The sequence below is a fragment of the Sciurus carolinensis genome, unplaced genomic scaffold (assembly GCF_902686445.1).
Source record: "Sciurus carolinensis unplaced genomic scaffold, mSciCar1.2, whole genome shotgun sequence".
In the NCBI taxonomy this organism is placed as follows: Eukaryota; Metazoa; Chordata; class Mammalia; order Rodentia; family Sciuridae; genus Sciurus; species Sciurus carolinensis.
The window spans coordinates 460,278-532,366 of record NW_025920229.1 but is presented as its reverse complement, the minus strand read 5'-3'; the positions used below and the strand labels follow the sequence as shown (position 1 = coordinate 532,366).

Below are 72,089 nucleotides of genomic sequence, written 5' to 3'. Positions count from 1 at the left end.
TTATCAATTTGTCACCCAATCAAATGCCGTGCAAAACAGGAGAACCACTGTGACATTCTGAATACTGAACTTTCATTGGGATTATAACTCTGTGTTGGGAATTTAGAGACTCAAAGGTATTGATGAAAAAATACCAATGTGTTCAAAGATATAACTGGATTTGTATGACATGTCAAACCTTAAAGGTCTATACATGTTATGTCCGGGAGGAACCAAATGAAAGTTTGTACAGAAAAGTCAGAGACATCACATTTTGAGCAGATCACTCAGGTACTGCAGGACAAGAGAGAAGCGATTGTTCTGTGAATGTGGAACTTGAAGCTGAGGAGCAGAGACTATTTATTGCATAGGACCCCAAAGAGAAATTTGGCTTTGAGATTAGCAGTACTCCCTGTAACCTGGTTGAGAATTTTGCCAAAACAAATATTTATATTTTAATAGCAGTGAGGTGGTGTTCCCTAGATATGCAGGTATATTGGTGTTGGGGAGGGAGAAATGGAATATTGGCAGGGCCAAGCTTAACAAGGTACAGGGGCAGAACATTGTTCCTTGATCTTGTAGTTCCTTAGGCAAAGTCAAGTGTTTTGCCTGATTGCATGACTCTTCAGTAAACAAGGCCATACATTCAAACATTGCAATCACCGTGGTATTAGAATACCATGTGTGGCTCTTCCATCGAGTACTGAATGAATAAGTATTTTGACAAAGCTGTGGAGAAATCGGAACTCTGCTACACTGGAAGGAATGTCCAATGAATGATGCAGAAGCCATGAAAATCGATGTGGAATTTCCTAAAAAAAAACAGATTTAGAAATATGATATGGTCCTGAAACCCCACCTCTGGATGTGTAGGGGAAAGAGTGGGATCAGAAACTTGAAAAGACATCAACACTCTTGTGTTCAAGGCAGCACTATGAATAGCAGCAAAGCTGTGGAAAAACCCAAATATCCATCAACAGAAGAATGGATCAAGAGAATATGATAGAAACTTACATTGGAATACTCTTCAGCCATGGAAGTGATAAAATTTCCCGCTGTGTGCTAACATGGGTGAACCTTACCTCTCTCCCCTAAATGAACTGGGCCAAGTACAGGAAAAACACTACAAGATTCCACCTATATGAGGTATGTAATGTAGGTCAACTCACATAAGGAAAGAATAGAGTGGTGAATTTCAGAGGTTGGGATAGGTGGAATTAGGAAGTTGCCAATCAATAGGTATGTGATTTAGTTTTGCAAGATGAGCAACTTCTAGGGAGCTGTGCTACAAAGTGGGATATAATGACAATGTGGTTTGCACTTAAAATTCAATTAAGCATGTGATTTTCATGTAAGGGGTTCTCAGCACAAGAATATAAAGAAAGACAATATGGAATGAATAACAGTTTATAATTTATTAGGAATTTATGAAGATGGGATGTATCAAGGAAGGAACTGAAGGTGACAGAAGAAAATGGTGTACAGGAACATGGAGAACATTGGCAAAGACATCATGACTATAAAGATGAAGGAGCAGTTGCGTATACCCATGAAATTCTTCTGAAGGAGTGGGTTCTTATGTTCCTTAGATGGAGAGATAAAGACTTTGGTTCCAGAATTCCAATGAAGAGCACACCTCCCCATCAAGGACCTATGAAGATGGTCCAAGGTCCACAAGGCCTAAGGAAAAAGAGGATGAGAACAGAGTGGCACTTCCTTGAGGTGATTCATGAGGTCTCACATGGGGGACCATGAACAGAATTTCTGGTGACAGCATGAAGGTTTGCAGCCAAGATAGGAGGAGAATCGGTGCAGGTAAGGCAAGGAGAGGAGTTGAGAGGGGTTGGTGTAGACTCTGGTGTCTGGGAGTTGATCATGGGCAGCAAGGCTTGCAGCAGCTGCAGACACAGCAGCAGGGCTGGCAGCAGGGTGTGCTGCAGCAGCGGGTCACACGAGTGTTTTTGGTGCAGGAAGTCTTGCAGCAGGTGGTTCGAGAGCAAGTAGGAGGGCAGCAGGGCTGGCAGCAGCAGGATTGGCAGCAGGGGATGATGCAGCAACTGGGGCAGCAGCAAGGTTCACAGCAGCTGGGTTTGCAGCAGGGTGTGCTGCAGCAGCTGACCACACAGGCTGGTTTGCAGCAGGTGGTCTTGCAGCAGGTGGTTTCACAGCAAGCTGGAGAGCAGCAGGGAACGATGCAGCAACTGGGGCAGCAGCAAGGCTCACAGCAGCTGGGCTTGCAGCAGGGTGTGCTGCAGCAGCTGGGCTCACAGGTTGGTTTGCAGCAGGTGGTCTTGCAGCAGGTGTTTCTGCAGCAGGTAGGCTTGCAGCAAGAGGAGCAGCGGGAGGGGGCCATGGTGTCAGGTGTGGAGGGTGGGATCCTGTTCACAGGTGAGTTTGCACAATATGACGACTCCTTGCACTTGGGCTCTTTTATCCTAGAGTCCTCCAACGTTTGAACCAATCAGACGCCTTTCACCTTGTTTGTTGTTTTTGTTATTTTCCAAATTCAGTTTTTTGTTTTTTGAGGAAGAATTCATTATGTAAATGTGATGAGTGTTGTGAAAGTGTTTAATCTGTTTCTTAAGAGGGTGTAACTCACAGGAACTGTTTCCAGATGAAAGGAAGACAGTCACCTCATTAGCATCCTTGCTGCTCTGAGCATCATGTGGGTCATGTGGTGGCTCCTGCAGCCCTGGGAGGTTCAGGGCATTGTTCCTTTGTCTGTATTCAGATTAGGAAGTGTCTATGGGAGGAGCAAGGTGCTGCTGTATTCACACATGTTTACCCAGAGGATACTTTTGGAAGGCTCCCAGAGGCATCTGTCTCCACATGAGCTCTTCCATCTGTGGGTCCCAGGTGTATCCAAGGCACATTGTAAGATGGTGTTTGACACATGATCTTCCACAGCAGAGTGGAACCAGAAGGTGAGAGCAGATGCAGAAACAGTACATGGGGAAGAGCCGGGTATGATGGATATGTTATGTCTTATCCAGTATTGAGGGCTCACAAGGATGAGCATGAGGGACCCTCTGCCATATAAGTACTGCAGACCCAGGCAAATCAGGATGAGTGGGTGACTCTAGTCCCAATCAGGATACCGGCAGAGTTAGTGATCCTATGTTGGGCAGATCTCTGTCTTTCCTTTTGTAACTCTCTCTCTCTTTCTTCTCTCTCCTCCTAATCTTTTGTTTTCCTCTTGATTTCTTTTCTTTTTCTTTCTATTTCATGAGGGAATTCAGCTAGATGTCAGCATGATATCGGTTCTTTGAGGACTACATTCAAAACTTTTGGAGCTCTATCATTTTCTGAAAATGATACAAGTTAGAATATAGAAATCAACTCATACCTTGCAGATTATATTGTCACTTTTTCCTAAAGGGTGTTCACCTCTTTGTTCAATCATATCCTCTAGTTTGACTATGGATTTCTTAACTCTTTGATCAAAATCATAGAATTGGTTTCTCTGTATTTTTGTTTTTGTGTGAGATTCATCATTGTACTTATCTGTAGTAAGCTAATTCTCAGTGATGTAAGATTTTTCATGGAATAGATTTGATATACAAATTGTCAGCTGATTGTCCTCTAGATTAATGTGTAGCTCATTTGCATGTTGGGACTATTCATATTAATGCTGCTATAAAGATTTTCATACAGAGCTTATATTCATGTATCCAAACTTTTCTGATGGATACACAAATTGGTAGAGAATTGTTCATTAATTCCCATGTGGAAATCTTTATTCTTTTCTTTGTGGTAGTCCTGTCAGTTTTTCGCTAAATTTATTCTTAGATATTTTATTTTATGTACATGCTGCACATTATATATTTTTAATTTTTACAGATTGCATTTTGATTCATTGTACACAAATGGGCTACAACTTCTCATTTCTCTGGTTGTACATGAGGTAGAGTCATACCATTTCTGTGATCATACATATACATATCTCATTCCTCATTCTTTATCTCATTCCACTATCCTTCCTTCCCCCACCTCTTCCCCTCCCCTCATTTTACCTTACACAATCCAACATTCCTTCATTCTTCCCTTACCCTCTCCCTCTGCCCATGTTATGTGTATCAGCAGGCACTTATTAGAGAAAACACTCAACCTTTGGTTTTTTGAGATTGGTTTATTTCACTTAGCTGATATTCTCCAACTCCATCTACGCAAATGCCATAATTTTATTCTTCTTTATGGCTGAGGAATATTCCATTGTGTATATTTTTTTAAATTCATTCATCTGTTGAAGTTCATCTAGGTTGGTTCCACAATCTAGCTATTATGAATTGAGCTGCTATAAACATTGATGTGCCTGCATCCCAGGAGTATGCTGATTTTAAATCCTTTGGGTATAGGCTGAGGAGTGGGAAAGCTGGGTCAAAAGGTAGTTCCAATTCAAGTCTTCTGAGGAATCTCTGTACTGCTTTTCAGAGTGGCTGTACCAATTTGCAACCCCACCATCAACACCACATCCTTGCCAACACCTATTGCTGCTTGCATTCTTGATAATAGATATTCTAATTGGGGTGAGATAAAATCTTAGGGTAGATTTGATTTGCATTTCTCTTATTACTAGAGATGTTGAACATTTTTTTCATATATCTGTTGATTGCTTGTATATATTCTTCTGTGAAGTGTCTGCTCTTTTCCTTAGCCCATTTATTGATTGGGTTATTTGTATTCTTGTTGTAAGTTTTTTTGAGTTCTTTATAAATTCTGGAGATGAGTGCTCTATCTGAAGTGAGTGTGGAAAAGGTTTCTCCCACTCTGTAGGCTCTCTCTTATTGATTGTTTCCTTTGCTCAGAAAAATCTTTTTTTAAAAAAGTCTGTATAGCACTTTTGGTAGTATGGTCATTTTGACAATGTTAATTCTGCCTATCCAAGAACAAGGGAGATCTTTCCATGTTCTAACAATTTCTTTCTTTAGTGTTCTATAGTTTTCATTGTAGGTCTTTCACCTCATTTGTTAGATTGAGCCCCAAGTATTTTTTTTTTTTGAGGTTATTGTGAATGGAGCAGTTTTCCTAATTTCTCTTTCTTGAATTCATCACTTATGAATAGAAATGCATTAGATTTATGATTGTTGATTTTTGTATCTTACCTCTTTGCTGAATTCATTTATTGAGTTCTGGAAGTTTTCTGGTGGAATTTTTACGATCCTGTAAATATAGAATCATGTCACCAGCAAATAGTGATAGCTTGAGTTTTCTTTTCCTATTTATATCCCTTTAATTTCTTTGGTCTGTCTAATTGCTCTGGCTAGAGTTTCAAGGACGATGCAGAATTGGTATTGCAAAAGAAGGCATCCCTGTCTTGTTCTCATTTTCAGGGAATGCTTTCAGTTTTTCTCCTTTTAGAATGATGTTGGCTGTGGGCTTAGCATTGATGGCCTTTACAATGTTTAGGTATGTTCTTACTATCCCTAATTTTTCTAGTGTTTTGAGCATGAAGGAGTGCTGCATTTTATCATATGGTTTTTCTGCATCTTTTTAAATAATCATGTGATTCTTAACTTTAAATTTGTTGATATAGAGAATTATATTTATTGATTTCCAGATGTCAAACCAACCTTGCATCCCTGGGATGATCTCCACTTGATCATGGTGCACTCTTTTTAATATTTTTTTTTGTGTGTGATTTGCTAGAATTTTTTTAAAGGACTTTTGCATCTATGTTCATTAGGGATATTGGTCTAAAGTTTTCTTTCCTTGATGTGTTGTTGTCTGGTTTTGGTATCATAGTGATACTAGCTTCTAGAATGAGTTTGGAAGGGTTCCCTCCTTTTCTATTTCCTGGAATACTTTGAGGAGTATTGGTATTAGTTCTTCTTTAAATTTCTTATAGAATTTGGCTGAGCATCCATATGGGTGGTCTGGGGCTTTCCTCAATTGGTACGTTTTTGATAGCTTCTTCTATTTCAGTGCTTGAAATTGATCTGTTTAAATTATGTATGTATTCCTGATTCAGTTTGGGAGGACCATATGTCTGTAGAAATTTGTCGATGTCTTCAAGATTTTCTATTTTGTTGGAGTATAGATTTTCAAAATAGCTTCTAATTATGTTTTGTATTTCAATAGTGTCTGTCATGATATTTCCTTTTTCATCACTAATTTTAGCACTTTGAGTTTTCTCTCTCCTCTTTGTTAGAGTGGCTAAGGGTTTATGAATTTTGTTTAGTTTTTCAAAGAACCAACTTTCTGTTCTGTCAATTTTTTAAATTGCTTCTTTTATTTCAATTTCATTAATTTCAGCTCTGCTTTTAATTATTTCCTGTCTTCTACTATGTTTGGTGTTGATCTGTTGTTCTTTGTCTAGGGCTTTGAGATGTAATGTTAGGTCATTTAGTTGTTGACTTTTTGTTCTTTGATTGAATGTGCTCCATGAAATAAATTTTCCTCTTAGTATGGCTTTCATAGTGTCCCAGAGATTTTGATATGTTGTAATGTTCTTATTTTCTAAGAATTTTTTATCTCCACCCTGATGTCTTCTGCTATCCATGCATCAATTAAGAGTGTATTATTTAGTCTCCAGGTGTCAGAGCAATTTCTGTTTTGTTTTATCATTGATTTCTAGTTTCATTCCATTATGATCTGACAGAATACAAGGCAGTATCTCTATTTTTTTGCTTTTACTAACAGTTGTTTTGTGGCATAACATATGGTCTATTTTAGAGAAGGATCTATGTGTTGTTGCTGAGGAAAATGTGTATTTGCTTGTTGACGGATGGAATATTGTATATAAATGTATATCATTGACTGTATTATTTAATTCTGTAGTTTCTTTATTCAGTTTTTGTTGAGAATATCTGTCCAGTGGTGGGAGAGGTGTATTAAAGTCACCCAGCATTATTGTGTTGTGGTGTATTTGATTCCTGAAATTGAGAAGGATCTGTTTAATATTCAAGGATGCCCCATTGTTTGGGGCACAAATATTTGTGATTATTACATCTTGTTCATTTATGTTTTCCTTAAATATTAAATGTCCTTCCTTATCCCTTCTGAGTCACTTTAGCTTGAAGTCCATTTTATCTGGTATGAGAATGGAAACCTCTATTTTTTTACTAAGTTTATGTGCATGGTATGTTTTTTTCCCATCCTTTCACCTTTAATCTGTGGATATTTTTTCTTATGATATGAATCTCTTGAAGGCAGCATATTGTTGGGTCTACTGTTAAATCCAATCTGCCAGTCTATGTCTTTTGATTAATGAATTTAGGCCACTAACAGTCAGGGTTACTATCGAGATATGATTTGTATTCCTGGTCATCTTGGCTTATTTTTGGTTTTTAACTTGCCGTGGTTTCTGCTTTGAGTTTCTTTTCCTTTACTGTATTTCCTTCCTTGGTTGTCTTTCATTGTTGTTTTCATTTCTTCTTCATGGAATATTTTGCTCAGAATGTTCTGTAGTGCGTGATTTCTACTTGTAAATTCTTTTTATTTTTGTTCATCACAGAAGGATTTTATTTCATCATCAAACCTGAAGGTTAATTTTGCTGGGTGTAAGATTCTTGGTTAGTACCCACGTTCTTTCAGGGTTTGAAATATGTTGTTCCAGACCCTCCTAGCTTTTATGGTCTGGGCTGAGAAATCTGCTGTTATCCATATTGGTTCCCCCTATATGTAATCTGATACTTTTCTCCCACACCATTTAAAATTCTACCTTTATTTTGTAGGTTGCGCATTTTTATTATAAAGTGCCTTGGTTCCTATCTGTTGTAATTTTGTACATTTGGTGTTCTGTAAGCCTCTTGTATTTGATTTTCCATTACATTCTTCAGGTATGGGAAATTTTCTGATATTATTTCATTGCATAGATTGTTCATTCCTTTGGTTTGTATCTCTGTGCTTTCCTCAATCCCAATAATTCTTCAATTTGGTCAAGTTCTCCCATAATTCTTTGAGTTTCTGCTCATGATTTCTTACCATCTTCTCTGTGTGGTCAAATTTATTTTCAAGATTATATATTTTGTCTTCATGCTGAGGTTCTGTCTTCCAAGTGGTCTAGTCTTTTGGTGATGCTTTCTACTGAGCTTTCAATTTGGTTTATTGTTTCCTTAATTTCAAGGATTTCTGTTTTTTTTTTTTTCAGATTCTCTATCTCTTTATTGAAATGATCTTTCATTTCCTTTATTTGCTCTTTTAGCTGCTTAATGGAGTGATCATTCATTGCCTGCATTTAGTCTCTTATATCATCCTTACTTCCCAGATCACTTTAATTCTGTACATTCTGAACTCCTTATCTAACGTTTCTTTTACCATGCTGTCAATGGATTCTATTAATATAGCATCTTGGTTTGTTTGGGGCACTTTCTTCCTTTTTTTTTTCATGTTGTTCTTGTATATTGCCCTCTAACAGTGCAGATCTGAGATATTATAATTTCCTCTATACAATTTTTTTGACTTTTTTATTGTAAACAAATGGGATACATGTTGTTTCTCTGTACATGGAGTAAAGGCCTACCATTTGTGTAATCATAAATTTACATAGGGTAATGTTGTTTGATTCATTCTGTTTTTCCCTCCCCTTACCCCTCCCACTCCTTTTTTCCCTCTATACACTCCCTCCTTCCTCCATTATTGTCCCCCTCACAGAACCCATTATGTGTCATCATCCACTTATCAGTGAGATTATTCAACCTTTGGGTTTTTGAGATTGGCTTATCTCACTTAGCATGATATTCTCCAATTTCAACCATTTGCCTGCAAATGCCATAATTTTATCATTTTCTTGGCGGAGTAATATTCCATTGTATATATATGCCACAGTTTCTTTATCCATTCATCAACTGAAGGGCATCTAGGTTGGTTTCACAATCTGGCTATTGTGAATTGAGAGGCTATCAACCCTGATGTGGCTGTATCTCTATAGTTTGCTGATTTTATGTCTTTTGGGTATAAGCCGAGGAGTGGGATAGCTGGGTCAAATGGTGGTTCCATTCCAAGCTTTCTGAGGAATCTCCACACTGCATTCCGGAGTAGCTGCACTAATTTGCAGCCACCAGCAATATATGAGTGTGCCTTTTTCCCCACATCCTCTCCAACAACTATTGTTGCTTGTATTCTTGATAATTGCCATTCTAATTGGGGTGAGATGGAATCTTAGGGTAGTTCTGATTTGTATTTCTCTTATTACTAGAGATGTTGAACATGTTTTCATATGTTTATCGATTGCTTGTAGATCTTCTTCTGTGAAGTGTCTGTTCATTTCCTTAGCCCATTTGTTGATTGAATTATTTGTATTCTTGGTGTAGTGTTTTTTGCGTTCTTTATAGATTCTGAAAATTGTGCTTTATCTGAAGTATGAGTGGTAAAATTTTGTCCCACTCTGTAGGCTCTCTCTTCACATTGCTGATGGTTTCCTTTGCTGAGAGAAGGCTATTTCGTTTGAATCTATCCCAGTTATTGATTCTTTCTTTTATTTCTTGTGCTATGGGAGTACTGTTAAGGAAGTCTGATCCTAAGCCGACATGTTGAAGGTTTGGACTTACTTTTTCTTCTATAAGATGAAGGGTCTCTGGTCTGATTCTGAGGTCCTTGATCCATTTTGAGTTTAGTTTCATGCATGGTGAGAGATAGGGGTTTAATTTCATTTTATTGCATATGGATTTCCAGTTTTCCCAGCACCACTTGTTGAAGAGGCTATCTTTTCTCCATTGCATATTTTTGGCCCCTTTGTCTAGTATGAGAAAATTGTATTTATTTGGGTTTGTGTCCATGTCCTCTATCCTGTGTCATTGATCTACCTGTCTATTTTGGTACCAATACTATGCCGTTATTGTTACTATTGCTTTGTAGTATATTTGAAGTTCTGGTATTGCAATACCCGCAGCTTCATTTTTCCTGCTAAGGATTGCTTTAACGAATATGATTTTTTTTATTCTTCCAGATGAATTTCATGATTGCTTGCTCTATTTCTGTAAGGTACATCATTGGGATTTTAATTGGAATTGCATTGAATCTGTATAGTACTTTTGGTAGTATGGCCATTTTGACAATGTTAGTTCTGCCTAGTCAAGAACATGGGGATGGGCGATCCAAGATGGCGGCCTAGAGGGAGACTGCACCTCCAGTCGCTCCACAACCCAGGAGTTAAGAAGGGGAGGCATTGAGAGACTCGGACTGAAGTGGAGCCACGGGTGAGTCTGCCCACTGGGTAAAGCTCGGCCCGGGTGGCAGGCCCAGATAGAGGTGGCTTATCGGAGCCGGGCAGGGCAGCTAGAGTCATCCACAGGCAGTCCTGCGCACTCCGGCGGTGGGCCCCGCCCACACAGCCAGCTTCTCCAAGTTCTCGGAACGGAACTGGCCCGCTAGTGAGAGCCTGTCTGAACAGAGCAGGCTCCGAGTCCCGGAGCCGCTGCAGTGCAGTGTACTCCTGCAAAGAACCAGCGGAGAGCCTCGATCTGCAATCAGCCTCAGGGATAAGGGCAGGGCAGCCGGAGACCTCTTCAGGCGGCTCTGCCCACTCCGGCTGCGGGCTCTCTTCACGGGGCGATCCAAGATGGCGGCCTAGAGGGAGACTGCACCCCCAGTCGCTCCACAACCCAGGAGTTAAGAAGGGGAGGCATTGAGAGACTCGGACTGAAGTGGAGCCACGGGTGAGTCTGCCCACTGGGTAAAGCTCAGCCCGGGTGGCAGGCCCAGATAGAGGTGGCTTAGCAGAGCCGGGCAGGGCAGCTTGAGTCTTCCCAAGGTAGTCTTCCACACTCCGGCAGTGGGCTCTTCCCACACGGCCAGCTGCACGGTGCAGGCCCACAGTGAGAGCATTTCCGCACAGAGCCAGTTCCAAAACGTGGAACCAGTAGGGGGCTAGGGGCAGTATTCTTCGAATGAGCTGCTTTATCAGATTCCTCCAAGACATCAGGCTACTGAAGGCTGGGAGGTGATACACTGGAAATCTACTGGGACACTATAAGCCAATAGTGGAAAACTGCAATATCTCAGGGTCCCACTGACAACTGACCATTATGAGAAAACAAGGGAAGAAAATGTCCCAAACAAACCTAGATACTATATCAATAAAACCCAATGACAGCACAGCAGAAGAAATGTCAGAAAGGGAGTTCAGAATGTACGTAATTAAAACGATCAGGGAAGCTAATGAGGAGATGAAAGAGCAAATGCAGGCATTGAAGGAGGAGATGAAAGAGCAAATGCAGGCATTAAATGATCGCACCAATCAACAGTTAAAAGACCAAATACGGGAAGCAAGAGATCATTTCAATAAAGAGTTAGAGATACTGAAAAAAAACCAAACTGAAATCCTTGAAATGAAGGAAACAATAAACCAAGTTAAAAACTCCATAGAAAGCATAACCAATAGGATAGAACACCTGGAAGACAGAACCTCAGACATTGAAGACAAAATATTTAACCTTGAAAACAAAGTTGAACAAACAGAGAAGATGGTAAGAAATCATGAACAGAATCTCCAAGAACTATGGGATATCATGAAAAGGCCAAATTTGAGAATTATTGGGATTGAGGAAGGCTTAGAGAAACAAACCAAAGGAATGAACAATCTATTCAATGAAATAATAACAGAAAATTTCCCAAATCTGAAGAACGAAATGGAAAACCAAGTACAAGAGGCTTATAGAACTCCAAACATACAAAATTACAACAGACCCACACCAAGGCACATTATTATGAAAATATCTAACATACAAAATAAAGACAGAATTTTAAAGGCCGCGAGAGAAAAGAATCAAATTACATTCAGAGGGAAACCAATAAGAATATCAGCAGATTTTTCAATCCAGACCCTAAAAGCTAGAAGGGCCTGGAACAACATATACCAAGCCCTGAAAGAAAATGGATGCCAACCAAGAATCTTATACCCAGCAAAACTTACCTTCAAATTTGACGATGAAATAAGATCCTTCCATGATAAACAAAAGCTAAAGGAATTTACAAAAAGAAATCGAGCATTACAGAACATTCTCAGCAAAATATTCCATGAGGAAGAGATGAAAAACAATGATGCAAATCAGCAACAGGAGGCACTAGCCTAAAGGAATAGCCAAATAAAGGAGAAACCAAATCATGTCAAAAACAAATATGAGTCAATTGACTGGGAATACAAATCATATCACAATAATAACCCTGAATGTTAATGGCCTGAATTCATCAATCAAAAGACACAGACTGGCAGATTGGATTAAAAAGAAAAATCCAACAATATGCTGCCTGCAAGAGACTCATCTCATAGAAAGAGACACCCATAGACTAAAGGTGAAAGGATGGGGACAAACATACCATGCACACGGACACAGCAAAAAAGCTGGAGTATCCATCCTCATCTCAGATAATGTGGACTTCAAACCAAAACTAGTCAGAAGGGATAAAGAAGGACATTACATGCTGCTTAAGGGAAGCATAAATCAGCAAGACATAACAATCATAAATATCTATGCCCCGAACATTGGCTCATCCACGTACGTCAAACAAATCCTTCTCAATTCCAGAAATCAAATAGACCACAACACAATAATACTAGGCGATTTTAACACACCTCTCTCACCACTGGATAGATCGTCCAAACAAAAATTGAATAAAGAAACTATAGATCTCAACAACACAATCAGCAATTTAGACTTAACGGACATATATAGAATATACCATCCAACAAAGAACGAATACACTTTCTTCTCAGCAGCACATGGATCCTTCTCTAAAATAGACCATATTTTATGCCACAAAGCTACTGTTAGGAAATACAAGAAGATAGAGATACTACCTTGTACTCTATCAGATCATAATGGATTGAAATTAGAAATAAATGACAGAATAAAAAACAGAAACTTCTCCAATACCTGGAGACTAAATAATACGCTATTATATGATGAATGGATAACAGAAGACATCAGGAGGGAAATAAAAAAATTCTTAGAAGTAAACGAGAACAAAGACACATCATATCAAAATCTCTGGGACACTATGAAAGCAGTACTTAGAGGAAGATTTATTTCATGGGGTGCATTCAAAAAAAGAAGTAGAAATCAACAAATAAACGACTTAACACTACAGCTCAAAGCACTAGAAAAAGAAGAGCAGACCACTACCAAAAGTAGTAGAAGACAGGAAATAGTTAAAATCAGAGCCGAAATCAACGAAATCGAAACAAAAGAAACAATCGGAAAAATTAATAAAATAAATAGTTGGTTCTTTGAAAAAATAAATAAAATTGATAAACCCTTAGCCACACTAACAAAGAGAAAGAGGGAGAAAACTCAAATTACTAAAATTCGGAATGAACAAGGAAACATCACAACAGACACGAGTGAAATACAAAACATAATTAGAAGCTATTTCGAAAATCTATACTCCAACAAAACAGAAAACCTTGAAGACATCAACAAATTTCTAGAGACATATGAACTACCTAAACTGAACCAGGAGGACATACACAACTTAAATAAACCAATTTCAAGCAATGAAATAGAAGAGGTCATCAAAAGCCTACCAACAAAGAAAAGTCCAGGACCAGATGGGTTCTCAGCCGAGTTCTACAAAACCTTTAAAGAAGAGCTCATTCCAATACTCCTCAAACTATTCCATGAAATAGAAGAGGAGGGAACCCTACCAAACTCGTTCTATGAAGCCAATATCACCCTGATACCTAAACCAGACAGAGACACATCAAGGAAAGAAAATTTCAGACCAATATCCTTAATGAACATCGATGCAAAAATTCTCAACAAAATTTTAGCAAATCGCATACAAATATATATTAAAAAGATAGTGCACCACGATCAAGTGGGTTTTATCCCAGGGATGCAAGGTTGGTTCAACATTCGGAAATCAATAAATGTCATTCACCATATCAATAGACTTAAAGTTAAGAATCACATGATTATTTCAATAGATGCAGAAAAAGCATTTGATAAAATACAGCATCCCTTCATGCTCAAAACACTAGAAAAAATTGGGGTAATGGGAACATTCCTAAACATTATAAAGGCCATCTACGCTAAGCCCATGGCTAATATCATTCTAAATGGTGAAAAACTGAAAGCGTTCCCCCTAAAAACTGGAACAAGGCAGGGATGCCCTCTTTCACCGCTTCTATTCAACATCGTCCTTGAGACTCTAGCCAGAGCAATCAGACAAACCAAAGAAATTAAAGGGATACGAATAGGAAAAGAAGAACTCAAACTATCCCTGTTCGCTGATGACAGGATTATATATTTAGAGGAACCTGGAAATTCCACCAGAAAACTTTTAGAACTCCTAAGTGAATTCAGTAAAGTAGCAGGTTACAAGATCAATGCTCATAAATCCAATGCATTTTTATACATAAGTGATGAATCTTCAGAAAGAGAAATTAGGAAAACTACCCCATTCACAATAGCATCGAAAAAAATAAAATACTTGGGAATCAATCTCACAAAAGAGGTGAAAGACCTCTACAATGAGAACTACAGAACACTAAAGAAAGAAATTCAAGAAAACCTTAGAAGATGGAAAGATCTCCCATGTTCCTGGATAGGCAGAATTAATATCGTCAAAATGGCTATACTACCTAAAGTTCTATACAGATTCAATGCAATTCCAATTAAAATCCCAATGATGTACCTCGCAGAAATAGAGCAAGCAATTATGAAATTCATCTGGAAGAATAAAAAACCTAGAATAGCTAAAGCAATCCTCAGTAGCAAGAGCGAAGCAGGGGGTATTGCAATACCAGATCTTCAACTCTACTACAAAGCAATAGTAACAAAAACGGCATGGTATTGGTACCAAAATAGACAGGTAGATCAATGGTACAGAATAGAGGACATGGACACAAACCCAAATAAATACAATTTTCTCATACTAGACAAAGGTTCCAACAATATGCAATGGAGAAAAGATAGCCTCTTCAACAAATGGTGCTGGTAAAACTGGAAAACTATATGCAATAGAATGAAACTAAACCCCTATCTCTCACCCTACACAAAACTCAACCCAAAATGGATCAAGGACCTCGGAATCAGACCAGAGACCCTGCATCTTATAGAAGAAAAAGTAGGTCCAAATCTTCAACTTGTTGGCTCAGGATCAGATTTCCTTAACAGGACTCCCATAGCACAAGAAATAAAAGCAAGAATAAACAACTGGGATAGATTCAAACTAAAAAGCTTTCTCTCAGCAAAGGAAACTATCAGAAATGTGAAGAGAGAGCCTACAGAGTGGGAGAATATTTTGCCAACCATACCTCAGATAGAGCGCTAATTTCCAGAATCTATAAAGAACTCAAAAAACTCTACACGAAGAATACAAATAATCCAATCAACAAATGGGCTAAGGAAATGAACAGACACTTCACAGAAGAAGATGTACAAGTAATCACCAGATATATGAAAAAATGTTCAACATCCCTAGTAATAAGGGAAATGCAAATCAAAACTACCCTAAGATTTCATCTCACCCCAATTAGAATGGCGATTATCAAGAATACAAGCAACAATAGGTGTTGGCGAGGATGTGGTGAAAAAGGAACACTCATACATTGCTGGTGGGGTTGCAAATTAGTGCAACCACTCTGGAAAGCAGTGTGGAGATTCCTCAGAAAGCTTGGAATGGAAACACCATTTGACCCAGCTATCCCACTCCTTGGCCTATACCCAAAGGACTTAAAATCAGCATACTACAGAGATACAGCCACATCAATGTTCATTGCTGTTCAATTCACCATAGCCAGATTGTGGAACCAACCTAGATGCCCTTCAGTTGATGAATGGATAAAGAAACTGTGGCATATTTATACAATGGAATATTACTCCGCAATGAAGAATGATAAAATTATGGCATTTGTAGGCAAATGGTCGAAATTGGAGAATATCATGCTAAGTGAGATAAGCCAATCTCAAAAAACTAAAGGACGAATGATCTCGCTGATAAGCGGATGAGGACATATAATGGGGGGTGGGACGGGCTAGCATTAGGTTTAGGGTTAGGTTTAGAGTTAGGCTAAGGAGAGCAGTAAGAATGAAGGAAAGAAGGACTGTGTAGAGGGAAAAGAGGGGTGGGAGGGGTGGGAGGGGTGGGAGGGGTGGGGGGGAGGGGAAAAATATAATAAACATCATTACCCTATTACCCTATGTAAACGTAAAAAAAAAAAAAAAAAAAAAAGAACATGGGGATGTTTCCATCTTCTAAGGTTTTCTTTAATTTCTTTAGTGTTCTGTAGTTTTCATTGTAGAGGTCTTTCACCTCTTTTGTGAGATTGATTCCCAAGTATTTTATTTTTTTTGAGGCTATTGTGAATGGGGTAGTTTTCCTAACTTCACTTTCTGAAGGTTCATCACTTATGTTTAAAAATGAAATGGATTTATGAGCATTTATCTTATATCCTGCTACTTTATTGAATTCACTTATGAGTTCTAAAAGTTTTCTGGTGGAATTGTCCAGTTTTTCTAAATATATAATCATGTCATGAGCAGTAGGTATAGTTTGAGTTCTTCTTTTCCTATTTGTATCCCTTTAATTTCTTCATCTGTCTAATTGCTGTGGCTAGATTTTCGAGGACAATGTTGAATAGAAGTGGTGAAAGAGGGAATCCCTGCCTTGTTCCAGTTCTTAGGGTGAATGCGTTCAGTTTTTCACCATTTAGAATGATGTTGGCTGGGGGCTTAGCATAAATGGCCTTTACAATGTTAAGGAATGTTCCCACTATCCCTATTTTTTCTAGTGTTTTGAGCATGAAGGGATGCTGTATTTTCTCTATCTATCACAATAATCATATGATTCTTGATTTTATGTCTGTTGATATGGTGAATGACATTTATTGATTTCTGAATGTTGAACCAAACTTGCATCGCTGGGATAAAACCCACTTGATCATGATGCACTATCTTTTCAATTCATTTTTGTATGCCATTTGCTAAGATTTTATTTAGAATTTTTGCATCAATGTTCATTAAGAATATTGCTCTGAAATTTTCTTTCCTGAATGTGTCTCTGTCTCGTTTAGGTATCAGGGTGATACTGGCTTCATAGAATGAGGTTGGGTGGGTTCTCTCCTCTTATAGTTCATGAAATACTTTGAGAAGTATTGGAATGAGCTCTTCATTAAAGGTTTTGTAGAACTCGGCTGAGAACCCATCTGGTCCCGGACTTTTCTTTGTTGGTAGGCTTTTGATGACTTCTTCTATTTCATTACTTGAAATTCATCTATTTAAATTGTGTATGTTCTCCTGGTTCAGTTTAGGTAATTCATATGTCTCTAGAAACCTGTTGATGTCTTTGAGATTTTGTATTTCGTTGGTGTATAGATTTTTCAAAATAGCTTCTAATTGTGTTTTGTATTTCACTTGTGTCTGTTGTGATATTTCCTTGTGCATTCCGAATTTTAGTAATTTGAGTTTTTTCTCTCCTCTTTGTTCGTGTGGCTAAGGGTTTATCAATTTTGTTTATTTTTCCAAAGAACCAACTTTTTACTTTGTCAATTTTTTCAGTTGTTTCTTTTGTTTCAATTTCATTGATTTCAGCTCTGATTTTAACTATTTCCTGTCTTCTAATACTTTTGGTTGCTCTGTTCTTCTTTCTCTAGGGCTTTGAACTGTAGTGTTAGGTCGTTTATTTGTTGATTTTTTTCTTCTTTTATTGATTGCACTCCATGTAATAAATTTTCCTCTAAGTACTGCTTTCATAGTGTCCCAGAGATTTTGATATGATGTATCTTTGTCCTCATTTATGTCTAAGAACTTTTTAATTTCCCTCCTGATGTCTTCTATTACCCAATCATATACAATAGCATGTTATTTAATCTCCAGGTTTTGGAGTAGTTTGCTTTTTACTCTGTCATTTATTTCTGATTTCAATCCATTATGACCTGATAGAATACGAGATAGTATCTCTATCTTCTTGTATTTGCTAACATTAGCTTTGTGGCATAAAATATGTTAGAGAAGGATCCATGTGCTGCTGAGAAGAAAGTGTATTCGCTCTTGGTTGGTTGGTATATTCTATATATGTCTGTTAAGTCTAAATTATTGATTGTGTTATTGAGATCTATGGTTTCTTTGTTCAATTTTTGTTTGGTAGATCTGTCCAGTGGTGAGAGAGGTGTGTTAAAATCACCTAGTATTATTGTGTTGTGGTCTATTCAATTTCTGAAATGGAGAAGGATTTGTTTGCTGTACATGGATGAGCCACTATTTGGGGCATAGAGATTTATGATTGTTATGTCTTGCTGATTTATGCTTCCCTTAAGCAGTATGAAATGTCCTTCTTTATCCCTTCTGACTAACTTTGGCTTGAAGTCCACATTATCTGATATGAGGATGGATACTCTGACTTTTTTGCTGTGTTCATGTACATGGTATATTTTTTCTCATCCTTTGCCTTTAGTCTGGGGGTATCTCTTTCTATGAGATGAGTCTCTTGCAGGCAGCATATTGTTGGATCTTTCTTTTTAATCCAATCTGCCAGCCTATGTCTTTTGATTGATGAGTTCAGGCTATTAACATTAAGGGTTATTATTGAGATATGATTTGTATTCCTGGTCATTTGACTGATTTTTTCTTTGACATGACTTGATTTCTCCTTTATTTGACTATTCCTTTAGGGTAGTTCCTCCCTTTGTTGATTTACATCATTGTTTTTCATCTCTTTCTCATGGAGTATTTTGCTGAGAATGTTCTGTAATGCTGGCTTTCTTTTTGTAAATTCTTTTACCTTTTACTTATCATGAAAGGATTTTATTTCATCGTCAAATCTGAAGGTAAGTTTTGCTGGGTATAAGATTCATGGTTGGCATCTGTTTTCTTTCAGAGCTTGAAAAATGTTGCTCCAGGTCCTTCTGACTTTTAGGGTCTGAATTGAAAAATCTGCTGATATCCATATTGGTTTCCCCCTGAATGTAATTTAATTTTTTTCTCTCATAGACTTTGAAATTCTTTCTTTATTTTGTATGTTAGGTATTTTCATTATAATGTGCCTTGGTGTGGGTCTATTGTAATTTTGTATATTTGGAGTACTATAGGCCTCTTTTTTTTGATTTTCCATTTTGTTCTTCAGTATTTGGAAATTTTCTGATCTTATTTCATTGAATAGATTGTTCATTCCTTTGGTTTGTTTCTCTAAGCCTTCCTCAATCCCAATAATTCTTAAATTTGGCCTTTTCATGATACCCATAATTCTTGTAGAGTCTGTTCATGATTTCTTACCATCTTTTCTGTTTGGTCAACTTTGTTTTCAAGGCTAAATATTTTGTCTTTAATGTCTGAGGTTCTGTCTTCCAGGTGTTCTATCCTATTCGTTATGCTTTCTATGGAGTTTTTAACGTGGTTTATTGTTTCCTTCATTTCTAGGATTTCTGTTTGTTTTTTTTTTTCAGTATCTCTAACTCTTCATTGAAATGATCCTTTGCTTCCCACATTTTCTCTTTTAACTCTCGATTCGTGCGATCATTGAAAGCCTGCATTTGCTCTTTCATCTCATCGTTTGCTTCTCTGATCATTTTAATTATGTACATTATGAACTCCCTCTGACATTTCTTCTGCCATGCTATCATTGGATTTCATTGCTGTACCATCTAGGTTTGTTTGGGCCATTTTTTTCCCCTTGTTTCCTCATATTGCTCAGGTATCTACCCCTCTAGTGGTGAAAGTCTGAGATATTGCAGATTTCCTCTATTGACTAATATTGTCTCTGTAGATTTCCAATAACTCACCTCTTAACCTTCAGTAGCCTGAAGTCTTGGAGGAACTTGATAATGTGGTGCTCCACAAGGAAGCTGCCCCTCTAGGGGTGTTGGCCTTCAGATGGGGTATATTCCCTGTCAGTGGGCAGAGGCACTTCCACTTGTTGACTGATGGTCAATCAAAGAGGGACTAGACTGTAGACTGGGGCACGTCTGATCTGGGCCTGTGTTTCTGGTTCTACTGTCCTGGTGGGAAAACCTCGCCCAGCAGGGAAGACTCACCTGGTGGGGAGTTTTGGCTGGGCAGCTCTCCTCTGAGAAGTTCCCTTCAGTCCAGAGCAACCACCTGGCCTGGGTAGCCCTCCTCTGTGATGTTCCCAGGGGTCCTGACTTACCACCTGGACTGGGGAACCTATCCCTGTGAGGGACTCGATCACTGAACAGCCCTCGTCTGCTATGTTCCCTGGGGACCAGAGCTACCCCTTGGGCCTTGGATCCTCACTCTATGTCGAAGACTCTCACTGTATGACCCTCGTCTGCAATGCTCCCTGTTGACTGGTTTCACAGCTCCAAGTGGGGGAGTCTCACTGGGCCATTCTACTCCACGAAGTTCCCTGCATTTCAGGAGTACTACCCCATCCAGGGAGCCCACCTAGTGGAAGAGACTCACCCGGTGGCTCTGAGTTGGTCCCGAGTCTCTCCATACCTCCTGTCCTTGACTCCTGCGTCCTGTCAAAGTTCCTCTAGTCTCCTGTAGGTGTCTGAGGAAGGGAGTCGCCCTTCCAATGATGATGGTCACACCCTCAGGAATAATTGAAAATGCCTGCCCCAGCCTGTAAAGAAGTTGGGGAGCCCCAGTGAGGGTGCACTGAGTCAGCACAGAGGCAATTGCAGTGTCCCTCTGTCGTGTCCCTCGCCCGCAAGAAAGCACGACACAGGAATTTTCCTTCAGCAGTTTAATAAGGACCTTATTATTATAAAACCATGGTTTTTCTTCTTCTTCCTCTTGAGCAGAATTCATACACTTTTATACTCTTGCAATAGCCAATCTACTCCTGCCACTTGGCCTATGTTCATAGGTGCTCCCATTTGCAACAGTTGGCTCAACCAAATATGGGCTTGTTTACCTAGAAAGCACTTCAGGAAACCAGCGCCATCTTATCATGGTGGCGAGGCGGTTCGCCACAGCTCCCCCTTCTTTATTTTATGAACACAGGAAGGTAGAGGCCCTATCCTACTGTGCAAAAATGGTAGATAGTGAACATCAGTCCCAGAGTGGTGCCTTCTCCGGGCTTTGGGGTACAGGGTTTTTATAGGGTGAAGGGGCAGGTTTCGCGCGCGGGGTAAGCAACAGGTTTCTTATTGGCTATTTTGAATCCAGCACATAGGTCACCTAAAGGGTAAGGTTATTTTTCAAATTTTTGCTTGACATCTTCATGGTTCCTGCTTATCAGTGTAACGGCCTCCGGGCAGGGCGTGCTGTTGAGAGCAGGGTGGTATCTGTGCTGCTAACTGTCTCAAAGACAAACAGGACTGCTGGGCCCCTGTGCTTACCAAGGTTGTTAAGAGATATTTGTCCAAGGAATGTGCGGTTGCCTGGAGACCTTATCCGTCAAGGACGGGAGCGGGGCCTTTCATTCCCCCCTTTTTCTTTATCATGGATAGAATCCTATATCCATTTGTCCATCCTGCCTCGGTTATGGAGAGTATTCATCAGTTTGCTTAATCATTTGGTACTGTTGAGTAAGGACCATAGTCTGGATTGTTTAAAGGGAATAATACAGACTTCTCCTGGCAGGGAGAAGGGGGCCATGGCTGATATTCTAAAAGTCCCAAGAAGTGAGCGCACCCTACATCTTTTATAGGTTAAAGTCTCTTTTGTTCTTCAGTTCTCTCCCCCCTTACCTCTCTCTCCTTCCTGCCTACGTGACTAGGCCTGATTTTGCATTAAGTGAGAAACCATGGGCAGGAGGAGGGCTAAGGTGATTCAGGCAGGTAAGGGCCCAGGGGCATTAATTAGCATCTCCTTGCTTGCAGTCCTTGATAAAGGCAGGTAAATTTGGTAATCAATGGGCTCCGGAGATCCTTGACATTCCATTCTTCCAGGGGCAGTCTCCAACTTCCAAAGGCAGATGGCTTCATGGCTTCATTTCCTCGAATTGACCCGATTCCCTATTTCTACACTAACTACCTGTCCTTAATTCTGGCTTCATTCCCCCCTTTAGCTATAGGAACTCCTAACTGCTTTAAGGAAAAGGGGGCATCGGTCGTTCTGGCTGCTTCAAAGCTGAAAGGGGGCAGCGAGGGGCAAGCAGTTTGGAGTTCCTTTTTTAAAAATTGGGTCAATCGAGGGGTCCAAGGTAGAAGTCTGGTTGGGGAAGAGCACTTTGTAAAGTCATCTGGGGGTGGGTGCTTCTATGATAGAAGAACAAAAAGACATGAGTACCGAAATGAGATTATTACAAAGTAAATGTTGCAGCATCTGGAACATGCCACTGAGTATCATGAAAATGACAGAAGTCAATCTCTCACCAGGAGGTGGAAGAACTGAGAAATTGTTCCCATAACTAGGCCTAGCAAAAGGCTGGAGAGGACAAGGCCTTTATTTGGGAACTTTAACATTGTCCAGGTTATCAGGAATGTAAACACAACATTTAACTCTTAATGTCATAGATGTCCCCAGAAAATATAGTTAAGCTACTTAATGTCATCTGATTTTGTAAACTATCCCTTTATTGGTATAACCTGTGTTTAGTAGAGAGCTCTATACTTCTGTTACTTAGGGCTAGGTAATCATACGAGCAAACATAGATTAAGTCTACCTGTGTAGCTTAGGAAGGTCTGCAGGCCTTAAACTGACTAAAAACTTCTGACTCTGGCACAAGTGTACATCTTAAGTTACATTTAACTATTATTTCTTTTAAATGCCCAAGAATGGTTATATTTTGGTTTTAACTGTTTTGCTGGGTGTCTAAGATCAAGTTGGTCAAATTGACCTGGTTCCTATCTTGTTAAAGAGTCAGCTGAGTTCCCACAGGGGCCACTTGTAGAGAACTTAAGGGCAGCTTCTTAGCTCAACCAGTGCCATTGGTTAGGCAGGGTCTCCTTGATGAGGTGACTTCCTTTGGAAGCATTAAGGGATGTCTCCCTTTTTCCATGACCCTCCTCTGCAGCAGATGCACTGAGTGATTTTTTCATCCTCTAGTCTCAACAATCTCCTTGATCAGGAGGTTGTGTGACCCAGAGTTGCAGCGCTCCTTAGAGAAGTCCTCTTATTCCCTGGGTTCAGGCTGACTGAGGGCAAAAGATCCAAATACTGGTCTATCTTGCCTTCTGTATTTAATTCCAATCTCTAAGTTTGATCTTAATCATCCAGCAAGCCAGTCTCACCAGTCATAAAGTAAGAGTACTGGGCTTTAACTTTAATGTCCATAACTTTACAGTTATTTACCCTTTTATCTAACTGGAGTCTGCATTAGTTCTGGAAGTTACCACTATCTGTTCTGGTATCTGTTACCACTATCTGTTAGGTGATGGCTTATTATCACAAGTTACCTAGGTTGCGTGTTCTTGAAGCAGCTACTTCTGCAAAACATTAATAGGTAACAGTTTTACAAAATGAAATTAGTAAGAGTAAAAATATATTCTGCTTGTATAATAGCTATCTTGAATTTTGACTGAGAACCACATTATATTCCCTATTTGAGATCATAGTAATTTTACAACAAAAACCAATCTTTTGATTATAACTTTAAATAAGCTGAAGTCTGACTTATTTTGGAGTCACTCTAACATGCAGTAAGGTGGGAGGCAGAGCCTTATCTCAGGTAAGGCGTGACTCTTTACAGATCTTAAGTGTTCTAATCCTACAACTAATTTTTGCCCCTTTTGCCATGACCAGCATGACCAAATTTTCAAGTTCAGTGAGGGTCAAAGGAGTATTAGAAAATAAAGGTTTATAAACACAGATTTTGAAGATTAAGCTGAGATCAGATGGAGCTCTGTTCTCTGATGGAAATGTAGATCTAAAGAGTTATGTTAGCAACATTTATACATGTCTTATTATTAAGTTAAAGACTATGTAAGCATTATTCTTTGTTTTCAGGAGAGTTACAGAGACTAGACCATCTACATAACTTTTTCCCACAACTGCAAAGTGCAATGTTAGGAACTCTGTGTAGCTCTCAAAGAAGTCCACTGTCCAAAGTTACTGTAAGGTGGGCAGGAACTAGAGAAGGGAACTGATGAAACACTGGTTATCTAGCAAAACAATTTCTTTCTGCCCAAGAGCTATGTGCCTGATATCAATGTAAGAGCTGATAGGACTCCTGTACAGAGCCTCCCCAGGGAGGTTACTGCCACAGCAGTTAGGCATCTTGTGCTCCTACACAGGAACACTTCCAGGCACCAGGCATGCTACAGTCATGAAGTCAGGGACCCCAATCTCAGTCATTGTTGTCCCATTTTCTTTTGTGTAGCAAAATGCTTTTACCTTCTACAATATGAACCTTTAAACAAATCAGGCTGTCACTAACTCTTAGATATATATTTACATTTAAATTTTTATCTCAGTGAAATAAGTAGCCAATTTTACATATACCTTACTGATAATATGTCCCATAATAGAACATTAAATGATAGAAATAAATCCCCAATTAAAATTTACTCTTTATAAGTTTAAGATTACCATTACAGACAAGTTTAATCTGGAGAATAGCAGCTTGATAAATTCCCTGCATTTAATATACAACTAGAAACCATTTCACAATTACCTTGACACTTTTTTCTTACCAAATTTAGTTTTTTTTTTAAGAAAAATGTAGACTCTGTAACACAGTACAATACTCTAACAGTTGTTTAACCATAATTGTATAAACCCCAATTTTTAAGACTAATTGTTCTAAAGAATAAAACTTAATAGACACAAAGTTAAGAGTAAATTAGTGTTTCTAAGAAATCCTTGCCATTTTACCATGTCATTTTACCATGTAGATTAAACTTTGGTTTATATCAGAACATTAGCATTTCACCTTAGGAAAAACCTTAAATAGCTTTAGCTGTTTCACATACATACAACCAACTTAGTTACACACAGACTTATTGAAACTTGCCCTTCACTTACACACAGACTTTGTTAGCACTTACTTAGACCTGCATGCATTTCATTATATAACACTTTCTTATCCAGAAAGATTTTCTTCTTCACTAAATATAGTTGTATTTTTAGAACCTTTTATTTTTTCTTTTTTATGTGTTGACCCCCTTTTGTTCACATTCTGAAACAACTCTTATGAAATTTCTGAATTTAGATAAATTACACCATTTTAACAAGATAAAATACTTTGTTGTTTATAGTACTCTAACTGAAACACAGTTGAAACCTTTAGAATCCTTTGTATATAGAATTGTACTTGTTAAGACATAACTCTTAGTAACCTTGTTTTTAGTTTAGTGATGACACAAAGCAAGTTTAAACCCTTTCATTTACCAACCTATGAAAACACCAATAATGTTTAAGTATGATACCCCATGGAATTTAAGGAGTTAAGAGTACTTGATGTTATTTAACAATTAGCATTTTAACTTTGCAAATTAATCAGATGTCTCTACAAACACATTTGAGTAATCCCATATATGTTAACTCTAATTCACTTATTCTGTAAAAACCAAGAAAGCAGGCAGGTGTCCTGAACAGTATTTGCTGTCTCTTTCCTGTTGAAGAAAAGTCCTAGAAACAATTGATATTAGACATTTTATTAACATCAATGTTTTATTAGCTTGATCGCCTAGAGACTTGTGAGTTATTTTCAAAGACATTTTACTTTCATTAATTTACCCAATTTGAATTGAACTTTTAAATCACGTGAATAAAAGTATTTGGATCCATTTTTAAATTTTAATTTTAGGAGCGCTCAGTTTTGATACAGACAAAACATGACATTAGACAGTACAACATACACATAACAAAATCAAAGGCCTTGTAACTTTATAGGTGAATCTCCATTGCAATGTAACAGATGTTCAAAAACTCTAGTTGAATAAAAAATAGAACTGATCAAAAAGAAAAAAAATCATTAGCCTAGGTATGCAGGATCAAAATTATGAGCTCAAAAATACAGCATTAAAGAAAAACAAAACAAAACAAGAATCCTGGAAAATGAGTTAGTTCTGTGTAGCAGCCCAGGAGTTTAAAACGGACACCTTTTTTTTTTTTTCTTTTCTTCTTATCTTCAGGTTACCTCCCTTTCCTGCTGAGACTGCTGCAGCCTACATTCCAATGCAGGCTTCAGCAAGTCCAGGCAAGGGGGAGGGAGGATCACCCAGGACTTTTTAACCCTTTTTCTTCCTGGTTGAGAAATCAGGTTAGGTTTGAATGCAGAAAATCACAAAACATTATTTCTTACTACTTTTGAGGAATGGAGCTGCTGAGATCTCTGCCTAGGGGGATTGGACTTGGGGGAGGACTGCTTCAAGGACACGGGTGTTCCCTCCCTAGGTGGCCATGGAGCTGCGTGGAAGGGATCAGGAGGGGGGCCTTTTTCTGTCTCTTGTGATAGTTTCTCTTGATCCAACAATCCCTCATCTAAAAACCAAGGGGCTTTGTCTTCTACAGTTTTTAAAAACTTCCTAGCTGAGGAAACCTTTAAAGGTGCTCCATTAGCCTTTAATAAAGCCTTTAATAGTCCTTCCATGCGAAGGAAGGCAGCAGCTAAGCCTGCATTTGTTAACGGGCCTCCTATTTCTCTACAAGCTTTCATCCATGCCTCTATGCCTTTGCTTTTAAATGGATTAATAGCATTTCTGCATTCTCTTGTACATTGTTCATATACTAATTGTTTAATTAAAGGCATAGCTACATCAGCATCCCCGAAGATCTTCCCTGCTGCATCTACCATTCTGAAATCTGAAAAAGCTTCTGTGGGGCCTTGGACAATTTTTGTTAAGTTACGTCACACTTCTCCTTTATTAGGAAGTGCTTTCCAGGCAGCAATGCAGATCTTATTAATTTGTTCATAAACCTCTAATGGAAAGCCTGTTTGCTGATTGGCAAATCTACCCTACCCCAGAAGCATATCCACATCCCAGGCAGGTTTGCCCATAGCTTGGTTGCGTGCAGCCTGTTCATTGGCCCCCTCTAACACGAAGGCTCTCCAGTCTAAATATTTACCCGGGGAAACACAAGCTTTCACTAAACTGGCCCAGTCCGAGGGGGTCATGCAGAATCTATTGAGCCCCTCTATTTGGGCGAAAGTAAAAGCAGCATCCACACCATAAGTGCGGAGAGATTCTGCTATATTCTTTATCGTTTTAAATTCTATGGGTTCCTGATGTCTTCCCCCATCATTGTCCTGGAATACAGGACAGGCAAACCCCAACTCTACATGGGCAGCTCTCCAAGCTGCAGAGTTAAAAGTTCTACCCGTGCCTGGAACCCCTCCCACATATGGGGGAGGATCATAGGCTAGAGCTGGTTCCTGTGCTTCCCATAGTCCTTCTGTCTAAAATCTTTTTGCCTCTTAGTTCCCCCTTCTTTTATCTTCACCTTCCGTAAGTGCTGCGTTAGCTCTTTCACTTCCTCATCACCGTCTGATTCTGACTCCCCTGTTTCTTCTGGTGTTCTAAGGGCTTTTAAATCTGGGTATAGTCTCCTCTTTGGAACAGCTCCATAAACCTGCTCTCCTGCACTATGTTTACTGGAAGTACTCATAGAATCCTCGGACTTCTCATGTAGTTGTTCAAGAACTTCCTGTCCTTTATGAATAGCTTCCTGACATCTACCATCAAGAATACATCCTTTTATTAATTTCCATAGCGGTATCACCCCTTTCTCCAATTGTCCCTGCTCCTGAAGGAAATCCAAATCTCTTCCCAACTTATCCCAACCGGCAGGAGTCAAGCTTCTGGAGACAGCAAACCATGGGGCCGCTTTATCAATTCTTACAATGAATGTTTGTAAAGTACTGCGTTTGACCTTGAGCTCTTTGGAGCGCAACAAAAAATCTAAAGGCTGTACTAATGATCTAGATGGAGAATTGCCCATAATGAAAGCAGCGTTCAGAGCAAGCAGAATGAAAGCGAAAACAAAATATTTTTCTTTGTTGATCGACTATGCAAGGTCGATTATATTTTTCTTTGTTGACCGACTATGCAAGGTCGATTCCCGCTCTCTCTTTATCTACAGAGGAGCGCCCCACTATGTGTGGACCCCACTTACCTGTGGTACTTACCGGTGCACCCCCTGACCACTGAAAGTTCTGATTCCCGGGTTTCGGCACCACTTGTCGTGTCCCTCGCCCGCAAGAAAGCACGACACAGGAATCTTCCTTCAGCAGTTTAATCAGGACCTTATTATTATAAAACCATGGTTTTTCTTCTTCTTCCTCTTGAGCAGAATTCATACACTTTTATACTCTTGCAATAGCCAATCTACTCCTGCCACTTGGCCTATGTTCATAGGTGCTCCCATTTGCAACAGTTGGCTCAACCAAATATGGGCTTGTTTACCTAGAAAGCGCTTCAGGAAACCAGCGCCATCTTATCATGGTGGCGAGGCGGCTCGCCACATCCCTCAGCAGTGGGGGGGCTGGCAGTCAGGCTCAGCAATGGTGCCCGACTTCTGTGTGGGGGGTCATGTGGGCTGGCTCACCCTCTGGCTAGCTCCGCTATGCAGGCGGGCTGGCTCGTCTGCAGGCTTGCTCCACAATGGTGACCGACCTGGCATGTTGGTTGGGCAGGTCGCTCAGTGATGGTGCCCTATTTCGTTGCAAGGGTTAGGTGGGGTCGCTCAGTGATGGCCTCCGACTTCCGCCTTGTGGTTGGGTCGGCTCGTTGCCGGCCAGCTAGTTCAGCAATGCAGGCATTTTGGGTGTCTGTCCGCTAGCTCCGCGATGCAGGCGGCCTGACTCTTCCGATGGCTCACTCTGTGACTGCAATCGAGCAGTGATGGCGCCCGACCTCAGTCTATTTATTCTAATTTAAAAGTCAAATTTTTTTTACTGCTTTGGATATTTTAAAAACAATCCATTGTGTATGTGTACCTGTATCTAAACTCCCTGGTTATAGCTAATAGTGCATGGTAGATCAATTTGGAAAGGAGTAATTTTTTATGCAATTGCATCACAGATAATGATGCTTTTTTGGTTCATTTCAGCATAGTCTTTCTATCTTGCATCTTTGCTCTAGATTATACCTTTGACCCAGAGGTCATGATGGGAACAGTTGGTGAAGGGACTTGCAGGGGGCCTCTTCTGTTGTACCGTGTTGAAACCACGCCCCCTTTTGATGTGCTTGGGCCAGAGTGTGTTGGGTGTTGTGTTTTGTCTGACATCAGAGGTTCAAACACTCCATTCTGAAGACAGATTTGAGACTTGCTCTCCCATCCCGCAGCTTGACTGATGAATGATCACTCTCTCTTTTGAAAGCTGGTTGTTTCAGGGTTGGGGGCCCTGCATGGTGGGCAAATCAGGACCATTTCCGTTACAGTATGAAGGGTTTTCCAATACTCACTTGTTAAGGTGTTGGATGTTGAAAATGTGTTTATGTTTATAGAATGCTTTTTCTTCATGAACTGAAGCAATGTTATGAGTATTCTACTTTTTATTGTCTATGTGATGAAAAATTCAAAGAATGTTCCAATGTCGAATCAACTTTGCAATTCTGAAAATATCTAGTCGTGGTCAAGATCACATGCATGTGACTGTGGTCTTCATCTACTTCCATCCTAAATAGGATCTATTCTAGTTTCATTATCCTTTCATTCGCCCTGTATTTCCTCCACCTTCTCTCATTAAATCAGGTCCAAAGAAGTCGAGATTCTCCACTTTCTTGTGACCCAATTTGGCCTTGGTTTGGTTCCATGTCCTGGCCTTCTGGAGGGGCTCTCCTGCCTGTGTAATGCCCTGGTGGTGCTCTGACAGCACTGGAGAGAGGGCTTCTCTAGTGTTCTTTTCAGTTCATGCACTGGGAAATCCCATGGCTTCCTTTCTGAAGCACATACCATACGGAGGAATTCTAAGGAGTCTCTTGTAGACACATTGATGAGCTTCATTAGCACGTTAACAATGTCTTGATCAATTCATTAATAATTGACCCTGTTCATTTCTACCTCAATTTTAGAAATTGTGTTATTGTGTTATTCTGGAGAACATGAATGAAGCAGTGCCTTTAGCCTACATTCAATGAATGTAGAGGAACTTTACAAGAAGAGGAACTTTATTGGAAGATAAGTGAGCATCAGCTCAATAAGCTGAGGAGAAGCTGGGTGGAAAGATGTCATTGGGAAACAATCAAGAAGCCAGTGTTATCAATTTGTCACCCAATCAAATGCCACGCAAAACAGGAGAACCCCTGTGACATTTTGAATACTGAACTTTCAATGGGATTATAACTCTGTGTTGGGAATTTAGAGACTCAAAGGTATTGATGAAGAAATACCAATGTGTTCAAAGATACAACTGGGATTTGTATGACATGTCAAACCTTAAAGGTCTATACATGTTATGTCCGGGAGGAACCAAATGAAAGTTTGTACAGAAAAGTCAGAGACATCACATTTTGAGCAGATCACTCAGGTACCGCAGGACAAGAGAGAAATGATTGTTCTTTGAATGTGGAACTTGAAGCTGACATCAGGAGGAGCAGAGACTATTTATTGCATAGGACCCCAAAGAGAAATTTGGCTTTGAGATTAGCAGTACTCCCTGTAACCTGGTTGAGAAGTTTGTCAAAACAAATATTTATATTTTAAAGCAGTGAAGTGGTGTTCCCTAGAAGTGCAGGTATACTGGTGTTGGGGAGGGAGAAATGGAATATTTGCAGGGCCCAGCTGAACAAGGCATGGGGTAGAACATTGTTCCTTGATCTTGTAGTTCCTTAGGCAAGGTCAAGTGTTTTGCCTGATTGCATGACTCTTCAGTAAACAAGGCCATGCATTCAAACATTGCAATCACCGTGGTATTAGAATACGATGTGCGGTTCTTCCATCAAGTACTGAATGAATAAGGATTTTAACAAAGTTGTGGAGAAATCGGAACTCTGCTACACTGGAAGGAATGTCCAATGAATGATGCAGAAGCCATGAAAATCAATGTGGGATTTCCTCAAAAAACCAGTTTTAGAAATATGATATGGTCCTGAAACCCCACCTCTGGATGTGTAGGGGAAAGAGTGGGATCAGAAACTTGAAAAGACATCAACACTCTTGTGTTCAAGGCAGCACTATGAATAGCAGCAAAGCTGTGGAAAAACCAAATATCCATTGACAGAAGAATGGATCAAGAGAATATGATAGAAACTTACATTGGAATACTCTTCAGTCATGGAAGTGATAAAATCCTCCCACTGTTGCTAATATGGGTGAACCTTACCTCTCTCCCCTAAATGAACTGGGCCAAGTAGAAGAAAAACACTACAAGATTCCACCTATATGAGGTATGTAATGTAGGTCAACTCACATAAGGAAAGAATAGAGTGGTGAATTTCAGAGGTTGGGATAGGTGGAATTAGGAAGTTGCCAATCAATAGGTATGTGATTTAGTTTTGCAAGATGAGCAACTTCTAGGGAGCTGTGCTACAGAGTGGGTATAATGACAATGTGGTTTGCACTTAAAATTCAAATAAGCATGTGATTTTCATGTAAGGGGTTCTCAGCACAAGAATATAAAGAAAGACAATATGGAATGAATAACAGTTTATAATTTATTAGGAATTTATGAAGATGGGATGAATCAAGGAAGGAACTGAAAGTGACAGAAGAAAATGGTGTACAGGAACATGGAGAACTTTGGCAAAGACATCATGACTATAAAGATGAAGGAACAGTTGCGTATACCCATGAAATTCTTCTGAAGGAGTGTGTTCTTATGTTCCTTAGATGGAGAGATAAAGACTTTGTTTCCAGAAATCCAGTGAAGAGCACACCTCCCCATCAAGAACCTATGAAGATGGTCCAAGGTCCACAAGGCCTAAGGAAGAAGAGGATGAGAACAGAGTGGCACTTCCTTGAGGAGATTCATGAGGTCTCCCATGGGGGACCATGAGCAGAATTTCTGGTGACAGCATAAAGATTTGCAGCCAAGATAGGAGGAGAATCGGTGCAGGTATGGCATGTAGGTTGAGAGGAGTTGGTGTAGACTCTGGTGTCTGGGAGTTGATCATGGGCAGCAAGTCTTGCAGCAGCTGCAGACACAGCAGCAGGGCTGGCAGCAGGGTGTGCTGCAGCAGCTGGTCACACGGGTGTTTTTGGAGCAGGAGGTCTTGCAGCAGGTGGTTCGAGAGCAAGTAGGAGGGCAGCAGGGCTGGCAGCAGCAGGACTGGCAGTAGGGGATGATGCAACAACTGGGGCAGCAGCAAGGCTCACAGCAGCTGGGTTTGCAGCAGGGTGTGCTGCAGCAGCTAACCACACAGGCTGGTTTGCAGCAGGTGTTCTTGCAGCAGGTGGTTTCACAGCAAGCTGGAGAGCAGCAGGGAACGATGCAGCAACTGGGGCAGCAGCAAGGCTCACAGCAGCTGGGTTTGCAGCAGGGTGTGCTGCAGCAGCTGGGCTCACAGACTGGTTTGCAGCAGGTGTTCTTGCAGCAGGTGGTTTCACAGCAAGCTGGAGAGCAGCAGGGAATGATGCAGCAACTGGGGCAGCAGGAAGGCTCACAGCAGCTGGGTTTGCAGCAGGGTGTGCTGCAGCAGCTGGGCTCACAGGTTGGTTTGTAGCAGGTGGTCTTGTAGCAGGTGGTTCTGCAGCAGGTAGGCTTGCAGCAAGAGGAGCAGCAGGAGGGGGCCATGGTGCCAGGTGTGGAGGGTGGGATCCTGTTCACAGGTGAGTTTGCACAATATGACGACTCCTTGCACCTGGGCTCTTTTATCCTTGAGGCCTCCAACCTTTGAACCAATCAGATGTCCTTCACCTTGTTTGTTGTTTGTGTTATTTTCCAAATTCAACTTTTTGTTTTTCGAGGAAGAATTCATTATGTAAATGTGGTGAGTGTTGTGAAAGTGCTTAATCTGTTTCTTAAGAAGGTGTAACTCACAGGAACTTTTTCCAGTTGAAAGGAAGACAGTCACCTCTTTAGCATCCTTGCTGCTCTGAGCATCATGTGGGTCATGTGGTGGCTCCTGCAACCCTGGGAGGTTCAGGGCATTGTTCCTCTGGAGGTTTGTTCCTTTGTCTGTATTCAGATTAGGAAGTGTCTATGGGAGGAGCACAGTGCTGATGTACTCACACATGTTTACCCAGAGCATACTGACCAAAGGCTCTCAGAGGCATCTGTCTCCACATGAGCTCTTCCATCTGGGGGTTCCAGGTGTATCCAAGGCACATTGTAAGAGGGTGTTTGACACATGGTTTTCCACAGCAGAGCGGAACCAGAAGGTGAGAGCAGATGCAGAAACAGTACATGGGGAAGAGCCGGGTATGATGGATATGTTATGTCTTATCCAGTATTGAGGGCTCACAAGGATGAGCATGAGGGACCCTCTGCCATATAAGTGCTGCAGACCCAGGCAAAACAGGATGAGTGGGTGACTCTAGTCCCAATCAGGATACCGGCAGAGTTAGTGATCCTATGTTGGGCAGATCTCTGTCTTTCCTTTTGTAACTCTCTCTCTCTTTCTTCTCTCTCCTTCTAATCTTTTTTTCCCCTTGATTTCTTTCCTTTTTCTTTCTATTTCATGAGGGGATTCAGGCTAGATGTCAGCATGATATCCTTTCTGTGAGGACTAACATCAAAACTATTGGAACTCTATCATTTTCTGAAAATGATACAAGTTAGAATATAGAAATCAACTCATACCCTGCAGATTATATTCTGTCACTTTTTCCTAAAGGGTGTTCACCTCTTTGTTCAATCATATCCTCTAGTTTGACTATGTATTTCTTAATTCTTTGATCAAAATCATAGAATTGGTTTCTCTGTATTTTTGTTTTTGTGTGAGATTCATCATTGTAATTATCTGTAGTAAGCTAATTCTCAGTGATGTAAGATTTTTCATAGAATAGATTTGACATACAAATTGTCAGTTGATTGTCCTCTAGATTAATGTGTAGCTCATTTGCAGGTTGGGACTATTCATATTAATGCTGCTATAAAGATTTTCATACAGAGCTTATATTCATGTATCCAAACTTTTCTGATGGATACACAAATTGGTAGAGAATTGTTCATTAATTCCCATGTGGAAATCTTTATTCTTTTCTTTGTGGTAGTCCTGTCAGTTTTTCGCTAAATTTATTCTTAGATATTTTATTTTATGTACATGCTGCACATTATATATTTTTTAATTTTTACAGATTGCATTTTGATTCATTGTACACAAATGGGGTACAACTTCTCATTACTCTGGTTGTACATGAGGTAGAGTCATACCATTTCTGTGCTCATACATATACATATCTCATTCCTCATTCTTTATCTCATTCCACCATCCTTCCTTCCCCCACTTCTTCCCCTCCCCTCATTTTACCTTACACAATCCAATATTCCTTCATTCTTCCCTTACATTCACTCCCTGCCCATGTTATGTATCAGTAGGCACTTATTAGAGAAAACACTCAACCTTTGGTTTTTTGGGATTGGCTTATTTCACTTAGCTGATATTGTCCAACTCCATCTATTTACGCAAATGCCATAATTTTATTCTTCTTTATGGCTGCGGATATTCCATTGTGTATATATATATATATATATATATATATATATATCACCGTTTTTTTTTAATTCATTCATCTGTTGAGGTTCATCTAGGTTGGTTCCACAATCTAGCTATTATGAATTGAGCTGCTATAAACATTGATGTGCCTGCATCCCAGGAGTATGCTGATTTTAAATCCTTTGGGCATAGGCTGAGGAGTGGGAAAGCTGGGTCAAATGGTAGTTCCAATTCAAGTCTTCTGAGGAATCTCTGTACTGCTTTTCAGAGTGGCTGCACCAATTTGCAACCCCACCATCAACACCACATCCTTGCCAACACCTATTGTTGCTTGTATTCTTTTTTTTTTATTTATTTATTTTTTTTATTTATTTTTTTTATTTTTTTACGTTTACATAGGGTAATGATGTTTATTATATTTTTCCCCTCCCCCCCACCCCTCCCACCCCTCCCACCCCTCTTTTCCCTCTACACAGTCCTTCTTTCCTTCATTCTTACTGCTCTCCTTAGCCTAACTCTAAACCTAACCCTAAACCTAATGCTAGCCCGTCCCACCCCCCATTATATGTCCTCATCCGCTTATCAGCGAGATCATTCGTCCTTTAGTTTTTTGAGATTGGCTTATCTCACTTAGCATGATATTCTCCAATTTCGACCATTTGCCTACAAATGCCATAATTTTATCATTCTTCATTGCGGAGTAATATTCCATTGTATAAATATGCCACAGTTTCTTTATCCATTCATCAACCGAAGGACATCTAGGTTGGTTCCACAATCTGGCTATGGTGAATTGAGCAGCAATGAACATTGATGTGGCTGTATCTCTGCAGTATGCTGCTTTTAAGTCCTTTGGGTATAGGCCAAGGAGTGGGATAGCTGGGTCAAATGGTGTTTCCATTCCAAGCTTTCTGAGGAATCTCCACACTGCTTTCCAGAGTGGTTGCACTAATTTGCAACCCCACCAGCAATGTATGAGTGTTCCTTTTTCACCACATCCTCGCCAACACCTATTGTTGCTTGTATTCTTGATAATCGCCATTCTAATTGGGGTGAGATGAAATCTTAGGGTAGTTTTGATTTGCATTTCCCTTATTACTAGGGATGTTGAACATTTTTTCATATATCTGGTGATTACTTGTACATCTTCTTCTGTGAAGTGTCTGTTCATTTCCTTAGCCCATTTGTTGATTGGATTATTTGTATTCTTCGTGTAGAGTTTTTTGAGTTCTTTATAGATTCTGGAAATTAGCGCTCTATCTGAGGTATGGTTGGCAAAGATATTCTCCCACTCTGTAGGCTCTCTCTTCACATTTCTGATAGTTTCCTTTGCTGAGAGAAAGCTTTTTAGTTTGAATCTATCCCAGTTGTTTATTCTTGCTTTTATTTCTTGTGCTATGGGAGTCCTGTTAAGGAAATCTGATCCTGAGCCAACAAGTTGAAGATTTGGACCTACTTTTTCTTCTATAAGATGCAGGGTCTCTGGTCTGATTCCGAGGTCCTTGATCCATTTTGAGTTGAGTTTTGTGTAGGGTGAGAGATAGGGGTTTAGTTTCATTCTATTGCATATAGTTTTCCAGTTTTCCCAGCACCATTTGTTGAAGAGGCTATCTTTTCTCCATTGCATATTGTTGGAACCTTTGTCTAGTATGAGAAAATTGTATTTATTTGGGTTTGTGTCCATGTCCTCTATTCTGTACCATTGATCTACCTGTCTATTTTGGTACCAATACCATGCCGTTTTTGTTACTATTGCTTTGTAGTAGAGTTGAAGATCTGGTATTGCAATACCCCCTGCTTCGCTCTTGCTACTGAGGATTGCTTTAGCTATTCTAGGTTTTTTATTCTTCCAGATGAATTTCATAATTGCTTGCTCTATTTCTGCGAGGTACATCATTGGGATTTTAATTGGAATTGCATTGAATCTGTATAGAACTTTAGGTAGTATAGCCATTTTGACGATATTAATTCTGCCTATCCAGGAACATGGGAGATCTTTCCATCTTCTAAGGTTTTCTTGAATTTCTTTCTTTAGTGTTCTGTAGTTCTCATTGTAGAGGTCTTTCACCTCTTTTGTGAGATTGATTCCCAAGTATTTTATTTTTTTCGATGCTATTGTGAATGGGGTAGTTTTCCTAATTTCTCTTTCTGAAGATTCATCACTTATGTATAAAAATGCATTGGATTTATGAGCATTGATCTTGTAACCTGCTACTTTACTGAATTCACTTAGGAGTTCTAAAAGTTTTCTGGTGGAATTTCCAGGTTCCTCTAAATATATAATCCTGTCATCAGCGAACAGGGATAGTTTGAGTTCTTCTTTTCCTATTCGTATCCCTTTAATTTCTTTGGTTTGTCTGATTGCTCTGGCTAGAGTCTCAAGGACGATGTTGAATAGAAGCGGTGAAAGAGGGCATCCCTGCCTTGTTCCAGTTTTTAGGGGGAACGCTTTCAGTTTTTCACCATTTAGAATGATATTAGCCATGGGCTTAGCGTAGATTGCCTTTATAATGTTTAGGAATGTTCCCATTACCCCAATTTTTTCTAGTGTTTTGAGCATGAAGGGATGCTGTATTTTATCAAATGCTTTTTCTGCATCTATTGAAATAATCATGTGATTCTTAACTTTAAGTCTATTGATATGGTGAATGACATTTATTGATTTCCGAATGTTGAACCAACCTTGCATCCCTGGGATAAAACCCACTTGATCGTGGTGCACTATCTTTTTAATATATATTTGTATGCGATTTGCTAAAATTTTGTTGAGAATTTTTGCATCGATGTTCATTAAGGATATTGGTCTGAAATTTTCTTTCCTCGATGTGTCTCTGTCTGGTTTAGGTATCAGGGTGATATTGGCTTCATAGAACGAGTTTGGTAGGGTTCCCTCCTCTTCTATTTCATGGAATAGTTTGAGGAGTATTGGAATGAGCTCTTCTTTAAAGGTTTTGTAGAACTCGGCTGAGAACCCATCTGGTCCTGGACTTTTCTTTGTTGGTAGGCTTTTGATGACCTCTTCTATTTCATTGCTTGAAATTGGTTTATTTAAGTTGTGTATGTCCTCCTCGTTCAGTTTAGGTAGTTCATATGTCTCTAGAAATTTGTTGATGTCTTCAAGGTTTTCTGTTTTGTTGGAGTATAGATTTTCGAAATAGCTTCTAATTATGTTTTGTATTTCACTCGTGTCTGTTGTGATGTTTCCTTGTTCATTCCGAATTTTAGTAATTTGAGTTTTCTCCCTCTTTCTCTTTGTTAGTGTGGCTAAGGGTTTATCAATTTTATTTATTTTTTCAAAGAACCAACTATTTATTTTATTAATTTTTCCGATTGTTTCTTTTGTTTCGATTTCGTTGATTTCGGCTCTGATTTTAACTATTTCCTGTCTTCTACTACTTTTGGTATTGGTCTGCTCTTCTTTTTCTAGTGCTTTGAGCTGTAGTGTTAAGTCATTTATTTGTTGATTTCTACTTCTTTTTTTGAATGCACCCCATGAAATAAATCTTCCTCTAAGTACTGCTTTCATAGTGTCCCAGAGATTTTGATATGATGTGTCTTTGTTCTCGTTTACTTCTAAGAATTTTTTTATTTCCCTCCTGATGTCTTCTGTTATCCATTCATCATATATTAGTGTATTATTTAGTCTCCAGGTATTGGAGAAGTTTCTGTTTTTTATTCTGTCATTTATTTCTAATTTCAATCCATTATGATCTGATAGAGTACAAGGTAGTATCTCTATCTGCTTGTATTCTTGATAATAGATATTCTAATTGTGGTAAGATAAAATCTTAGGGTAGATTTGATTTGCATTTCTCTTATTACTAGAGATGTTGAACATTTTTTTCATATATCTGTTGATTGCTTGTATCTATTCTTCTGTGAAGTGTCTGCTCTTTTCCTTAGCCCATTTATTGATTGGGTTATTTGTATTCTTGTTGTAAGTTTTTTGAGTTCTTTATAAATTCTGGAGATGAGCGCTCTATCTGAAGTGCGTGTGGAAAAGTTTTCTCCCACTCTGTAGGCTCTCTTTTCACATTATTGATTGTTTCCTTTGCTAAGAAAAAGCTTTTTTTAAAAAAAATCTCTGTAGCACTTTTGGTAGTATGGTCATTTTGACAATGTTAATTCTGCCTATCCAAGAACAAGGGAGATCTTTCCATCTTCTAACAATTTCTTTAATTTCTTTCTTTAGTGTTCTGTAGTTTTCACTGTAGGTCTTTCACCTCATTTGTTAGATTGAGCCCCAAGTATTTTTTTTTTTGAGGTTATTGTGAATGGAGCAGTTTTCCTAATTTCTCTTTCTTGAATTCATCACTTATGAATAGAAATGCATTAGATTTATGATTGTTGATTTTATATCTTACCTCTTTGCTGAATTCATTTATTGAGTTCTGGAAGTTTTCTGGTGGAATTTTTACGATCCTAAATATAGAATCATGTCACCAGCAAATAGTGATAGCTTGAGTTTTCTTTTTCTATTTATATCCCTTTAATTTCTTTGGTCTAATTGTTCTGGCTAGAGTTCAAGGATGATGCAGAATTGGTATTGCAAAAGAAGGCATCCGTGTCTTGTTCCAGTTTTTCAGGGAATGCTTTCAGTTTTTCTCCATTTAGAATGATGTTGGCTGTGGTCTTAGCATAGATGGCCTTTACAATGTTTAGGTATGTTCCTACTATCCCTAATTTTTCTAGTGTTTTGAGCATGAAGGAGTGCTGCATTTTATCAAATGCTTTTTCTGCATCTTTTAAAATAATCATGTGATTCTTAACTTTAAATTTGTTGATATAGAGAATTATATTTATTGATTTCCAGATGTCAAACCAACCTTGCATCCCTGGGATGAACTCCACTTGACCATGGTGCACTCTTTTTAATATTTTTTTTTCTGTGTGATTTGCCAGAATTTTTTAAAGGACTTTTGCATCTATGTTCATTAGGGATATTGGTCTAAAGTTTTCTTTCCTTGATGTGTTGTTGTCTGGTTTTGGTATCATAGTGATACTAGCTTCTAGAATGAGTTTGGAAGGGTTCCCTCCTTTTCTATTTCCTGGAATACTTTGAGGAATATTGGTATTAGTCCTTTAAATTTCTTAGAGAATTTGGCTGAGCATCCATATGGTTGGTCCGGGGCTTTCCTTGATTGGTAGGCTTTTGATAGCTTCTTCTATTTCAGTGCTTGAAATTGATCTGTTTAAATTATATATGTTTTCCTGATTCAGTTTGGGAGGACCGTATGTCTGTAGAAATTTGTCAATGACCTCAAGATTTTCTATTTTGTTGGAGTATAGATTTTCAAAATAGCTTCTAATTTTGTTTTGTATTTCAATAGTGTCTGTAATGATATTTCCTTTTCATCACTAATTTAGCACTTTGAGTTTTCTCTCTCCTCTTGGTTAGTGTGGCTAAGGGTTTATGAATTTTGTTTAGTTTTTCAAAGAACCAACTTTCTGTTCTGTCAATTTTTTGAATTGCTTCTTTTATTTCAATTTCATTGATTTCAACTCTGCTTTTAATTATTTCCTGTCTTCTACCATGTTTGGTGTTGATCTGTTGTTCTTTGTCTAAGGCTTTGAGATGTAATGTTAGGTCATTTAGTTGTTGACTTTTTGTTCTTTGATTGAATGTGCTCCATGAAACAAATTTTCCTCTTAGTATGGCTTTTATAGTGTCCCAGAGATTTTCATATGTTGTAATGTTCTCATTTGCCTCTAAGAATTTTTTTATCTCTTCCCTGCTGTCTTCTACTATCCATGCATCAATTAAGAGTGTATTATTTAGTCTCCAGGTGTCAGAGTAAAATTCTGTTTTGTTTTATCATTGATTTCTAGTTTCATTCCATTATGATATGACAGAATACAAAGCAGTATCTCTATTTCTTTGCTTTTACTAACAGTTGCTTTGTGGCATAACATATGCTGTATTTTAGAGAAGGATCTATGTGTTGTTGCTGAGGAAAATGTGTATTTGCTTGTTGATGGATGGAATATTGTATATAAATGTTTATCATTGACTGTGTTATTTAATTCTATAGTTTCTTTATTCAGTTTTTGTTGAGAATATCTATCCAGTGGTGGGAGAGGTGTATTAAAGTCACCCAGCATATTGTGTTGTGGTGTATTTGATTCCTGAAATTGATAAGGATCTGATTAATGTTCATGGGTGCCCCATTTTTTTGGGGTATAAATATTTGTGATTATTACGTCTTGTTCATTTATGTTTTCCTTAAGCATTAAATGTCCTTCCTTATCCCTTCTGAGTCACTTTAGCTTGAAGTCCATTTTATCTGGTATGAGAATGGAAACCTCTATTTTTTTACTAAGTTCATGTGCATGGTATGTTTTTTTCCCATCCTTTCATGTTTAGTCTGTGGATATCTTTTCTTATGATATGAATCTCTTGAAGGCAGCATATTGTTGGGTCTACTGTTAAATCCAATCTGCCAGTCTATGTCTTTTGAGTAACGAGTTTAGGCCACTAAAATTCAGGGTTATTATCAAGATATGATTTGTATTCCTGGTCATCTTGGCTTATTTTTGGTTTTTAACTTGCCTTGGTTTCTGCTTTGAGTGGCTTTTCCTTTACTGTATTTCCTTCCTTTAGTGTCTTTCATTGTTGTTTTTCATTTCTTCCTCATGGAATATTTTGCTCAGAATGTTCTGTAGTGTGGGATTTCTATTTGTAAATTCTTTTTATTTTTGTTCATCACGGAAGGATTTTATTTCATTATCAAACCTGAAGGTTAGTTTTGCTGGGTATAAGATTCTTGGTTGGTACCCATGTTCTTTCAGACTTTGAAATATGTTGTTCCAGACCCTCCTAGCTTTTATGGTCTGGGCTGAGAAATCTGCTGTTATCCGTATTGGTTCCCCCTATATGTAATCTGATACTTTTCTCCCACACCATTTAAAATTCTACCTTTATTTTGCAGGTTGTGCATTTTTATTATAAAGTGCCTTGGTTCGAATCTGTTGTAATTTTGTACATTTGGTGTTCTGTAAGCTTCTTGTATTTGATTTTCCATTACATTCTTCAGGTATGGGAAATTTTCTGATATTATTTCATTGAATAGATTGTTCATTCCTTTGGTTTATATCTCTGTGCTTTCCTCAATTCCAATGATTCTTAAATTAGGTCTTTTCGTGTTCTCCCATAATTCTTTGAGGTTCTGCTCATGATTTCTTACCATCTTTTCTGTGTGGTCAAATTTATTTTCAAGATTATATATTTTGTCTTCATTGCTGAGGTTCTGTCTTCCAAGTGGTCTAGTCTTTTGGTGATGCTTTCTACTGAGCTTTCAATTTGGTTTATTGTTTCCTTAATTTCAAGGATTTCTGTTTGTTTTTTCAGATTCTGTATCTCTTTATTGAAATGATCTTTCACTTCCTTTATTTGCTCTTTTAGCTGCTTAATGGAGTGATCACTCATTGCCTGCATTTAGTCTCTTATATCATCCTTACTTCCCAGATCACTTTAATTCTGTACATTCTGAACTCCTTATCTAACGTTTCTTTTACTATGCTGTCAATGGATTCTATTAATATAGCATCTTGGTTTATTTGGGGCAATTTCTTCCTTTGTTTTTTCATGTTGTTCTTGTATATTGCCCTATAGCAGTGCAGATCTGAGATATTATAATTTCCTTATTGTAAACAAATGGAATACATGTTGTTTCTCTGTTTGTACATGGAGTAAAGGCCTACCATTTGTGTAATCATAAATTTACATAGGGTAATGTTGTTTGATTCCTTCTGTTTTTCCCTCCCCGCACCCCTCCCACCCCTATTTTCCCTCTATACAGTCCCTCCTTCCTCCATTTTTGCCCCCCTCACACCACCCATTATGTGTCATCATCTGCTTATCAGTGAGATTATTCGTCCTTTGGGTTTTTGAGATTGGCTTATCTCACTTAGCATGGTATTCTCCAATTTCATTCATTTGCCTGCAAATGCCATAATTTTATCATTCTTCATGGCAGAGTAATATTCCATTGTATATATATATGCCACAGCTTCTTTATCCATTCATCAACTGAAGGGCATCTAGATTGGTTCCACAATCTGGCTATTGTGAATTGAGCAGCTATGAACCCTGATGTGGCTGTATCTCTGTAGTATGCTGATTTTAAGTCTTTTGGGTATAGGCCGAGTAGTGGGATAGCTGGGTCAAATGGTGGTTCCATTCCAAGTTTTCTGAGGAATCTCTACACTGCTTTCCAGAGTGGCTGCACTCATTTGCAACCCCACCAGCAATGTATGAGTGTACCTTTTTCCCCACATCCTCTCCAACAACTATTGTTGCTTGTATTCTTGATAATCGCCATTCTAATTGGGGTGAGATGGAATCTTAGGTAGTTCTGATTTGCATTTCTCTTATTACTAGAGATGTTGAACATTTTTTCATATATCTGTTGATTGCTTGTAGATCTTCTTTTGTGAAGTGTCTGTTCATTTCCTTAGCCCATTTGTTGATAGGATTATTTTTATTCTTGGTGTAGTGTTTTTTGAGTTCTTTATATATTCAGGAAATTAATGCTTTATCTGAAGTATGAGTGGTAAAATTTTCTCCCACTCTGTAGGCTCTCTCTTCACATTGCTGATGGTTTCCTTTGCTTAGAGAAGGCTATTTAGTTTGAATCTATCCCAGTTATTGATTTTTGCTTTTATTTCTTGTGCTATGGGAGTCCTGTTGAGGAAGTCTGGTCCTAAGCCGACATGTTGAAGCTCTGGACCTACTTTTTCTTCTATAAGTTGAAGGGTCTCTGGTCTGATTCTGAGGTCCTTGATCCATTTTGAGTTTAGTTTCATGCACGGTGAGAGATAGGGGTTTAATTTCATTTTGTTGCATATGGATTTCCAGTTTTCCCAGCACCATTTGTTGAAGAGGCTATCTTTTCTCCATTGCATATTTTTAGAATCTTTGTCTAGTATGAGAAAATTGTATTTATTTGGTTTGTGTCATGTCCTCTATCCTGTACCATTGATCTACCTGTCTATTTTGGTACCAATACTATGCCATTTTTGTTACTATTGCTTAGTAGTATAGTTGAAGTTCTGATATTGCAATACCCCCAGCTTCATTTTTCCTGCTAAGGATTGCTTTAATGATTATGGTTTTCTTATTCTTCCAGATGAATTTCATGATTGCTTGCTATATTTCTGTAAGGTATATCATTGGGATTTTAATTGGAATTGCATTGAATCTGTATAGTACTTTTGGTAGTATGGCCATTTTGACAACGTTAGTTCTGCCTATCCAAGAACATGGGAGATGCTTCCATCTTCTAAGGTTTTTCTTTAATTTCTTTCTTTAGTGTTCTGTAGTTTTCATTGTAGAGGTCTTTCACCTCTTTTGTGAGATTGATTCCCAAGTATTTTATTTTTTTTGAGGCTATTGTGAATGGGGTAGTTTTCCTAATTTCTCTTTCTGAAGATTCATCACTTATGTGTAAAAATGCATTGGATTTATTAGCATTTATCTTATATACTGCTACTTTATTGAATTCGCTTATGAGTTCTAAAAGTTTTCTGGTGGAATTTTCCAGTTCTTCTAAATATATAATCATGTCATGAGCAGTAGGTATAGTTTGAGTTCTTCTTTTCTATTTGTGTCCCTTTAATTTATTCATCTGTCTAATGGCTGTGGCTAGATTTTTGAGGACAATGTTGAATAGAAGTGGTGAAAGAGGGAATCCCTGCCTTGTTCCAGTTCTTAGGGTGAATGCGTTCAGTTTTTCACCATTTAGAATGATGTTGGCTGGGGGCTTAGCATAGATTGCCTTTACAATGTTAAGGAATGTTCCCACTATCCCTATTTTTTCTAGTGTTTTGAGCATGAAGGGATGCTGTATTTTCTCTATCTATTGCAATAATCATGTGATTCTTGATTTTAAGTCTGTTGATATAGTGAATTACATTTATTGATTTCCAAATGTTGAACCAACCTTGCATCACTGGGATAAAACCCACTTGATCATGATGCACTATCTTTTCAATTCATTTTTGTATGCCATTTGCTAAGATTTTATTTAGAATTTTTGCATCAATGTTCATTAAGAATATTGGTCTGAAATTTTCTTTCCTGAATGTGTCTCTGTCTCGTTTAGGTATCAGGGTGATACTGGCTTCATAGAATGAGTTTGGGTGGGTTCCCTCCTTTTATAGTTCATGAAATACTTTGAGAAGTATTGGAATGAGCTCTTCCTTAAAGGTTTTGTAGAACTCGACTGAGAACCCATCTGGTCTCGGACTTTTCTTTGTTGGTAGGCTTTTGATGACTTCTTCTATTTCATTACTTGAAATTGGTCTATTTAAATTGTGTATGTTCTCCTGGTTCAGTTTAGGTAATTCATATGTCTCTAGAAACCTGTTGATGTCTTTGAGATTTTGTATTTCGTTGGTGTATAAATTTTTCAAAATAGCTTCTAATTATGTTTTATATTTCACTTGTGTCTGTTGTGATATTTCCTTGTGCTTTCCGAATTTTAGTAATTTGAGTTTTCTCTCTCCTCTTTGTTCGTGTGGCTAAGGGTTTATCAATTTTGTTTATTTTTCCAAAGAACCAACTTTTTATTTTGTCAATTTTTTCAATTGTTTCTTTTGTTTCAATTTCATTGATTTCAGCTCTGATTTTAACTATTTCCTGTCTTGTACAACTTTTGGTATTGCTCTGTTCTTCTTTCTCTAGGGCTTTGAACTGTAGTGTTAGGTTGTTTATTTGTTGATTTTTTTCTTCTTTTATTGAATGCACTCCATGAAATAAATTTTCCTCTAAGTACTGCTTTCATAGTGTCCCAGAGATTTTGATATGATGTATCTTTGTCCTCATTTATGTCTAAGAACTTTTTAATTTCCCTCCTGATGTCTTCTATTACCCAATCATATACAATAGCATGTTATTTAATCTCCAGGTTTTGGAGTAGTTTGCTTTTTACTCTGTCATTTATTTCTGATTTCAATCCATTATGACCTGATAGAATACGAGATAGTATCTCTATCTTCTTGTATTTGCTAACATTAGCTTTGTGGCATAAACTATGGTCTATTTTAGGGAAGGATCCATGTGCTGCTGAGAAGAAAGTGTATTCGCTCTTGGTTGGATGGTATATTCTATATATGTCTGTTAAGTCTAAATTATTGATTGTGTTATGAGATCTATGGTTTCTTTGTTCAATTTTTGTTTGGTAGATCTGTCCAGTGGTGAGAGAGGTGTGTTAAAATCACCTAGTATTATTGTGTTGTGGTCTATTCAATTTCTGAAATGGAGAAGGATTTGTTTGCCATACATGGATGAGCCAGTGTTTGGGGCATAGAGATTTATGATTGTTATGTCTTGCTGATTTATACTTCCCTTAAGCAGTATGAAATGTCCTTCTTTATCCCTTCTGACTAACTTTGGCTTGAAGTCCACATTATCTGATATGAGGATGGATACTCTGACTTTTTTGCTGTGTTCATGTACATGGTATATTTTTCTCATCCTTTGCCTTTAGTCTGGGGGTATCTCTTTCTCTGAGATGAGTCTCTTGTAGGCAGCAATTGTTGGATCTTTCTTTTTAATCCAATCTGCCAGCCTATGTCTTTTGATTGATGAGTTCAGGCTATTAACATTAAGGGTTATTATTGAGATATGATTTGTATTCCTGGTCATTTGACTGATTTTTTTTTTGACGCGACTTGATATCTCCTTTATTTGACTGTTCCTTTAAGGTAGTCCCTCCCTTTGTTGATTTACATCATTGTTTTTCATCTCTTTCTCATGGAGTATTTTGCTGAGAATGTTCTGTAATGCTAGCTTTCTTTTTGTAAATTCTTTTACCTTTTATTTATCATGAAAGGATTTTATTTCATTGTCAAATCTGAAGGTAAGTTTTGCTGGGTATAAGATTCATGATTGGTATCTGTTTTCTTTCAGAGCTTGAAAAATGTTGTTCCAGGTCCTTCTAGCTTTTAGGGTCTGAATTGAAAATTCTGCTGATATCCATATTGGTTTCCACCTGATTGTAATTTGATTTTTTTCTCTCATAGCCTTTGAAATTCTGTCTTTATTTTGAATATTAGTTATTTTCATTATAATGTGCATATTTGGAGTCCTATAGGCCTCTTGTATTTGATTTTCCATTTCGTACTTCAGTATTTGGAAATTTTCTGATCTTATTTCATTGAATAGATTGTTCATTCCTTTGGTTTGTTTCTCTAAGCCTTCCTCAATCCCAATAATTCTTAAATTTGGCCTTTTCATGATACCCATAATTCTTGTAGAGTCTGTTCATGATTTCTTACCATCTTTTCTGTTTGGTCAACTTTGTTTTCAAGGCTAAATATTTTGTCTTTAATGTCTGAGGTTCTGTCTTCCAGGTGTTCTATCCTATTCGTTATGCTTTCTATGGAGTTTTTAACGTGGTTTATTGTTTCCTTCATTTCTAGGATTTCTGTTTGTTTTTTTTTTTTCAGTATCTCTAACTCTTCATTGAAATGATCCTTTGCTTCCCACATTTTCTCTTTTAACTATCGATTCGTGCGATCATTGAAAGCCTGCATTTGCTCTTTCATCTCATCGTTTGCTTCTCTGATCATTTTAATTATGTACATTATAAACTCCCTCTGACATTTCTTCTGCCATGCTATCATTGGATTTCATTGCTGTACCATCTAGGTTTGTTTGGGCCATTTTTTTCCCCTTGTTTCCTCATATTGCTCAGGTATCTACCCCTCTAGTGGTGAAAGTCTGAGATATTGCAGATTTCCTCTATTGACTAATATTGTCTCTGTAGATTTCCAATAACTCACCTCTTAACCTTCAGTAGCCTGAAGTCTTGGAGGAACTTGATAATGTGGTGCTCCACAAGGAAGCTGCCCCTCTAGGGGTGTTGGCCTTCAGATGGGGTATATTCCCTGTCAGTGGGCAGAGTCACCTCCACTTGTTGACTGATGATCAATCAAAGAGGGACTAGACTGTAGACTGGGGCACGTCTGATCTGGGCCTGTGTTTCTGGTTCTACTGTCCTGGTGGGAAAACCTCGCCCAGCAGGGAAGACTCACCTGGTGGGGAGTTTTGGCTGGGCAGCTCTCCTCTGAGAAGTTCCCTTCATTCCAGAGCTACCACCTGGCCTGGGTAGCCCTCCTCTGTGATGTTCCCAGGGGTCCTGACTTACCACCTGGACTGGGGAACCTATCCCTGTGAGGAACTCCATCACTGAACAGCCCTCGTCTGCTATGTTCCCTGGGGACCAGAGCTACCCCTTGGGCCTTGGATCCTCACTCTATGTCGAAGACTCTCACTGTATGACCCTCGTCTGCAATGCTCCCAGTTGACTGGGTTCACAGCTCCAAGTGGGGGAGTCTCACTGGGCCATTCTACTCCACGAAGTTCCCTGCATTTCAGGAGTACTACCCCATCCAGGGAGCCCACCTAGTGGAAGAGACTCACCCGGTGGCTCTGAGTTGGTCCCGAGTCTCTCCATACCTCCTGTTCTTGACTCCTGGGTCCTGTCAAAGTTCCTCTAGTCTCCTGTAGGTGTCTGAGGAAGGGAGTCGCCCTTCCATTGATGATGGCCACACCCTCAGGAATAATTAAAAATGCCTGACCCAGCCTATAAAGAAGTTGGGGAGCCCCAGTGAGGGTGCACTGAGTCAGCACAGAGGCAATTGCAGTGTCCCTCAGCAGTGGGGGGGCTGGCAGGCAGGCTCAGCAATGGTGCCCGACTTCTGTGTGGGGGGTCATGTGGGCTGGCTCACCCTCTGGCTAGCTCCGCTATGCAGGCGGGCTGGCTCGTCTACAGGCTTGCTCCACAATGGTGACTGACCTGGCATGTTGGTTGGGCAGGTCGCTCAGTGATGGTGCCCTACCTCGGTGCAGGAGTCAGGTGGGGTCGCTCAGTGATGGCGTCCGACTTCCGCCTTGTGGTTGGGTCGTCTCATTGCCGGCCAGCTACTTCAGCAATGCAGACATTTTGGGTGTCTGTCCGCTAGCTCCGCGATGCAGCCGGCCTGACTCTTCCGATGGCTCACTCTGTGACTGCAATCGAGCAGTGATGGCGCCCGACCTCAGTCTATTTATTCTAATTTAAAAGTCAATTTTTTTTTACTGCTTTGGATATTTTAAAAACAATCCATTGTGTATGTGTACCTGTATCTAAACTCCCTGGTTATAGCTAATAGTGCATGGTAGATCAATTTGGAAAGGAGTAATTTTTTATGCAATTGCATCACAAATAATGATGCTTTTTTGGTTCATTTCAGCATAGTCTTTCTATCTTGGATCTTTGCTCTAGATTATACCTTTGACCCAGAGGTCATGATGGGAACAGTTGGTGAAGAGGTTCTCTAGGGACTTGCAGGGGGCCTCTTCTGTTGTACCGTGTTGAAACCACGCCCCCTTTCGATGTGCTTGGGCCAGAGTGTGTTGGGTGTTGTGTTGTGTCTGACATCAGAGGTTCAAACACTCCATTCTGAAGACAGATTTGAGACTTGCTCTCCCATCCCGCAGCTTGACTGATGAATGATCACTCTCTCTTTTGAAAGCTGGTTGTTTCAGGGTTGGGGGCCCTGCATGGTGGGCAAATCAGGACCATTTCCGTTACAGTATGAAGGGTTTTCCAATACTCACTTGTTAAGGTGTTGGATGTTGAAAATGTGTTTATGTTTATAGAATGCTTTTTCTTCATGAACTGAAGCAATGTTATGAGTATTCTACTTTTTATTGTCTATGTGATGAAAAATTCAAAGAATGTTCCAATGTCGAATCAACTTTGCAATCCTCAAAATATCTAGCCGTGGTCAAGATCACATGCATGTGACTGTGGTCTTCATCCACTTCCATCCTAAATAGGATCTATTCTAGTTTCATTATCCTTTCATTCGCCCTGTATTTCCTCCACCTTCTCTCATTAAATCAGGTCCAAAGAAGTCGAGATTCTCCACTTTCTTGTGACCCAATTTGGCCTTGGTTTGGTTCCATGTCCTGGCCTTCTGGAGGGGCTCTCCTGCCTATGTAATGCCCTGGTGGTGCTCTGACAGCACTGGAGAGAGGGCTTCTCTAGTGTTCTTTTCAGTTCATGCACTGGGAAATCCCATGGCTTCCTTTCTGAAGCACATACCATACGGAGGAATTCTAAGGAGTCTCTTGTAGACACATTGATGAACTTCATTAGCACGTTAACAATGTCTTGATCAATTCATTAATAATTGACCCTGGTCATTTCTACCTCAATTGTAGAAATTGTGTTATTGTGTTATTCTGGAGGACATGAATGAAGCAGTGCCTTTAGCCTACATTCAATGATAAGAAGAGGAACTTTATTGGAAGATAAGTGGGCATCAGCTCAATCCACTGAGGAGAAGCTGGGGGGTAAAGATGTAATTGGGAAACAATCAAGAAGCCAGTGTTATCAATTTGTCACCCAATCAAATGCCACGCAAAACAGGAGAAACCCTGTGACATTCTGAATACTGACCTTTCAATGGGATTATAACTCTGTGTTGGGAATTTAGAGACTCAAAGGTATTGATGAAGAAATACCAATGTGTTCAAAGATACAATTGGATTTGAATGACATGTCAAACCTTAAAGGTCTATACATGTTATGTCCGGGAGGAACCAAATGAAAGTTTGTACAGAAAAGTCAGAGACATCACATTTTGAGCAGATCACTCAGGTACCGCAGGACAAGAGAGAAACGATTGTTCTTTGAATGTGGAACTTGAAGCTGACATCAAGAGGAGCAGAGACTATTTATTGCATAGGACCCCAAAGAGAAATTTGGCTTTGAGATTAGCAGTACTCCCTGTAACCTGGTTGAGAAGTTTGTCAAAACAAATATTTATATTTTAAAGCAGTGAAGTGGTGTTCCCTAGAAGTGCAGGTATACTGGTGTTGGGGAGGGAGAAATGGAATATTTGCAGGGCCCAGCTGAACAAGGCATGGGGCAGAACATTGTTCCTTGATCTTGTAGTTCCTTAGGCAAGGTCAAGTGTTTTGCCTGATTGCATGACACTTCAGTAAACCAAGTCATACATTCAAACATTGCAATCACCGTGGTTTTAGAATACCATGTGTGGCTTTTCCATCAAGTACTGAATGAATAAGGATTTTGACAAAGCTGTGGAGAAATCGGAACTCTGCTACACTGGAAGGAATGTCCAATGAGTGATGCAGAAGCCATGAAAATCGATGTGGAATTTCCTCAAAAAAAAAAAAGTTTTAGAAATATGATATGGTCCTGAAACCCCACTTCTGGATGCGTAGGGGAAAGAGTGGGATCAGAAACTTGAAAAGACATCAACACTCTTGTGTTGAAGGCAGCACTATGAATACCAAAAAAGCTTTGGAAAAACCCAAATATCCATCGACAGAGGAATGGATCAAGAGAATATGATAGAAACTTACACTGGAATACTCTTCAGCCATGGAAGTGATAAAATCCTCCCACTATGTGCTAACATGGGTGAACCTTACCTCTCTCCCCTAAATGAACTGGGCCAAGTACAGGAAAAACACTACAATATTCCACCTATATGAGGTATGTAAAGTAGGTCAACTCACATAAGGAAAGAATAGAGTGGTGAATTTCAGAGGTTGGGATAGGTGGAATTAGGAAGTTGCCAATCAATAGGTATGTGATTTAGTTTTGCAAGATGAGCAACTTCTAGGGAGCTGTGCTACAGAGTGGGATATGACAATGTGGTTTGCACTTAAAATTCAATTAAGCATGTGATTTTCATGTAAGGGGTTCTCAGCACAAGAATATAAAGAAAGACAATATGGAATGAATAACAGTTTATAATTTATTAGGAATTTATGAAGATGGGATGTTTCAAGGAAGGAACTGAAGGTGACAGAAGAAAATGGTGTACAGGAACATGGAGAACATTGGTAAAGACATCATAACTATAAAGATGAAGGAACAGTTGCGTATACCCATGAAATTCTTCTGAAGGAGTGTGTTCTTATGTTCTTTAGATGGAGAGATAAAGACTTTGGTTCCAGAATTCCAATGAAGAGCACACCTCCCCATCAAGGACCTATGAAGATGGTCCAAGGTCCACAAGGCCTAAGGAAGAAGAGGATGAGAACAGAGTGACACTTCCTTGAGGTGATTCATGAGGTCTCACATGGGGGACCATGAACAGAATTTCTGGTGACAGCATGAAGGTTTGCAACAAAGATATGAAGAGAATCGGTGCAGGTAAGGCAAGGAGAGGAGGTGAGAGGAGTTGGTGTAGACCCTGGTGTCTGGGAGTTGATCATGGGCAGCAAGGCTTGCAGCAGCTGCAGACACAGCAGCAGGGCTGGCAGCAGGGTGTGCTGCAGCAGCTGGTCACACGGGTGTTTTTGGAGCAGGAGGTCTTGCAGCAGGTGGTTCGAGAGCAAGTAGGAGGGCAGCAGGGCTGGCAGCAGCAGGATTGGCAGCAGGGGATGATGCAGCAACTGGGGCAGCAGCAAGGCTCACAGCAGCTGGGTTTGCAGCAGGGTGTGCTGCAGCAGCTGATCACACAGGCTGGTTTGCAGCAGGTGGTCTTGCAGCAGGTGGTTTCAAAGCAAGGTGGAGAGCAGCTGGGAACGATGCAGCAACTGGGGCAGCAGGAAGGCTCACAGCAGCTGGGTTTGCAGCAGGGTGTGCTGCAGCAGCTGACCACACAGGCTGGTTTGCAGCAGGTGGTCTTGCAGCAGGTGGTTTCACAGCAAGTTGGAGAGCAGCAGGGAACGATGCAGCAACTGGGGCAGCAGGAAGGCTCACAGCAGCTGGGCTTGCAGCAGGGTGTGCTGCAGCAGCTGGGTTCACAGGTTGGTTTGTAGCAGGTGGTCTTGCAGCAGGTGGTTCTGCAGCAGGTAGGCTTGCAGCACGAGGAGCAGCAGGAGGGGGCCATGGTGTCAGGTGTGGAGGGTGGGATCCTGTTCACAGGTGAGTTTGCACAATATGATGACTCCTTGCACTTGGGCTCTTTTATCCTTGAGGCTCCAACGTTTGAACCAATCAGACGCCCTTCACCTTGTTTGTTGTTTTTGTTATTTTCCAAATTCGGTTTTTTGTTTTTCGAGGAAGAATTCATTATGTAAATGTGATGAGTGCTGTGAAAGTGTTTAATCTGTTTCTTAAGAGGGTGTAACTCACAGGAGCTGTTTCCAGATGAAAGGAAGACAGTCACCTCATTAGCATCCTTGCTGCTCTGAGCATCATGTGGGTCATGTGGTGGCTCCTGCATCCTTGGCAGGGTCAGGGCATTGTTCCTCTGGAGGTTTGTTCCTTTGTCTGTATTCAGATTGGGGAGTGTCTGCGAGGAGCATGGTGCTACTGTACTCACACATGGTTACCCAGAGGATACTGACCGAAGGCTCCCAGAGGCATCTGTCTCCACATGAGCTCTTCCATCTGTGGGTCCCAGGTGTATCCAAGGCACATTGTAAGAGGGTGTTTAACACATGGTCTTCCACAGCAGAGCGGAACCAGAAGGTGAGAGCAGATGCAGAAACAGTACATGGGGAAGAGCCGGGTATGATGGATGTGTTATCTCTTATCCACTATTGAGGGCTCACAAGGATGAGCCTGTGGGACCCTCTGCCATATAAGCCCTGCAGACCCAGGCAAATCAGGATGAGTGGGTGACTCTAGTCCCAATCAGGATACCGTCAGATTTAGTGATCCTATGTTGGGCAGATCTCTGTCTTTCCTTTTGTAACTCTCTCTCTCTTTCTTCTCTCTCCTCCCAATCTTTTTTTCCCCCTGATTTCTTTCCTTTTTCTTTCTATTTCATGAGGTAATTCAGGCTAGATGTCAGCATGATATCGGTTCTTTGAGGACTAACATTCAAAACTTTTGGAGCTCTATCATTTTCTGAAAATGATTCAAGTTAGAATATAGAAATCAACTCATACCTTGCAGATTATATTCTGTCACTTTTTCCTAAAGGGTGTTCACCTCTTTGTTCAATCATATCCTCTAGTTTGACTATGGATTTCTTAACTCTTTGATCAAAATCATAGAATTGGTTTCTCTATATTTTTGTTTTTGTGTGAGATTCATCATTGTAATTATCTGTAATAAGCTAATTCTCAGTTATGTAAGATTTTTCATGGAATAGATTTGATATACAAATTGTCAGATGATTGTCCTCTAGATTAATGTGTAGCTCATTTGCAGGTTTGGGACTATTCATATTAATGCTGCTATAAAGATTTTCATATAGAGTTTATATTCATGTATCCAAACTTTTCTGATGGATACACAAATTGGTAGAGAATTGTTCATTAATTCCCATGTGGAAATCTTTATTCTTTTCTTTGTGGTAGTCCTGTCAATTTTTCACTAAATTTATTCTTAGATCTTTTATTTTATGTACATGCTGCACATTATATATTTTTTAATTTTTACAGAGTGCATTTTGATTCATTGTACACAAATGGGCTACAACTTCTCATTACTCTAGTTGTACATGAGGTAGAGTCATACCATTTCTGTGATCATACGTATGCATATCTCATTACTCATTCTTTATCTCATTCCACCATCCTTCCATCCCCCACCTCTTCCCCTCCCCTCATTTTACCTTACACAATCCAATATTTCTTCATTCTTCCCTTACCCTCTCCCCCTGCCCATGTATGTATCAGCGGGCACTTATCAGAGAAAACACTCAACCTTTGGTTTTTCGGGATTGGCTTATTTCACTTAGCATGATATTCTCCAACTCCATCTATTTACGCAAATGCTATAATTTTATTCTTCTTCATGGCTGAGGAATATTCCATTGTGTGTGTGTGTGTGTGTGTGTGTGTGTGTATATATATATATATATATATATATATATATAAATATATCAAAGATTGTTTTTATTCCTTCATCTGTTGAAGTTCATCTAGGTTGGTTCCACAATCTAGCTATTATGAATTGAGCTGCTGTAAATATTGATGTGCCTGCATCCCAGGAGTATGCTGATTTTAAATCCTTTGGGTATAGGCTGAGGAGTGGGAAAGCTGGGTCAAAAGGTAGTTTCAATTCAAGTCTTCTGAGGAATCTCTGTACTGCTTTTCAGAGTGGATGCACCAATATGCAAACCCACCATCAACACCACATCCTTACCAACACCTATTGTTGCTTTATTCTTGATAATAGATATTCTAATTTGGATGAGATAAAATCTTGGGGTAGATTTGATTTGCATTTCTCTTATTACTAGAGATGTTGAACATTTTTTTCATATATCTGTTGATTGCTTGTATATATTCTTCTGTGAAGTGTTTGCTCTTTTCCTTAGCCCATTTATTGATTGGGTTATTTGTATTCTTGTTGTAAGTTTTTTGAGTTCTTTATAAATTCTGGAGATGAGTGCTCTATCTGAAGTGAGTGTGGAAAAGGTTTCTCCCACTCTGTAGGCTCTCTTTTCACATTATTGATTGTTTCCTTTGCCACGAAAAAGCTTTTCTTATAAAAGTCTGTATAGCACTTTTGGTATTATGGTCATTTTGACAATGTTAATTCTGCCTATCCAAGAACAAGGGAGATCTTTCCATCTTCTAACAATTTCTTTAACTTGTTTCTTTAGTGTTCTGTAGTTTTCATTGTAGGTCTTTCACCTCATTTGTTAGATTGAGTCCCAAGTTTTTTTTTTTTTTTTTTGAGGTTATTGTGAATGGAGCAGTTTTCCTAATTTCTCTTTCTTGAATTCATCACTTATGAATAGGAAATGCATTAGATTTATGGATTGTTGATTTTATATCTTGCCACTTTGCTGAATTCATTTATTGAGTTCTGGAAGTTTTCTGGCGGAATTTTTACAATCCTGTAAATATAGAATCATGTCATCAGCAAATAGTGATAGCTTGAGTTTTCTTTTCCTATTTATATCCCTTTAATTTCTTTGGTCTGTCTAATTGTTCTGGCTAGAGTTTCAAGGATGATGCAGAATTGAAAAGAAGGCATCCCTGTCTTGTTCTCATTTTCAGGGAATGCTTTCAGTTTTTCTACTTTTAGAATGATGTTGGCTGTGGTCTTAGCATAGATGGCCTTTACAATGTTTAGGTATATTCCTACTATCCGTAATTTTTCTAGTGTTTTGAGCATGAAGGAGTGCTGCATTTTATCATATGCTTTTTCTGCATCTTTTTAAATAATCATATGATTCTTTACTTTAAATTTGTTGATATAGAGAATTATATTTATTGATTTCCAGATGTCAAACCAACCTTGCATCCCTGGGATGAACTCCACTTGACCATGGTGCACTCTTTTTAATTTATTTTTTGTGTTCGATTTGCCAGAATTTTTTAAAGGACTTTTGCATCTATGTTCATTAGGGATATTGGTCTAAAGTTTTCTTTCCTTGATGTGTTGTTGTCTGGTTTTGGTATCATAGTGATACTAGCTTCTAGAATGAGTTTGGAAGGGTTCCCTCCTTTTCTATTTCCTGAATACTTGGAGGAGTATTGGTATTAGTTCTTTAAATTTCTTATAGAATTTGGCTGAGCATCCATATGGTTGGTCTGGGGCTTTCCTCAATTGGTACGTTTTTGATAGCTTCTTCTATTTCAGTGCTTGAAATTGATCTGTTTAAATTATGTATGTATTCCTGAATCAGTTTGGGAGGACCGTATGTCTGTAGAAATTTGTCAATGTCTTCAAGATTTTCTATTTTGTTGGAGTATAGATTTTCAAAATAGCTTCTAATTATATTTTGTATTTCAATAGTGTCTGTAATGATATTTCCTTTTTCATCACTAATTTTATCACTTTGAGTTTTCTCTCTTCTTTTTGTTAGTGTGGCTAAGGATTTATGAATTTTGTTTAGTTTTTCAAAGAACCAACTTTCTGTTCTGTCAATTTTTTGAATTGCTTCTTTTATTTCAATTTCATTGATTTCAGGTCTGCTTTTAATTATTTCCTGTCTTCTACTATGTTTGGTGTTGATCTGTTGTTCTTTGTCTAGGGCTTTGAGATGTAATGTTAGGCCATTTAGTTGTTGACTTTTTGTTCTTTGATTGAATGTGCTCCATGAAATAAATTTTCCTCTTAGTATGGCTTTCATAGTGTCCCAGAGATTTTCATATGTTGTAATGTTCTCATTTACCTCTAAGAATTTTTTTATCTTCTCCCTGCTGTCTTCTACTATCCATGCATCAATTAAGAGTGTATTATTTAGTCTCCAGGTGTCAGAGTAAAATTCTGTTTTGTTTTATCATTGATTTCTAGTTTCATTCCATTATGATATGACAGAATACAAGGCAGTATCTCTATTTTTTTGCTTTTACTAACAGTTGCTTTGTGGAATAACATATGCTCTATTTTATAGAAGGATCTATGTGTTGTTGCTGAGGAAAATGTGTATTTGCTTGTTGATGGATGGAATATTGTATATAAATGTATATCATTGACTGTGTTATTTAATTCTATAGTTTCTTTATTCAGTTTTTGTTGAGAATATCTATCCAGTGGTGGGAGAGGTGTATTTAAGTCACCCAGCATTATTGTGATGTGGTGTATTTGATTCCTGAAATTGATAAGGATCTGATTAATGTTCATGGATGCCCCATTTTTTGGGGCACAAATATTTGTGATTATTATGTCTTGTTCATTTATGTTTTCCTTAAGCATTAAATGTCCTTCCTTATCCCTTCTGAGTCACTTTAGCTTCAAGTCCATTTTATCTGGTATGAGAATGGAAACCTCTATTTTTTTACTAAGTTCATGTGCATGGTATGTTTTTTTCCCCATCCTTTCATGTTTAGTCTGTGGATATCTTTTCTTATGATATGAATCTCTTGAAGGCAGCATATTGTTGGGTCTACTGTTAAATCCAATCTGCCAGTCTAGGTCTTTTGATTAATGAGTTTAGGCCACTTACAGTCAGGGTTATTATCAAGATATGATTTGTATTCCTGGTCATTTTGGCTTATTTTTGGTTTTAACTTGCCTTGGTTTCTGCTTTGAGTGGCTTTTCCTTTACTGTATTTCCTTCCTTTAGTGTCTTTCATTGTTGTTTTTCATTTCTTCCTCATGGAATAGTTTGCTCAGAATGTTCTGTAGTGTGGGATTTCTATTTGTAAATTCTTTTCATTTTTGTTCATCATGGAAGGATTTTATTTCATCATCAAACCTGAAGGTTAGTTTTGCTGGGTATAAGATTCTTGGTTGGTACCCATGTTCTTTCAGAGTTTGAAATGTGTTTTTCCAGATCCTCCTAGCTTTTATGGTCTGGGCTGAGAAATCTGCTGTTATCCATACTGGTTCCCCCTATATGTAATCTGATACTTTTCTCCCACACCATTTAAAATTCTACCTTTATTTTGTAGGTTGGGTATTTTTATTATAAAGTGCCTTGGTGCGAATCTGTTTTAATTTTGTACATTTGGTGTTCTGTAAGCCTCTTGTATTTGATTTTCCATTACATTCTTCAGGTATGGGAAATTTTCTTTTCTTTCTTTTTTTTTTCCTAAATAAGAATGGACTTTACTAATAAAAAAGTGAAATTTACTACACAGAGAACTCTAAATTACTTTGGGAATTAAAGAAGATAAAAATTTAAATTTACCAGGGAGACATTTAAGAATACAGCTCATTGAAAATGTATAATTTGGGATCATTTTGGATGAAGGCAATGACCTGGTCTCCACAGGTGTAAAAGTTTTTACTTTGCATGAATGAACAAAGTGGTATCAGTCCTTCCCCATACTTGTCCTTGACTGTTACCTTTACTATTTTTTCTTTAATACTGGTTATTTTTTTTATTATTGTATACAAATGGGATACATGTTGCTTCTCTATTTGTACATAGAGTAAAGGCATACCATTTGTGTAATCATAAATTTACATAGGGCAATGATGTTTGATTCATTATTTTTTTCCCTTCTCCCCCCACTCCCACCCCTCTTTTCCCTCTACACAGTCCTTCTTTCCTCCATTCTTACCACCCTCCTTACCGCTAACCCTAAACCTAACCCTAACCCTAACGCTAACCCCTCCCACGCCCCCATTATATGTCCTCTTCCGCTTATCAGCAAGGTCATTCGTCCTTTAGTTTTATGAGATTGGCTTATCCCACTTAGCATGATATTCTCCAATTTCATCCATTTGCCTGCAAATGCCATAATTTTATCATTCTTCATTGCGGAGTAATATTCCATTGTATATATATGCCACAGTTTCTTTATCCATTCATCAACTGAAGGGCATCTAGGTTCGTTCCACAATCTGGCTATGGTGAATTGAGCAGCAATGAACATTGATGTGACTATATCTCTGTAGTATGCTGAGTTTACGTCCTTTGGGTATAGGCCAAGGAGTGGGATAGCTGGGTCAAATGGTGGTTCCATTCCAAGCTTTCTGAGGAATCTCCATACTGCTTTGCAGAGTGGCTGCACTAATTTGCAACCCCACCAGCAATGTATGAGTGTACCTTTTTCCTCACATCCTCGCCAACACCTATTGTTGCTTGTGTTCTTGATAATTGCCATTCTAATTGGGGTGAGATGAAATCTTAGGGTAGTTTTGATTTGCATTTCTCTTATTACTAGAGATGTTGAACATTTTTTCATATATCTATCTGTTGATTGCTTGTACATCTTCCTTAGTCACCCTAACAAAGAGAAAGAGGGAGAAAACTCAAATTACTAAAATTCAGAATGAACAAGGAAATATCACAAGAGACACGAGTGAAGTACAAAACATAATTAGAAGCTATTTTGAAAATCTATACTCCAACAAAACAGAAAACCTCGAAGACATCAACAAATTTCTACAGACATATGAATTACCTAGTCTGAACCAGGAGGACATACACAACTTAAATAAATCAATTTCAAGCAATGAAATAGATGAGGTCATCAAAAGCCTACCAACATAGAGAAGTCCGGGACCAGATGGGTTCTTAGCCAAGTTCTACAAAACCTTTAAAGAAGAGCTCATTCCAATACTCCTCAAAGTATTCCATGAAATAGAAGAGGAGGGAACACTCCCAAACTCGTTCTATGAAGCCAGTATCACCGTGATACCTAAACCAGACAGAGACACATCGAGGAAAGAAAATTTCAGACCAATATCCTTAATGAACATCAATGCAAAAATTCTCAACAAAATTTTAGCAAATCACATACAAAAATATATTAAAAAGATAGTGCACCACGATCAAGTGGGAAATTTTCTGATATTATTTCATTGAATAGATTGTTCATTCCTTTGATTTGTATCTCTGTGCTTTCCTCAATCCCAATAATTCTTCAATTTGGTCTTTTCATGTTCTCCCATAATTCTTTGAGGTTCTGCTCATGATTTCTTACCATCTTCTCTGTGTGGTCAACTTTATTTTCAAGATATTATATTTTGTCTTCATTGCTGAGGTTCTGTCTTCCAAGTGATCTAGTCTTTTGGTGATGCTTTCTACTGAGCGTCAATTTGGTTTATTGTTTCCTTAATTTCAAGGATTTCTGTTTTTTTTTTTTTTCAGAATCTCTATCTTTTTATTGAAATGATCTTTCACTTCCTTCATTTGCTCTTTTAAGTGCTTAATGGAGTGATCATTCATTGCCTGCATTTAGACTCTTATATCATCCTTACTTCCCAGATCATTTTAATTCTGTACATTCTGAACTCCTTATCTAACATTTCTTTTACCATGCTGTCAATGGATTCTATTAATATAGCATCTTGGTTTGTTTGGGGCACTTTCTTCCTTTGTTTTTTCATGTTGTTCTTGTATATTGCCCTATAGCAGTGCGAATCTGAGATATTATAATTTCCTCTATACAATTTTTTTGACTTTTTTTTCCATTTTTAACTTTTTTTTATCATTGTAAACAAATGGGATACATGTTGTTTCTCTGTTTGTACATGGCGTAAAGGCATACCATTTGTGTAATCATAAATTTACATAGGGTAATGTTGTTTGATTCATTCTGTTATTTTTTTCCCCTTCCTCCCCACCCCTCCCACCCCTCTTTTCCCTCTATACAGTCCTTCCTTCCTCCATTCTTGCCCCCCTCCCTAAACCTAACTCTAACCCTAACACTAACCCCTCCCACCCCCCATTATGTGTCATCATCCACTTATTAGCGATATCATTCGTCCATTGGTTTTTTGAGATTGGCTTATCTCACTTAGCATGATATTCTCCAGTTTCATCCATTTGCCTGCAAATGCCATAATTTTATCATTCTTTATGGCTGAGTAATATTCCATTGTATATATATACCACATTTTCTTTATCCATTCATCAATTGAAGGACATCTAGGTTGGTTCCACAATCTGGCTATCGTGAACTGAGCAGCTATGAACATTGATGTGGCTGTTTTTCTGTAATATGCTGATTTTTAAGTCCTTTGGGTATAGGCCAAGGAGTGGGATAGCTGGGTCAAATGGTGGTTCCACTCCAAGTTTTCTAAGGAGTCTCCACACTGCTTTCCAGAGTGGCTGCACTAATTTGCAGCCCCACCAGCAATGTAAGAGTGTACCTTTCTCCCCACATCCTCGCCAACACCTGTTGTTGCTTGTATTCTTGATAATCGCCATTCTAATTGGGGTGAGATGGAATCTGAGGGTGGTTTTGATTTGCATTTCTCTTATTACTAGAGATATTGAACATTTTTCCATATGTTTGTTGATTGCTTGTAGATCTTCTTCTGTGAAGTGTCTATTCATTTCCATTTGTCAATTGGATTATTTGCATTCTTGGTGTAGAGTTTTTTGAGTTATTTATAGATTCTGGAGATTAGTGCTCTATCTGAAGTATGATTGGCAAAGATTTTCTCCCACTCTGTAGGCTCTTTCTTCACATTGCTGATAGTTTCCTTTGCTGAGAAAAAGCTTTTTAGATTGAATCTATCCCAGTTATTAATTCTTGCCTTTATTTCTTGTGCTATGGGAGTCCTGTTGAGGAAGTCTGGTCCTAATGCAACATGTTGAAGCTCTGGACCTACTTTTTCTTCTATAAGATGCAAGGTCTCTGGTCTGATTCCGAGATCCGTAATCCATTTTGAGTTTAGTTTCGTGCATGGTGAGAGATATGGGTTTAGTTTCATTCTGTTGCATATGGATTTTCAATTCTCCCAGCACCATTTGTTGAAGAGGCTATCTTTTCTCCATTGCATATTTTTGGCCCCTTTGTCTAGTATGAGAAAATTGTATTTATTTGGATTTGTGTCCGTGTCCTCTATTCTGTACCATTGATCCACCTTTCTATTGATAAACCTTTAGCCACACTAACAAAGAGAAGACGAGAGAAAACCCAAATCACTAAAATTCGGAATGAACAAGGAAATATCACAACAGACACGACTGAAATACAAAACATAATTAGAAGCTATTTTGAAAATCTATACTCCAACAAAATAGAAAATTTCGAAGACATCAACAGGTTTCTAGAGACATATGAATTGCCTAAACTGAACGAGGAGGACATACACAATTTAAATAGACCAAATTCAAGTAATGAAATAGAAGAAGTCATCAATAGCCTACCAACAAAGAAAAGTCCAGGACCAGATGGGTTCAGCCGAGTTCTACAAAACCTTTAAAGAAGAGCTCATTCCAATACTTCTCAAAGTATTCCATAAAATAGAAGAGGAGGGAACCCTCCCAAACTCATTCTATGAAGCCAGTATCACCCTGATACCTAAACCAGACAGAGACACATCGAGGAAAGAAAATTTCAGACCAATATCCTTAATGAACATTGACTTTTTTATTGTAAACAAATGGGATACATGTTGTTTCTCTGTTTGTAAATGGAGTAAAGGCCTACCATTTGTGTAATCATAAATTTACATAGGGTAATGTTGTTTGATTCTTTTGGTTAGTTTTTCCATTCCCCCAACCCCTCCCACCCCTATTTTCCTTCTATACAGTCCTTCCTTCCTCCATTCTTGCCTCCCTCACACTCCCCATTATGTGTCATCATTCACTTATCAGTGAGATTATTTGTCCTTTGGGTTTTTGAGATTGGCTTATCTCACTTAGCATGATATTCTCCACTTTCATCCATTTGCCTGCAAATGCCATAATTTTATCATTCTTTATGGCTGAGTAATATTCATATATATATATATATACCACATTTTCTTTATCCATTCATCAATTGAAGGACATCTAGGTTGGTTCCACAATCTGGCTATTGTGAATTGAGCAGCTATGAACATTGACGTGGCTGTATCTCTTTTAAGTCTTTTGGGTAGAGGCCGAGGAGTGGGATAGCTGGGTCAAATGGTGGTTCTATTCCAAGCTTTCTGAGGAATGTCTACACTACTTTCCAGAGTGACTGCACTAATTTGCAGCCACCAGCAATGTATGAGTGTACCTTTCTCCCCACATCCTCTCCAACAAATATTGTTGCTTGTATTCTTGATAATCGCCATTCTAATTGGGGTGAGATGGAATCTTAGGGTAGTTCTGATTTGTATTTCTCTTATTACTAGAGATGTTGAACATTTTTTCAAATATCTGTTGATTGCTTGTAGATCTTCTTCTGTGAAGTGTCTGTTCATTTCCTTAGCCCATTTGTTGATTGGATTAAATTTATTCTTGGTGTAGTGTTTTTGTGTTCTTATATATTCTGGAAATTAGTGCTTTATCTGAAGTATGAGTGGCAAAATTTTCTCCCACTCTGTAGGCTCTCTCTTCACATTGCTGATGGTTTCCTTTGCTTAGAGAAGGCTATTTAGTTTGAATCTATCCCAGTTGTTGATTCTTGCTTTTATTTCTTGTGCTATGGGAATACTGTTGAGGAAGTCTGGTCCTAAGCCGACATATTGAAGATTTGGGCCTACTTTTTCTTCTATAAGATGAAGGGTCTCTAGTGTGATTCCAAGATCCTTGATCCATTTGAGTTGATTTTTGTGCAGGGTGAGAGATAGGGGTTTAATTTCATTTTGTTGCGTATGGATTTCCAGTTTTCCCAGCACCATTTGTTGAAGAGGCTATCTTTTTTCCATTGCATATTGTTGGAACCTTTGTCTAGTATGAGAAAATGGTATTTATTTGGGTTTGTGTCCATATCCTCTATTCTCTACCATTGATCTACCTATCTATTTTGGTACCAATACTATGCTGTTTTTGTTACTATGCTTTGTAGTATAGTTGAAGTTCTGGTATTGTGATACCCCCACCTTCATTTTTCCAGCAAAGGATTGCTTTAACTATTCTGGGTTTCTTATTCTTCCAGATGAATTTCATGATTGCTTACTCTACTTATGTAAGGTATGTCATTGGAATTTTAATTGGAATTGCATTGAATCTGTATAGCACTTTTGGTAGTATGGCCATTTTGACAACGTTAGTTCTGCCTATTGAAGAACATGGGAGATGTTTCCATCTTCTAAGGTTTTCTTTAATTTCTTTCTTTAGTGTTCTCTAGTTCTCAATAGAGGTCTTTCACCTCTTTTGTGAGATCAATTCCCAAGTATTTTATTTTTTTTGAGGCTATTGTGAATGGGGTAGTTTTCCTAATTCTCTTTCTGAAGATTCATCACTTAGTATAAAAATGCATTGGATTTATGAGCATTGATCTTGTAACCTGCTACTTTAGTGAATTCACTTATGAGTTCTAAAAGTTTTCTGGTGGAATTTCTGGGTTCCTGTAAATATATAATCATGTCATCAGTGAACAGAGATAGTTTCAGTTCTTCTTTTCCTATTTGTATCCCTTTAATTTCTTTGGTCTGTCTAATTGCTCTGGCCAGAGTTTCAAGGATAATGTTGAATGGAAGTGGTGAAAGAGGGCATCCCTGACTTATTCCAGTTCTTAGGGGGAATCCTTTCAGTTTTTTACCATTTTGAATGATATTGGCCATTGGCTTAGCATAGATGACCTTTACAATGTTAAGGAATGTTCCCACTATCCCTATTTTTTCTAGTGTTTTGAGCATGAAATGATGCTGTATTTTATCAAATGCTTTTTCTGCATCTATCGAAATAATCATGTGATTCTTAACTTTAAGTCTGTTGATATGGTGAATACTTTATTGATTTCCAGATGTTGAACCAACCTTGCATCCCTGGGATAAAACCCACTTGATTGTGGTGCACTATCTTTTTAATTTATTTTTGTATGTGATTTCCTAAAATTTTGTTGAGAATTTTTGCGTTGATGTTCATTAAGGATATTGGTCTGAAATTTTCTTTCCTCGATGTGTCTCTGTCTGGTTTCGGTATCAGGGTGATATTGGCTTCATAGAACGAGTTTGGTAGGGTTCCCTCCTCTTCTATTTCATGGAATACTTTGAGGAGTATTGGAATGAGCTCTTTTTTTTTTTTTGCGGTACTGGGGATCGAACTCAGGGCCTTGTGCTTGCAAGGCAAGCACTCTACCAGCTGCGCTATCTCCCCAGCCCGGAATGAGCTCTTCTTTAAAGGTTTTGTAGAACTCGACTGAGAACCCATCTGGTCCCGGACTTTTCTTTGTTGGTAGACTTTTGATGACCTCTTCTATTTCATTGCTTGAAATTGATTTATTTAAGTTGTGTATGTCCTCCTGGTTCAGACTAGGTAATTCATATGTCTGTAGAAACTTGTTGATGTCTTCGAGGTTTTCTGTTTTGTTGGACTATAGATTTTCGAAATAGCTTCTAATTATGTTTTGTATTTCACTTGTGTCTGTTGTGATGTTTCCTTGTTCATTCCGAATTTTAGTAATTTGAGTTTTCTCTCTCTTTCTCTTTGTTAGTGTGGCTAAGGGTTTATCAACTTTGTTTAGTTTTTCAAGGAACCAACTATTTATTTTGTTAATTTTTGATTGTTTCTTTTGTTTCGATTTCATTGATTTCAGCTCTGATTTTAACTATTTCCTGTCTTCTACTGCTTTTGGTGTTGGTCTGCTCTTCTTTTTCTATGGCTTTGAGCTGTAGTGTTAAGTCGTTTATTTGCTGATTTTTTCTTCTTTTGTTGAATGCGCTCCATGAAATAACTCTTCCTCTAAGTACTGTTTTCATAGTGTCCCAGAGATTTTGATATGATGTGTCTTTGTTCTCGTTTACTTCTAAGAATTTTTTTATTTCCCTCCTGATGTCTTCTGTTATCCATTCATCATACAATAGCATATTATTTAATCCCCAGCTGTTGGAGAAGTTTCTGTTTTTTACTCTGTCATTTATTTCTAATTTTAATCCATTATAATCTGATAGAATATAAGGTAGTACCTCTATCTTCTTGGATTTACTAACATTAGCTTTGTGGCATAAAATATGGTCTATTTTAGAGAAGGATCCATGTGCTGCTGAGAAGAAAGTGTATTTGCTCTTTGTTGGATGGTATACTCTATATATGTCTTTAAGTCTACAATGTTGATTGTGTTATTGAGATCTATGGTTTCTTTATTCAATTTTTGTTTGGAATGTCTATCCAGTGGTGAGAGAGGTGTGTTAAAATCGCCTAGTATTATTGTGCTGTGGTCTATTTGATTTCTGGAATTGAGAAGGATTTGTTTGGCGTACATGAATGAGCCAATGTTTGGGGCATAGATATTTATGATTGTTATGTCTTGCTTATTTATGCTTCCCTTAAGCAGTATGTAATGTCCTTCTTTATCCCTTCTGACTAGTTTTGGCCTGAAGTCCACATTATCTGAAATGAGGATGGATACTCCAGCTTTTTTGCTGTGTCCGTGTGCATGGTATATTTTTTCCCATCCTTTCAGCTGTAGTCTGTGAGTATCTCTTTCTATGAGATGAGTCTCTTGCAGGGAGTATATTGTTGGATTTTTCTTTTTAATCCAATCTGCCAGTCTATGCCTTTGATTGATGAGTTCAGGCCATTAACATTCAGGGTTATTATTGTGATATGATTTGTTTTCCCAGTAACTTGACTCATTTTTGTTATTTGACATGATTTGGTTTCTCCTTTATTTGGCTATGACTTTAGGCTAGTTCCTCCTGTTGCTGATTTTCATCGTTGTTTTTCATCTCTTCCTCATGGAATATTTTGCTGAAAATGTCCTGTAATGCCGACTTTCTTTTCATAAATTCTTTTAGCTTTTGTTTATCATGGAGGGATTTTATTTTGTCGTCAAATCTGAAAGTAAGTTTTGCTGGGTATAAGACTCTTGGTTGGTATCCATTTTCTTTCAGAGCTTGGTAAATGTTGTTCCAGGCCCTTCTAGCTTTTAGGGTCTGGATTGAATAATCTCTTGACATTCTTATTGGTTTCCCCTGAATGTAATTTGATTCTTTTCTATCGCAGCCTTTAAAATTTTGTCTTTAGTCTGTATCTTAGGTATTTTCATTATAATGTGCCTTGGTGTGGGTCTGTTGTAATTTTGTAAATTTGGAGTTCTGTAAGTCTCTTGTATCTGAGTTTCCATTTCATTCTTCAGATTTGGGAAATTTTCTGATATTATTTCATTGAATAGATTGTTCATTCCTTTGGTTTGTTTCTCTAAGCCTTCTTCAATCCGAATATTTCTTAAATTTGACCTTTTCATGAATCCCATAATTCTTGTAGTGGCTGTTCATGATTTCTTACCATCTTCTCTGTTTGGTCAACTTTGTCTTCAAGATTAAATATTTTGTTCTCAATGTCTGAGGTTCTGTCTTCCAGGTGTTCTATCCTATTGGTTATGCTTTCTATAGAGTTTTTAACTTGGTTTATTCTTTCCTTCACTTCAAGGATTTTTTTTTTCAGTTATCTCTAGCTCTTTATTGAAATGATCTCTTGCTTCCCGTATTTGCTCTTTTAACTGTTGATTGGTGTGATCATTTAATGCCTGCCTTTCCTCTTTCATCTCATCCTTCAATGCCTGCATTTGTTCTTTTATCTCCTCATTTGCTTCCCTGATTGTTTTTTTTTTAATTTTTTAATTTTTTATTTTTTTACGTGTACATAGGGTAATGATGTTTATTTTATTTTTCCCCTCCCCCCCACCGCTCCCACCCCTCTTTTCCCTCTACACAGTCCTTCTTTCCTTCATTCTTACCGCTCTCCTTAGCCTAACTCTAAACCTAACACTAAACCTAATGCTAGCCCCTCCCACCCCCCATTATATGTCCTCATCCGCTTATCAGCGAGATCATTCGTCCTTTAGTTTTTTGAGATTGGCTTATCTCACTTAGCATGATATTCTCCAATTTCGACCATTTGCCTGCAAATGCCATAATTTTATCATTCTTCATTGCGGAGTAATATTCCATTGTATAAATATGCCACAGTTTCTTTATCCATTCATCAACTGAAGGGCATCTAGGTTCGTTCCACAATCTGGCTATGGTGAATTGAGCAGCAATGAACATTGATGTGGCTGTATCTCTGTAGTATGCTGATTTTAAGTCCTTTGGGTATAGGCCAAGGAGTGGGATAGCTGGGTCAAATGGTGTTTCCATTCCAAGCTTTCTGAGGAATCTCCACACTGCTTTCCAGAGTGGCTGCACTAATTTGCAACCCCACCAGCAATGTATGAGTGTTTCTTTTTCACCACATCCTCGCCAACACCTATTGTTGCTTGTATTCTTGATAATCGCCATTCTAATTGGGGTGAGATGAAATCTTAGGGTAGTTTTGATTTGCATTTCCCTTATTACTAGGGATGTTGAACATTTTTTCATATATCTGTTGATTACTTGTACATCTTCTTCTGTGAAGTGTCTGTTCATTTCCTTAGCCCATTTGTTGATTGGATTATTTGTATTCTTCGTGTAGAGTTTTTTGAGTTCTTTATAGATTCTGGAAATTAGTGCTCTATCTGAGGTATGGTTGGCAAAGATATTTTCCCACTCTGTAGGCTCTCTCTTCACATTTCTGATAGTTTCCTTTGCTGAGAGAAAGCTTTTTAGTTTGAATCTATCCCAGTTGTTGATTCTTGCTTTTATTTCTTGTGCTATGGGAGTCCTGTTAAGGAAGTCTGATCCTAAGCCAACAAGTTGAAGATTTGGACCTACTTTTTCTTCTATAAGATGCAGGGTCTATGATCTGATTCCGAGGTCCTTGATCCATTTTGAGTTGAGTTTTGTGTAGGGTGAGAGATAGGGGTTTAATTTCATTCTATTGCATATAGTTTTCCAGTTTTCCCAGCACCATTTGTTGAAGAGGCTATCTTTTCTCCATTGCATATTGTTGGAACCTTTGTCTAGTATGAGAAAATTGTATTTATTTGGGTTTGTGTCCATGTCCTCTATTCTGTACCATTGATCTACCTGTCTATTTTGGTACCAATACCATGCCGTTTTTGTTACTATTGCTTTGTAGTAGAGTTGAAGATCTGGTATTGCAATACCCCCTGCTTCGCTCTTGCTACTGAGGATTGCTTTAGCTATTCTAGGTTTTTTATTCTTCCAGATGAATTTCATAATTGCTTGCTCTATTTCTGCAAGGTACATCATTGGGATTTTAATTGGAATTGCATTGAATCTGTATAGAACTTTAGGTAGTATAGCCATTTTGACGATATTAATTCTGCCTATCCAGGAACATGGGAGATCTTTCCATCTTCTAAGGTTTTCTTTAATTTCTTTCTTTAGTGTTCTGTAGTTCTCATTGTAGAGGTCTTTCACCTCTTTTGTGAGATTAATTCCCAAGTATTTTATTTTTTTCAATGCTATTGTGAAGGGGTAGTTTTCCTAATTTCTCTTTCTGAAGATTCATCACTTATGTATAAAAATGCATTGGATTTATGAGCATTGATCTTGTAACCTGCTACTTTACTGAATTCACTTATGAGTTCTAAAAGTTTTCTGGTGGAATTTCCAGGTTCCTCTAAATATATAATCATGTCATCAGCGAACAGGGATAGTTTGAGTTCTTCTTTTCCTATTTGTATCCCTTTAATTTCTTTGGTTTGTCTGATTGCTCTGGCTAGAGTCTCAAGGACGATGTTGAATAGAAGCGGTGAAAGAGGGCATCCCTGCCTTGTTCCATTTTTTAGGGGGAACGCTTTCAGTTTTTCACCATTTAGAATGATATTAGCCATGGGCTTAGCGTAGATTGCCTTTATAATGTTTAGGAATGTTCCCACTACCCCAATTTTTTCTAGTGTTTTGAGCATGAAGGGATGCTGTATTTTATCAAATGCTTTTTCTGCATCTATCGAAATAATCATGTGATTCTTAACTTTAAGTCTATTGATATGGTGAATGACATTTATTGATTTCCGAATGTTGAACCAACCTTGCATCCCTGGGATAAAACCCACTTGATCGTGGTGCACTATCTTTTTAATATATATTTGTATGCGATTTGCTAAAATTTTGTTGAGAATTTTTGCATCGATGTTCATTAAGGATATTGGTCTGAAATTTTCTTTCCTCGATGTGTCTCTGTCTGGTTTAGGTATCAGGGTGATATTGGCTTCATAGAACGAGTTTGGTAGGGTTCCCTCCTCTTCTATTTCATGGAATAGTTTGAGGAGTATTGGAATGAGCTCTTCTTTAAAGGTTTTGTAGAACTCGGCTGAGAACCCATCTGGTCCTGGACTTTTCTTTGTTGGTAGGCTTTTGATGACCTCTTCTATTTCATTGCTTGAAATTGGTTTATTTAAGTTGTGTATGTCCTCCTCGTTCAGTTTAGGTAGTTCATATGTCTCTAGAAATTTGTTGATGTCTTCGAGGTTTTCTGTTTTGTTGGAGTATAGATTTTCGAAATAGCTTCTAATTATGTTTTGTATTTCACTCGTGTCTGTTGTGATGTTTCCTTGTTCATTCCGAATTTTAGTAATTTGAGTTTTCTCCCTCTTTCTCTTTGTTAGTGTGGCTAAGGGTTTATCAATTTTATTTATTTTTTCAAAGAACCAACTATTTATTTTGTTAATTTTTCCGATTGTTTCTTTTGTTTCGATTTCGTTGATTTCGGCTCTGATTTTAACTATTTCCTGTCTTCTACTACTTTTGGTATTGGTCTGCTCTTCTTTTTCTAGTGCTTTGAGCTGTAGTGTTAAGTCGTTTATTTGTTGATTTCTACTTCTTTTTTTGAATGCACCCCATGAAATAAATCTTCCTCTAAGTACTGCTTTCATAGTGTCCCAGAGATTTTGATATGATGTGTCTTTGTTCTCGTTTACTTCTAAGAATTTTTTTATTTCCCTCCTGATGTCTTCTGTTATCCATTCATCGTATAATAGTGTATTATTTAGTCTCCAGGTATTGGAGAAATTTCTGTTTTTTATTCTGTCATTTATTTCTAATTTCAATCCATTATGATCTGATAGAGTACAAGGTAGTATCTCTATCTTCTTGTATTTGCTAACAGTAGCTTTGTGGCATAAAATATGGTCTATTTTAGAGAAGGATCCATGTGCTGCTGAGAAGAAAGTGTATTCGTTCTTTGTTGGATGGTATATTCTATATATGTCCGTTAAGTCTAAATTGCTGATTGTGTTGTTGAGATCTATAGTTTCTTTATTCAATTTTTGTTTGGACGATCTATCCAGTGGTGAGAGAGGTGTGTTAAAATTGCCTAGTATTATTGTGTTGTGGTCTATTTGATTTCTGGAATTGAGAAGGATTTGTTTGACGTACGTGGATGAGCCAATGTTCGGGGCATAGATATTTATGATTGTTATGTCTTGCTGATTTATGCTTCCCTTAAGCAGCATGTAATGTCCTTCTTTATCCCTTCTGACTAGTTTTGGTTTGAAGTCCACATTATCTGAGATGAGGATGGATACCCCAGCTTTTTTGCTGTGTCCGTGTGCATGGTATGTTTTTCCCCATCCTTTCACCTTTAGTCTATGGGTGTCTCTTTCTATGAGATGAGTCTCTTGCAGGCAGCATATTGTTGGATTTTTCTTTTTAATCCAATCTGCCAGTCTGTGTCTTTTGATTGATGAATTCAGGCCATTAACATTCAGGGTTATTATTGTGATATGATTTGTATTCCCAGTCAATTGACTCATATTTGTTTTGACATGATTTGGTTTCTCCTTTATTTGGCTATTCCTTTAGGCTAGCGCCTCCTGTTGCTGATTTGCATCGTTGTTTTTCATCTCTTCCTCATGGAATATTTTGCTGAGAATGTTCTGTAATGCTCGATTTCTTTTTGTAAATTCCTTTAGCTTTTGTTTATCATGGAAGGATCTTATTTCATCGTCAAATTTGAAGGTAAGTTTTGCTGGGTATAAGATTCTTGGTTGGCATCCATTTTCTTTCAGGGCTTGGTATATGTTGTTCCAGGCCCTTCTAGCTTTTAGGGTCTGGATTGAAAAATCTACTGATATTCTTATTGGTTTCCCCCTGAATGTAATTTGATTCTTTTCTCTCGCGGCCTTTAAAATTCTGTCTTTATTTTGTATGTTAGGTATTTTCATAATAATGTGCCTTGGTGTGGGTCTGTTGTAATTTTGTATGTTTGGAGTTCTATAAGCCTCTTGTACTTGGTTTTCCATTTCATTCTTCAGATTTGGGAAATTTTCTGTTATTATTTCATTGAATAGATTGTTCATTCCTTCGGTTTGTTTCTCTAAGCCTTCCTCAATCCCAATAATTCTTAAATTTGGCCTTTTCATGATATCCCATAATTCTTGTAGATTCTATTCATGATTTCTTACCATCTTTTCTGTTTGGCCAACTTTGCTTTCAAGATTAAATAATTTGTCTTCAATGTCTGAAGTTCTGTCTTCCAGGTGTTCTATCCTATTGGTTATGCTTTCTATGGAGTTTTTAACTTGGTTTATTGTTTCCTTCATTTCAAGGATTTCAGTTTGGTTTTTTTTCAGTATCTCTAACTCTTTATTGAAATGATCTCTTGCTTCCCATATTTGCTCTTTTAACTGTTGATTGGTGCGATCATTTAATGCCTGCATTTGCTCTTTCATCTCCTCCTTCAATGCCTGCATTTGCTCTTTCATCTCCTCATTTGCTTCCCTGATCATTTTAATTACGTACATTCTGAACTCCCTTTCTGACATTTCTTCTGCTGTGCTGTCATTGGGTTTTATTGATGTAGTATC

At 38.3% G+C, this 72,089-nt stretch overlaps 2 protein-coding genes across 2 annotated transcripts; both read right to left on the bottom strand.

The window, feature by feature from the left end:
• Positions 1-31,758: 31,758 nt before the first annotated feature.
• LOC124975239 (keratin-associated protein 9-1-like) lies at positions 31,759-32,382 on the bottom strand. The gene is made up of 2 exons (XM_047538048.1): positions 32,232-32,382; positions 31,759-32,201 (listed from the first exon to the last, which is right to left on the bottom strand). The coding sequence occupies exons 1-2, from the start codon at positions 32,380-32,382 to the stop codon at positions 31,759-31,761; spliced, it is 594 nt and encodes a 197-aa protein (XP_047394004.1).
• A 19,105-nt stretch (positions 32,383-51,487) lies between these two features.
• On the bottom strand, positions 51,488-52,111 carry LOC124975238 (keratin-associated protein 9-2-like). Its single transcript, XM_047538047.1, has one exon. It carries the CDS (start codon positions 52,109-52,111, stop codon positions 51,488-51,490), a length of 624 nt encoding a protein of 207 aa, XP_047394003.1.
• Positions 52,112-72,089: the final 19,978 nt, after the last annotated feature.

What these genes read in the sequence shown, in the direction of transcription:
- LOC124975239 (XM_047538048.1), bottom strand. Translation starts at nt 32,382, where the DNA reads ATGGCCCCCTCCTGCTGCTCCTCTTGCTGCAAGCCTACCTGCTGCAGA. An exon ending in TGAGCCTTCCTGCTGCCCCA is followed by an intron (nt 32,202 to 32,231) that starts GTTGCTGCATCA and finishes GCTGCTCTCCAG; the next exon opens with CTTGCTGTGAAACCACCTGC.
- LOC124975238 (XM_047538047.1), bottom strand. Translation starts at nt 52,111, where the DNA reads ATGGCCCCCTCCTGCTGCTCCTCGTGCTGCAAGCCTACCTGCTGCAGA.